This window comes from Ictalurus punctatus, chromosome 18 (genome assembly GCF_001660625.3).
Source record: "Ictalurus punctatus breed USDA103 chromosome 18, Coco_2.0, whole genome shotgun sequence".
Classification (NCBI taxonomy): domain Eukaryota; kingdom Metazoa; phylum Chordata; class Actinopteri; order Siluriformes; family Ictaluridae; genus Ictalurus; species Ictalurus punctatus.
This window is the reverse complement of record NC_030433.2, coordinates 6,491,440-6,563,528: the sequence shown is the minus strand read 5'-3', so window position 1 is coordinate 6,563,528 and position 72,089 is coordinate 6,491,440. Positions and strand designations below refer to the sequence as shown.

General features: G+C 39.9%; 4 protein-coding genes across 6 annotated transcripts in view; 2 read left to right on the top strand and 2 right to left on the bottom strand.

Annotated features, from left to right (window-relative positions):
* Positions 1–11,047, bottom strand: part of jmy (junction mediating and regulatory protein, p53 cofactor) — a 36,164-nt gene extending 25,117 nt beyond the window's left edge. For both annotated transcript variants that reach the window (XM_017493004.3, XM_017493005.3), the window contains exon 1: positions 9,446–11,047. In XM_017493004.3, the coding sequence (XP_017348493.1) occupies positions 9,446–10,210 (765 nt within the window). In that variant the 5' untranslated portion in view covers positions 10,211–11,047. The remainder of the gene's footprint in view (positions 1–9,445) is intronic.
* A 3,850-nt stretch (positions 11,048–14,897) lies between these two features.
* Positions 14,898–22,082, bottom strand: bhmt (betaine-homocysteine methyltransferase). Its single transcript, XM_017492927.3, has 8 exons — positions 21,924–22,082; positions 21,516–21,648; positions 19,707–19,819; positions 19,230–19,421; positions 18,971–19,118; positions 17,985–18,167; positions 16,966–17,194; positions 14,898–15,617 (listed from the first exon to the last, which is right to left on the bottom strand). Exons 1-8 carry the CDS (start codon positions 21,945–21,947, stop codon positions 15,437–15,439), a joined length of 1,203 nt encoding a protein of 400 aa, XP_017348416.2. The 5' UTR covers positions 21,948–22,082; the 3' UTR covers positions 14,898–15,436.
* A 2,557-nt stretch (positions 22,083–24,639) lies between these two features.
* On the top strand, positions 24,640–41,918 carry dmgdh (dimethylglycine dehydrogenase). Of its 2 annotated transcripts, XM_017492925.3 has the most exons (16): positions 24,641–24,833; positions 26,096–26,267; positions 27,011–27,109; positions 28,016–28,180; positions 29,690–29,894; positions 33,564–33,812; positions 33,983–34,181; positions 35,380–35,549; positions 35,690–35,843; positions 35,986–36,151; positions 36,269–36,399; positions 38,466–38,683; positions 39,077–39,234; positions 39,406–39,465; positions 39,568–39,702; positions 40,442–41,918. In XM_017492925.3, exons 1-16 carry the CDS (start codon positions 24,709–24,711, stop codon positions 40,649–40,651), a joined length of 2,616 nt encoding a protein of 871 aa, XP_017348414.2. In that variant the 5' UTR covers positions 24,641–24,708; the 3' UTR covers positions 40,652–41,918. The 2 variants fall into 2 exon arrangements, 1 of the variants encoding a protein (XP_017348414.2); XR_008398294.1 differs by lacking the exons at positions 39,568–39,702; positions 40,442–41,918 and having other exon boundaries at positions 24,640–24,833; positions 39,077–39,312.
* A 5,760-nt stretch (positions 41,919–47,678) lies between these two features.
* On the top strand, positions 47,679–69,398 carry shc3 (SHC (Src homology 2 domain containing) transforming protein 3). The gene is made up of 12 exons (XM_017493527.3): positions 47,679–49,549; positions 56,773–56,843; positions 58,873–58,936; positions 60,755–60,874; positions 61,136–61,189; positions 62,364–62,415; positions 63,103–63,232; positions 63,831–63,978; positions 65,763–65,817; positions 66,005–66,199; positions 67,877–68,178; positions 68,336–69,398. Exons 1-12 carry the CDS (start codon positions 48,950–48,952, stop codon positions 68,462–68,464), a joined length of 1,920 nt encoding a protein of 639 aa, XP_017349016.1. The 5' UTR covers positions 47,679–48,949; the 3' UTR covers positions 68,465–69,398.
* Positions 69,399–72,089: the final 2,691 nt, after the last annotated feature.

Below are 72,089 nucleotides of genomic sequence, written 5' to 3'. Positions count from 1 at the left end.
AAAACAGCTTATTATACTGTACAACACCTACTCCACACACACACACTCTCTCTCTCTAACACACACGTCTGTGGAAAAGAAGGATGAATGATTCCGTACAAGCGCCGTAATGCTAATCTGAGGTCGGTTTAGTGCATCCATAAAATATCCTCCATCAGGCTGATAAAAGCAGGTCATGATCTTATCACTGTTATTAACATATTTATAACCTATAGTGATCTCTTTCAACTTTCTTGGCTTTGTGGTTAGCACGTTTACCTCACACTGCCGGGGTTGGTGGGGGTTCGAATCCCGCCTCCGCCGGAGTGGGGTCTGCATGATCTCCCCATGCTTCGGGGTTTTCCTCAGGGTACTCCAGTTTCCTCCCCCAGTCCAAAAAAATGCTCTGAAGGCTGACTGGCATCTCTAAATCGTCCGTAGCGTGTGAACGTGTGTGCTATCGTGCCCTGCGATGGGTTGGCACCCCGTCCAGGGTGTCCCACACCTTGTGCTCGGTGGGATAGGCTCCCCGCGACCCCGTGTAGGAAAAGTGGTACGGAAAAAGTACGGGAGAAATTGATTTAATAGATCATTTGTAACGTCCGAATTCTTTATATAAAGGAGTGTTGTGATGTTTCGGGAGCAGTCCAGTGTCTCCGTCGCGGCTGTCCTGTACATGGTGCTCTAAATATATAAAACAATTCAAATACACTACCGGTCAAAACTTTAGACACACTCAATTTATTTTTTTTCTACGTTTTAGAATAATAATAATAATAATAATAATAATAATAATAATAATAATAAAATTATCAAAACTCTGGAATAACACAAATGGAACTATGGGAATTATGTCGTGATAAAAAAAATCCAAGGTAAATCAAAATAATTTAGTATTTTAACATCTTCAAAGTAGACGCCCTTTTTGCTGAGAATTTCCAGAAATGTATTCTTGGCGTTTTCTCACCCGATTTCTTGAGGAATTTCCCTGAGATGCTTTTTAAACAGTATTAAAGGAGTTCCCACCGACGCCAAACACTTATCGGCTGCTTTTCGGAATATTCCTCTCCGAGTCGTCCGTTTAAAAACATGTTTAAAATGTTAGTTTTCTAATGAAAGAGATGAATACGTTGGCATGATTATTTTTTTGTCTACAACACAATCTCACACGTTTAATCACACACCTTTTTTTAACATCGTGAGAAACGTTTCAGTCGAGTGTCCTCAAACTTATGACCGGTAGTGTGTATAAGCAGTGAGCGAACACTACTTCTCACTACTAACAAGCAAAATAAGAACACGCTTACCTAACAAACATCAGAATTCTTCCGAACGTGCAGGTAAAACATGGATTCTGAACGTGATCTGAATCAGGTACGCTTTCGAGTCGCGTGACTGAATACGTTCCTGAGTAAAAAGGACTGAATATTCAGCCATGGATATTTTATCGAAGTATTTGAAGCTAACCCTGGTTCAGACACAGTGTTTGTCTTCTGCACTGATCTCAAAGCAGTTTAAAGCACAAAGTGTTTAAGCGATAATGCAGCGTGCTCAAACGTGACGAACGTGTACTCCTTTCCCTCTCCGCTCTGAGGATTCCTTCCACCTGTTTATATCCAAACTGTTTTTATTTGCATATAAGGAAACCTGAATGGACACCAGAAACTCCAAAAAACACCTTAATATATAACTGACTTGAGTTGCGGACATTCGGCGACATTAAATGTAACACAAGGGTTTGCTCCTTACTTACGCTTCTCACGTGTCTTATTGTTCAGATTTTTTTTTAGCCCTATACGGACTGGATTAGTTTATCAGCGCGATGTCTGTTTTGTCCATTTTTTCCCCCCCACACGTCACTCAGTGATAAAAACTCTCGCGTCCGGACAGCATTAAAATTCCCACGGGAGGCGCGAGTTTCTAAGCGGGCTCTAATCTATGTTGCGAACGGGGATGTTTTTGCGCCGCGCGGTCACGTGATCACGGACTGTTTGCGACGACGTTGCGTCTGAGCGTCGGAGTATTTCAGTGTTTCAGTTCGGGGTGAACCAAAGCTCCGGCAACAATATGAAAATACAATACAACAATCAATCATCGCTAAGTATACAGTATGAGAAGCATCCGGTGGGTTTTGTTTTTGTTTTGTTTCGCAACTCAGGAAGCGTTTAATTTCTGGAGGAGGGTCAAAGATACGCGTAGCTAGGAGACTAAAATACGGTAAGCAGCAGCAGTCGGACAAATCATTTTTTTTCCCTCCCAAAGTTAGGCGACATCACTGCATAAAACGCATGCTAACTGTCTGTTTTGCGTCTACGTAATGGCGATCTATTCTTGGGAAATAATTAAAAAAGGCTCAATGCACTGTATTGTTCCACCATTTCATCATTTCCTGTATCCATTCCTTTGCTTGTTTTCTTCCAGCCAGGGATTTGGACAAGCCGTTCCACTAAGAGGAATGACGGGCAAAGATGTGCTTGTACTCATACCGTGTCCAGTAGCGTTGTTTCCACATGTTGATGGCTGATGATGAGGTCACTTTTTACAGGTTTTGAAAAAAACAGAGCTTACAATCTTTTCGAATGTGTGTTTTGTCGAAGCCGAGTTTGGGAACGGTTCGGGAGCTCAGGTGATTAACGCAGAGAAGGGTCGGGATACGCCGTGGAGGAAGGACAAGTTGTGTTTAATGTAAGCGTTAAGCCTACGCTAGGCCCGGGATGATAGTATCGGGGATCGCCGATAGATTCCGAATGTCACGATGGACATCGAGACGGGCGAATTTAAATGTCCTTTCTGTCCTTGCGAGTGTGTGTGAGGTTGTGGCTCCTGTTTTTATGACACATGGATATTGTTTTAGGTCGCACAAGCTGTGCCCACCCTCGCGTTAAATTCACACGTCAGGGATATGCTGTGAAACACACTTTCCAAACGTTTTCACCAGGCGTATGAGTTGGTCCCGCTCGTGCGAGTGTTGTGTTTTTTGAGACGTCATCATGGAGAGCAGCTTCTCGCCACGTTTTCTGTGTTTCCTTCGTGCTGCGTCGAATTAAACAGCGTCAGGCTTTTTGCACTTGTCTTTTTGTAAATGAAATAAGACTTGAACACAATGAAATGTTTGACATTAAATCAGAGTCTGCTCTGTGAGCAGCACGAGTGCTTATGTGGGAGCTAATCTGAGCTGATCCTACAACAGCAGCTGCCATGAGAGAGAGAGAGAGAGAGAGAGAGAGAGAGAGAGAGAATTTTTCTAACAATCTGAGACAGTCAAATTATACAGGCTGAACTAGACACAGACCTCTGCTCTCCGATTCTCTCACACTCTCTCTTTCATTCTCTCATTCTCTCTCTCCTTCATTCTCACTCTCTCTTTCATTCTCACTCTCTCTCCCTCATTCTCTTTCTCTGTCCTTCATTCTCTCTCATATTCTCTCTCACTCTCTCTATCTCCTTCATTCTCTCACTCATTCTCACTCTCATTCTCTCTCCCCCCCTTCATTCTCTCTCTCTCCCTCATTCTCTCTCTCTCTCCCTCACTGTCTTACCTCCTTCATTCTCTCACTCATTCTCTCATTCTCTCTCTCCTTCATTCTCACTCTCTCTCCCTCATTCTCTTTCTTTGTCCTTCATTCTCTCTCATATTCTCTCTCACTCTATCTCCTTCATTCTCTCCCTCATTCTCACTCTCATTCTCTCTCCCCCCTTCATTCTCTCTCTCTCTCTCCCTCATTCTCTCTCTCTCTCCCTCACTCTGTCTTACCTCCTTCATTCTCTCACTCACTCTCATTCTCTTTCTCTCTCTCCTTCATTCTCTCTCATATTCTCTCAGGCTCTCTATCTCCTTCATTCTCTCACTCATTCTCACTCTCATTCTCTCTCCCCCCTTCATTCTCTCTCTCCCTCATTCTCTCTCTCTCCCTCACTCTCTTACCTCCTTCATTCTCTCACTCACTCTCATTCCTTCGTTCTCTCTCTCCCTCATTCTCTTTCTCACTCTCTCTCACTCTCATTCTCTCTCATTCTCTCTCCTTCATTCTCTTTCTCACTCTCTCTCTCTCTCCCTCACTCTGTCTTACCTCCTTCATTGTCTTTCTCACTCTCATTCTCTTTCTCTCTCTCCTTCATTCTCTCTCATATTCTCTCACTCTCTCCATCTCCTTCATTCTCTCACTCATTCTCTCTCATTCCCTCTCTCCTTCATTCTCTCACTCACTCTCACTCCTTCGTTCTCTCTCTCCCTCATTCTCTTTCTCACTCTCTCTCACTCTCATTCTCTCTCTCCTTCATTCTCTCACTCACTCTCATTCTCTCTCTCCTTCATTCTCTCACTCACTCTCACTCCTTCGTTCTCTCTCTCCCTCATTCTCTTTCTCACTCTCTCTCACTCTCATTCTCTCTCTCCTTCATTCTCTCACTCACTCTCACTCCTTTGTTCTCTCTCTCCCTCATTCTCTTTCTCACTCTCTCATTCTCTCTTTCTCTCTCTCCTTCATTCTCTTTCTCACTCTCATTCTCTCCCTCACTCTCTCTTATCTCCTTAATTCTCTCACTCACTCTCTCTCATTCTCACTCTGTCATTCTCTCTCACTCTCTCCATCTCCTTCATTCTCTCACTCATTCTCTCACTCATTCTCTCTCTCCTTCATTCTCTCACTCACTCACTCCTTCGTTCTCTCTCTCCCTCATTCTCTTTCTCACTCTCTCTCACTCTCATTCTCTCTCTCCTTCACTCTCTCTCATTCTCTCTCTCCATTCTCTTTCTCACTCTCTCTCTCCTTCATTCTCTCTCTCCTTCATTCTCTCTCACTCTCTCTCATTCTCTCTCTCCTTCATTCTCTCTCTCCTTCATTCTTTTTCTCACTCTCTCTCGCTCTCATTCTCTCCCTCACTCTCTCTTATCTCCTTAATTCTCTCACTCACTCTCTCATTCTCACTCATCCTCTGTCTCTCTCTCATTCTCCCTCACTCTCTCCCTCATTCTCTCTCTCATTCTCTCTCACACACATTGTTTCTCTGTAGTTCTCTCAGTTATGGACGAATCAGAAATCCGCCACTAGCCCACTGTGCGAGTAAACTCCAGCGTGCTGCACACGCAGTCTTATATCTTTGATGAGGACAAAAACATCATGTAATAACATACACTGAGCTAGTTAGCTGATTATGTGCATTAATACAGACGAATACATTATAGGATCAGATAGTGTTCATGCTTTTTATTCATTTCTATTTATTAAAAGTATGACATACAACATACTTTCATCCATTTATAGTCACATTTACACAGTCCCTCCAGGATTTCACGATTTTACGATCGCAAAATTAAACAAACTCCGTGATATTCGGATGAACTGGGACAATTTTCAGAATTACCGCAGATTTTCCGCAGGTCAGGGCCGAGACATGTCACGTGACGGCGTCACGACGCGCGTTCAACCGAAGCTACAAGGTCTCGTTTACCAACGAGCATCGCCACGAAAAGACAAATGTTTTTTTGCGATTGCGTTTTTGTGCAAAAAGTAGTTTTCCACAAATAATGCACAAAAAAGCTCAACGTTTGAAAAAAGCCGCAGCAAAATCGAGCGTTTTTAGCCTGAGCGATAAAATAAATCCTGTATGGACTGCATAATGCTGTGGAATGTCAATTTCCTTTCACCAGGCCTCTCTTTTGAAGTTAATAAGACAAAAAAACAACAACGCCAGCTTGTCTTGATACCGGGAAAACCACACAGTCCTCTGCCCTGAAGATTTTCCAGTGTCGGAAAAGTTTAGAACAAGCGCAAAGCAGATGAAGAGGAAATTCTGCTGAAGATATTTAAGTTTTTACAATTATCGATCAGGGCAAGAGAGAGACAGAAAGAGAGGGTGAGAGAGAGAGAAATTATGTACATATGTTATTTCTAATGTCTAAATGTCTCATATATTTGATAAATCCATCACAAGCTCTGCATGCCATCATAAAGGCATCGGCGTAAACTGTTTAAAAATCGACGCCAACAATTCCAACGCTCTAAATATTGACTTGGCTCCCGAGAGCGGCGCCGGCCGTGGCGTATTTCACGCTATCAGCCAATCCCAGCTGCGCTTGATAACAAACCACTTTACTGCCAAGCTGACAGTGGTCCTGCAGACGATCCCGGAGGAGTCTGGGAAATCTCGGCTCTTGACGGACAAGCCTGCTTGGATCTGACGCCAACAGCTGACGACAGAAAGTGGCGGAAAGTTCTTGAGCTGTTCCTCTGAAGAACGGCGCGAAGGCAAGCGGTCGGTGAGGCCCAAACTGGACTTAAACCTGGTCTTCAAACGTTAAACGAAATCCAGTCAAATGAACAGCAGCCATTTTGGATGTTTTTTCGTCCACTCCCGCTATTATTCTCCTGTTTTAGGCGGTGGTTGGAAAAAAGATTTAAATAAAATATTTAAAAAAAAAAAAAACTCTGCTTTTCCAGGGTGCCCTCACCAGCCAACACACACTCAGAACTACGGTGTCACTTCCTGTTTGGAAACCTTCCCCACCCTGCTGTAATGTCTTCCTGTCTTTGTTACTTTAAACACCCTCGAAGCTTTGATTCTCTTCACATGTCCATGACGCCAAGTCACATTCTCAGCCCCTTTTTTCTTCTTTACACACACACACACAATACACAACTCACACACACTCTTTCTCTCTCGTCAGTATCGCTCACTCCCGTTTGGAGAGCCTTGATATGACCATGATTCTCCCTCCGTTACACCGAACGCTGGACGTCAGGACAACCTGCTGCACGACTGTTCAGAGCGGGACGTGGGTTTCTGTTTAATATCCACGGCCTTGGATCTATACCTGCTTCACTCCAGACGTTACACGAGATCAATAAAGCACTTTGAGTTTATTAATAATTTGTAAACAAAACAAAACACACCTTCGTATGGACAGCGGACCAAATATAGAGGCGTAAATGTGTAATCGGTCAGAGCGATACTGACGAGGTCAGCGTCGGATTAATTATTGACACGGCGAATCGCTTCATCTGGGCTTTTAAGAAGCGCCGCTACTCGGAACCGACACCACGTCCACACCAAATACTTATTAACGAACAACGAAAAGTACTTTTTATTAATCTATAGTTATGTTACAGTCATCGCTCACGTTATAGCGGCAATAAACAGCCGTTCCCTCGCGGTTAAGGTCTGACACTTACAACGCGCAGACACTGGAGACTCCTTCCAAAAACGCTAAATAAAACCCCCCCCACACACAGAAAACGTCGCGGTATCAGCAATTACATGTGGTTTTTAATCTGTTAGCACATTATGAGAGTACTGTAAACCCGTGATTTGCCTTGTAGCCGGATCTACTGCCAGATCCACCTTCTGACCAATCAGAATCAGCAATACGACAGCACAGACAACGTCGATTCTTAACAACGGCTGGAAATTACTTTACGCTTATATAACCGTTATAAACGTACGTTTATTTTTTATCGCTTTTGAAAATTAAAATAGCTGCTTCGGAATCACAAGAACGCCGTGTACAACAAAAGGATGCGGTTATGTGATCATCGTTTTTGGTCTTATTCCCGACCAGGAAGCCAGAATTTATGCCTCTTAATTATGTTCTGGCTCGTTTTTAACGGTTTTGCTACTCAATCATGCTCATACAGAGCTAATCTCTTGCTGATTATTTTATTTTTTCCCCTCCCCAAACGGTCGACTTCACTTCACGCAGGCCTCGGCTCAGCGCAAACTGCTGACTGCAGCAGAACAGATCAGGTTTCAGTGAGACAAAGGTCAACAGATGGCAGCTCAGGGGCTCTGAGGAAAAAAACAACACAAAAACCCATTCAGAGCTGTGTGCGTCTCTAGCGTTGACTTGAACGCTCCTGTACGTTCGCTTTTTCACCTGAACGGTCCGCGTGCTATGAATTAAGGCTTTGTTCGGCGTCGCTCTGTTTTCGGAGCTGTGTTTGTACTCCACAGATGAAATCGCGACACCGAAGGTCTGCAGGTCCATTGATTAAATATTAAAAGCAGCGGGTCCACCTTTGGAACGCGACCATTGACAATGTCCAGATGAGATCTGCTCTGACACGTCACGTTAAACGTGTATCAGGTGTCTGGCGCCGACCGTTAAAGTTTAACAACACAAACATAAACAAAGCCAGAATTTCCAGGAACTGTGGAGTTTTTATGGGCAGATCGAGGAAATTTTTTATTATTTTTTTTAAATTGTCCTGTAACACACCTGAATCGTCAATTAATGATCGGGTGTAAAGATAAAAAAAACCCAGCTCTGACCCACTTCCTCCAGCTGATTATTAACAGATGAGTTGAATCGTGTATGCTTATCAAGAGCAGCGGTGTATCTATCTTTTAATAAGCTTAAAGCCATACGTGCCATAAGTTGTGCTAGGGCTGGCCGATATATCGATATAATATCGATAGCGTGATAAATGATTTACGTGATACTGTTTGGAGAAATCGTTGGTGTGGCGATTTACTGTTTACGTTTTTTAATTGTTACAGATTAAATGATACTGAACTGATACTGTTGATTAGACGTAATTTAAAAAAATAAACTTACTTGTCTTAGCAGGAAGTAAAGAAAAGTATCGTCAAACTCAGTTTAACAAGGTTTTTTAAACAGTTAATTTTACTACAGTCTTGCGGACAGTTTGTTTGATTTGTTAAATTATATACAGTGATACGCATCGAAGAAATGTCCTCGACTACCATGATATGATAGTTCTGCTGATTTTCTTCATATTCGTGTGTGTAATCCGTGCTAATTTACATTTACCGACGACCACAAAACTCCATTAAGGGGAAGCTCACAGGGAGCTGAAAACAACTACAGAGGGAAAGAGCGCCTCCTAAGAGCGACATGCACTGAAGCTTCCACTAACGCAGCTCAGCCACCGCAGCGTGTTGGTTAAACAGACACAATAACCCTTCCTCCTTTTATAGGACGCCACGATCAAATGTCCGGTCTTATTTGTCTTAATTCGTGGATCGCTTTTTTCCAGGATGTTACTACGAAAAATGACAAAATGTTCACTGAACGTGTGTAAAAAAAAGCAAAAACAACAACAAACAAAAAGAAGCGATTTAGACTCGACCGCGTAATCCTCGATCATATACGAATGGTTTTTTGGATTGTCGCGTTAACCAGGTACCTTGCGTAAATGCTCCTGCGAATAATTTTACGAATAATTTCATTCGTACGTGGTTTAAAGCTACGTTTGTTTTTGCTCGGGTTTGCGTGGGTTTTGAATAAACAAGCTGACAGACTTCTGCATGCAAATTTTACTGTGATGTTATGACGTCACGAAGCGCTGTGAAGTTCACAGCTTTGCTCAGCATTGACACTCAAGCTAACTCTTCCAGAACGTACCATAATGCATTTTCTTCTAGTGTCCCTCTACTCCCTTCCAACTTTATGTTTTGGCACCCCCCTCTCTCTCGGCGGTAAAGGAACTTTTGTCGCGGGTCTCACCTCGTGAAGGCGCTTCTTTTGCCGCTGCAGAGCATCCTCGTAGCCCTTTTGCCGCAGCTCGCTCAGGCTCTCGTAGTACTCCTCAGAATCGTCCCCGTCCGCGAACAGCACCTGGGAGAGGATCTTCCAGCCGCACGTGTCCAGCGCGTGGCCCAGGTACACCTGCAGCTGGTAACAGAGCGCCTCCGTGTCGCGCCGCGTGACCTCCGCGACGCCGAACAGCACTGACCACATGGCCGACTGATGCTCGTGCTCGGGGAACGGCGGCAGGCACGGCTCGAGGTCCGAGTTGACCGCGCAGAGCTGCGCGTGAGCCGCACGCAGGTCCTGGAAGGAGAACAGGCCGGCCCAGCTCGAGTCGACGATTACGGGGACGCCGGCGTCCGCGTCGTCCTGAGAACGCGCGTCGGTGTCGGCGACGGACGCGGGCTCGAGAACCTCGATGTCAGCGAGCGCGGCAGTTTTGCTCGGGCTTCGCGCGTGCTTGTTGGATTTATCTGTGGATTTCTCTCTCGAGCTCTTCGACGCCACGGGACGTTTGTCCTGAAGCAGCGTGCCGCCTCCCTCCGCCACCTCGGCCACCGAGTCCCGAGCCCCCGCGCTGCGCTTCTGCACTGTCCGGTCGTGGCAGGTGACCGCGAACTTGCCCTCGATGTCGTTCCAAGCCACGATGAAGACGAATTTGTGCTTCTCTTTTTCCTCGAAGACATTCGGCCTAACTGAAACCCAACCGGACTCCAAAGACTCCTCCATTGTGAATGACATCGGACGGTTAGCTAACCGCGGCTAATAACAACAACAATACAAACCCCGGGTTTTTTTTGTTTTTTTTTTAATAAAGAAAAACAAATAAATAACGAATTGATTTCGGATGTCAGCTCGATGACGACGTCGTGGTGAAGCGCATCCGTTATTACGTCAGGTCAATTTAAAGAAAACCGTCAAACTCTAAACTACACAACAGTCGTGGATTAAAATAAACATCTCGCGCACACTTCTGATTCCGGCCCGTACGAAGCTGAAGCCCGTCTCTCTTCATCCTCATTCTTTCTTCTCTTCTCCTCCTTTCCTCTCCACCTGTTCTCTCAAGTACCTGTTTGTTTTTTGTAAGACTCTCGCCTTTGTTTGTTTGTTTAGTTTTGGAGGTTTTTTTCCCTCCCCTTCTTGCCTTTTGTGTTGTCCCGCAGGCGGAGAGGACAATGCGGGAGTCGACTGGGCTCGCGCGCTGCTCACTCGGTCACGTGGGAGGATCTGTTTACAAGCGCACGGCGCGTGAGGGTCCTGCCGTGACGTCAGGCGCTCGAGCGGAAAGCAGAGGGCGGGATCAAGGCGGTCGGCTCGAGCGCTCCTTCCTGTCCGCTCAGAGAGAGAGAAAAAAAAGTCCGTTAGGAGGTTTGCCGTGACGTCACACACCAGGCTTTGTTTTTAACAGATCCGTTAGCTAGCTAAAGCAAACAAAAGCTAACTGTGAGCGCTGCTATAACCCTAAACCGTGTCACTAATATAATAATAATAACAATGTCGCTAATACGTATGTGTGTGTGTTTTCCCCCATCAGCAGCATCCTTTCCTCTGCGCAACAGTCTGTTTTCATCTGACGACTCCAGCCTGTCTCTCTGGTGACGTAGCGGAAGTGTAAGACATAAACATCCGGCACGTGGGGCACGCACTGTACGTGCTGACGCAGTGAAGGTTGCGGGGCTCGCCAAAGCATGATAAACATCATATCTAACTCATATTAAACTTTAAACTATAAACTATAATCTTATATGAGGACCTGTGGGGGAAAAAAATATTTAATTACCTTTTATGGTATAATCGTTTTTATGACAATAAAAAAAGTTCTTTAAAATGGGGTTTCTCAATTTTTTGTAGCCTGAAAATATTTCCTGAAAATAATAATAATAATAATAATAATAATAATAATAATAATAATAATAATAAATGCAAGTACGTTTTAAGGTATAATTTAAAAAATGCAGGTTCTCTAAATTTATTCATGAACTTTTCACTCACAAAGAAATAATAATTATGACAAAAAATGTAATTTACTCTATATCTGTATTACTGATGATAATAAAATAAAATTCATGACCCTTTAAACAGGGCTTCTCAGACATTCTGTAGCCAGGGACAGGGAATTATTTACATAATGTTTTGTCTATTTATAACTATGGTCCTAAAACTACAACAACAACAACAACAATAATAATGGAACTAATAATTTTTTTTTTTTGGCTATATAATGATTGCTGATAACAATGTAAAAAAAAAAAAAAGTTTGTTTGAAATCTTAAACAAAAAAACAAAACTAAAAAACATTTTTAAAAAAAGCACATTTACATAAGTATTCACAGCCTTTGCCATGATACTCAAAATTGAGCTCAGGTGCATCCTGTTTCCACTGGTCATCCTTGAGATGTTTCTACAACTTGATTGGTGTCCACCTGTGTTAAATTCAGTTGATTGGACATGATTTGGAAAGGCACACACCTGTCTATATAAGGTCCCACAGTTAACAATGCATGTCAGAGCACAAACCAAGCCGTGAAGTCCAAGGAATTGTCTGTAGACATCCGAGACAGGATTGTATCGAGGCACAGATCTGGGGAAGGGTACAGAAATATTTCTGCAGCATTGAAGGTCCCAATGAGCACAGTGGCCTCCATCATCCGTAAATGGAAGAAGTTAGGAACCAGCAGGACTCTTCCTAGAGCTGGCCGCCCGGCCAAACTGAATGATCGGGGGAGAAGGGCCTTAGTCAGGGAGGTGACCAAAAACCCGATGGTCACTCTGACAGAGCTCCAGCATGTCTCTGTGGAGAGAGGAGAACCTTCCAGAAGAAAAACCATCTCTGCAGCACTCCACCAATCAGGCCTGGATGGTAGAGTGGCCAGACGGAAGCCACTCCTCAGTAAAAGGCACATGACAGCTCGCCTGGAGTTTGCCAAAAGGCACCCGAAGGACTCTCAGACCAAGATGAAACAAAGATTGAACTCTTTGGCCTGAATGGCAAGCGTCATGTCTGGAGGAAACCAGGCACCACTCATCACCTGGCCAATACCATCCCTACAGTGAAGCATGGTGGTGGCAGCATCATGCTGGGGGGATGTTTTTCAGCAGCAGGAACTGGGAGACTAGTCAGGATTGATGGAAAGATGACTGCAGCAATGTACAGAGACAAGCTTGATGAAAACCTGCTCCGGAGCTCTCTGGACCTCAGACTGGGGTGAAGGTTCATCTTCCAACAGGACAAAGACCCTAAGCACACAGCCAAGATAACAAAGGAGTGGCTACAGGACAACTCTGTGAATGTCCTTGAGTGGCCCAGCCAGAGCCCAGACTTGAACCCAATTGAACATCTCTGGAGAGATCTGTAAATGGCTGTGCACCGACGCTCCCCATCCAACCTGATGGATCTTGAGAGGTCCTGCAAAGAAGAATGGGAGAAACTGCCCAAAAATAGGTGTGCCAAGCTTGTAGCATCATACTCAAAAAGACTTGAGGCTGTAATTGGTGCCAAAGGTGCTTCAACAAAGTATTGAGCAAAGGCTGTGAATACTTATGTAAATGTGCTTTTTTGTCTTTTATTTTTAATAAATTTGCAAAGATTTCAAACAAACTTCTTTCATGTTGTCATTATGGGGTATTGTTTGTAGAATTTTGAGGAAAATAATGAATTTAATCCATTTTGGAATAAAGCTGTAACGTAACAAAATGTGGAAAAAGTGAAGCGCTGAGAATACTTTCCGGATGCACTGTATATAATAACTGTCCATGAAAAACAACAACAACAACAACAACAATAATAATAATAATACAGTGATTTTTTATTCTATGTCCATATTACTGAGGACATTTTTATTTAATTTTTTCAAATGTAGTCTCTCAAACTATCCATAGCCAGGGGCTTCTCTTAAATTTAAATGTATTTCCTGAAAAATTTTAAATCTCTATCATCATATTTTGTGTATGTATTACGGCCATAAAGCTTTACATTCTTGAATTTCCACTAACAAGAAGAAGAAGAAGAAGAAGAAGAAGAAAAATATCTGCATTATTAATAATATTTTTTAAAATGTATTTCCCTTTAAACACGTTTCTGAAACTTTCTGTAATCAGGGACTCCTTTAACTATTTCCTGAACATTATTTAAATCTGTATAATAATATTTGGTGAATTTATTAGAGCCATACACCTTTTCATTCCTGAACTTTCCACGGACAGAACACATTAAACCCAAACCGACATGATTTATTTAGGTTTTATTGAGTTACTGAGGTAAACTCTCTTTCTAAATCACATACACCTCAGTCTGCACAGCATTTGAAGTGTTATTGCACATTTATAAGCAGTAATAAACAGACTGACACACAGTATGCTCTTTCACTAATCACTAAATGTTATGTTTAAAGAAAAAAGCTTAATTCCTTCAGATGGTCTGATTGAAAGGGTTTCTAACTGCTTTCCAGTCAATCATTGATCTCTTCTCTGCAAAATTCTACCTAATGCCATTTCTTTCAACACATTCAGAGATGACAAGCTGCCTCAGATGTCCCTTAAGATCTTAAAACCGGAAGTGGTCTTCTAAAAGAACCTTTTTTAAAACCAAATCCACTAGGGGGCAGTGATTACTTACACATTAGCTTTATAATACCGATAATGTTTTAAAACATTTACGTATACACGATTATTACCCACTGATGTTTAGAAATGTTTTAGAAGAATAGAAGTATGTGCAATTATATTATAGCTGTATTTATTAGTAGACAATTAATCATCAGTTTTGTTAATAAAACGATAAGCTAAATAAATTGTTTTTGAAAAACTATCCATTTCTAATATTAGAAGAAGCAGCATTTTGTTATTGTGCACAAATGCTCATGTTTTAGTATTGTTATTATTATGATTAATAAATATACAATATTGTTTTTTAGTTTTTGTTAACTTTGAGTTTAAATTTTTGTTTAAAATTTTGTTTCTGAAAAAAAAAATCTATTTATAATTATAGCAACAATAAGAAATAAATTAATATTGAAAATTCTTTAACACAAAAAAGATTGTTAATGCCAACATAATAAAAATTTTTGTTAATGATATTGTTTTTGATAAGGTGAAGAATGTCAGGACCTACGATGTCATGGGCTCTATAGTTATAGTTCCAGTATATAGTGCTTAGTTGTATTGCATATTACTGAATACCAACAGAAAAGTAGTTTGTGCCTTTTTAGCTAATATCAACTAATAGCTGTGATCATTCATCAAGACTTAACTTTATGTACACCTGCTTTTTCCTTTAGTTGACTAGAGAGCTCTTCATTTTATTCATTGAGCCCATCTGGAAGTTGATATCGAAATGACCAAAACAGGGAGCCCAATTTATCGTTGTGTGCATGATATTGAAGTTAAATGCAAACTAAAATGAAGACAAAAGCAGACAAAAACACAGACATCACATTGATGTGTTTAATGAAGCATTAAGTCAACAACAAAATGTGAAACATCAGACACCATCGAAAGCCTGGAGTGTTCGCCGAACCTGGAATTTCGAACGACTCCGAAAGGCTCAAATGTGGTCACGCAGCTTTGCTTGTCTCAGTAGCGAGGAGTTGTACAGTGCCACAGAGAGTCATCAGACAGGTGAAATCGACTCACAGAGTATAAGCCAAAATGTTAGCATCGATATCGTACAGTAAGACACAAAGGCCACGGTGCGCAGGTACGATTATGAATGTACTTTTTAGTCTAAACACTGCTTTCGCAGGCTGGAGAAAAAGAATAGAGTTTCTTTTGATAGAAATATGGTCCTGGCAAAAACATGCCAATATGAACATTTCAGTTCGAATTATACGTAAACTAATAAAAGAGAACGAGAGGGAGAGAGGAAGGTCTCGTCTTTTTCCAATCCATTTCCTCCCCCCTCTTCTCTCTTTTGGTTTCCCACACTCTGATTGGCAGGGGTGAGCGTGGGTTTTTCCTTCATCTCCATATTCAGCACTTGGCTTCGGACTTGGCGAACAGCGGGCGCAGCTGATCCTGAGTGGTGGCCTCTTTCTGCTGCATCAGCTCCGGGTGGCCTTTAGTGACACCCCAGCTGTCCGGGGCGGACATGGATGGGCAGAACGGGCGGCCGGAGGCGGGCTTCAGCTTCTCCCAATAATCACGACGGGCTCTGGATGACAAAACAACCACGTGAGGTTACATTAAAAAGTCAAGAATGGAGGTTTAACATACGATAATGTATTTAATCCAGGTATAACGGATCAGGGGAAACATCTGACCACACAAATTCTGATTCCTCAAATTTGCTTTTCACCAAATATCTGCCTTATTATATACTGTACTTAAATGATTTACTCTCTATTCCTTTTGATGTTGCTTAAAATTTGGTCTGACCTAAAGGTGCTTGAGGTTTTACTGGAAATTAAAAAAAGGTGCTATGTAAGAAAATGTATGTACAAAAGAAGAGTCTAACAAAAACCTTAATAGTGCGACAGTGCAACCCCACCCCCCCAGAGGAATCTGTTCACTCATTAAGCATTGGAACAAAATGGAGATCATGTAGAAAAACTGTACACTTGTGACAACCATTGGCAAAAAACAATATAAAATACAAGATTTGTATATATATATATAAAAAAAAAAGTAAGTTGTTTCATTTGGTGTTTTCTATAACAGCAGCTCTGATGGCAGTTCTATGTAACTATCAATGGATAAACATACAGCATGCTGTACTTTATTAAAGAAAAAAAAGTTGTAATTGTTGGCAAACTGCTGTGGTATAAGAGGAAGAAAACACTTCGGGATAGGTCTGGGCGATATATGGATATAATATCAATATCATGATGAGTGATTACGCGATACACTTTTCTCAGATATCGTTGGTATGGTGATGTATTATTTTGGTTTTAATCGTTACAAATTAAAATGGTACTGAATGGATGCTGTTGATTTGACAGTAAAAAAAAATCTTAATCTTTTGTCCATCATCAAAGTTTACTACTGTTTTGTGGACAGTTTGTTAGCTAAATTATTAATCATGATGCGCATTGTGTGTCGTAGAAATGTCCTCAAGTATCGTGATATAATATTTTTGTCATATCGCCCAGCCCTAATTCGGGATGCGTTATAGCAAAAATAATCTCAACAGTAACCCTGTGTCACATCAGGCCACATCATACCACCCTGCGTTGACCATTTTCCTAGAACAGCACACACTTCAGGGTATACAACGGGCATTTTCGCTCACTGACTGACTCTGATTGTTGAAAAGTGCATGCATGAGGAGTATAGCTAGCCGAATTTCAATCTTGCAACCCTTAGCTAGAAAGCAGTGAGCAATACCGGGGACGTTCTGTGATATACATGCATCTGCAGACACTTGTATGACAAATGTTATGCAGCTGATGATGTTCCAGCGAAAGTAGACTTTAAGCTATACTAATATTAGGGAACATATAGAGATTAATAATAGTGATAACACTGTTAGGGAATATATGAGCAGTGTAATTTGGGGTTACCTGGCACGGACCCAGGGCTTGGTGTGCATCTCCAGGCCGCTTCCCCACTGGCCATGCTTCTGTGAGCCCTCGGGCAGGAACCCACGCTCCGGAGCCAGCTCCTCAGCTACAGCACGGATGTGGTAAGGCTCGAACCCACAGCAGCCTCCGATGAAGCGGATACCTGCCTTGTAGGCCTCTCTGGCATACTGCTGCATGTCCCAGCGGGTCAGCACTCTGGGCTCCAGAGCTGTAGGACACATACATAAACAAAGGGTGGGGTTAGGGGGTGAGCCACATGATGGAATAAACTGTGCATGATGAGTATTATGCAATGCGCATGCTTGTGTCACTGTCATACAATTAACATTAAGGCATTTTTAATAATCCAATATTTGTACTGCCTCGAATAGTGGTGTAGTTGAGTTTTTGTCCAGTTAGTGTTGTAGTTCCTCACTGTATTGTTTCCTGTGCTACAGTCTTTGCTACAGTCGTAATATTTCCAGAGTAGCAGCCAACATATTGAGCTCCAACCTTGGAGGAAGAAGCTGGCATTTTAGCTAAAAGCAATGCTAAAGGGTAATAGGGCAAACACAAACCCTGCAGGAAATTTAATAAACATTTCAAAGCTTCTGACCTTTGACCTTCAGCAGTCCGAGAAGTAAGCAACATGCTCTCTCATGTTTTATGTTTCAGCTTGTTGGGACAAAAATGGACAGCAAAAGAGGACCCCAAAGAGAGTAAGAGAGCAGTGCATGAGGAACATGTGGAGGATTAGTTACAGCCAGAGAGAAGAAACTGGAGTGAAAATATCATGGGCTGGTAAGGTGATTGAGATAGTTCTTCAGTCATTCGAGCTGAACCTGCTATTAACTAGGAAAAAAGGAACTGGTGTTCCTCTAATAGAAACAGAATGAATGACGCGTGTATGCACATCGCCATGTGGTGCCGTTTGTACATCACATTTATTTCCTGCACGGGATAGCAGACAGAAAGGCATACACGGCATTACGCTCGATGGTGAATGAGTAAGTGTTTACCAAACGGGAACTCGGGCAGGTCGATGAAGCCTTGGCAGCTGCAGTCAGGTGTGTGGAAGGCCAGTGGCTGCACCATGTAGTGAGCTTTCAGTCCAGCCTTCTCCACTGCCGCCTTCATCATGACCACAGTCTCGACGCAGGTCTTCGGGTCAAAGTGGCAGTTCACGCCGACAATGTCGGCACCTGGGGGCATGACGGGAAAAAGATGGTGAGCCATAAAAGGGACACTGGCAGGAGGTAGCAGGAAGTGTCTCACTGTTGCTATGATTAAACAGGGCAAAATGTTTTTGGTGATGGTTTATTACTTACTCGTAATGAAAAAAACCAAACACTTCTAGCTAAATTAAAAACGTACATGACGTCACCATTTACCCCAAATTTAGTCGATCATCCAAGACACGTTGAAGTTTGCTGCAATTTCAATGACAAGCGACAAAGGACAGTGTGACGAGCAACATTTCAATTGAGAATAGGTATAACGGGGTAAACTGACTAATCTAAATGAACGGCTCAACTTGAATAAGTTATTCAGCATATCAAGGACTTGGTTATGAGGATGGACGCGTGGCCTAATGTGTAAAAAATGGAATTGTGTGTTTTATTTGTAAAGCGTATTACAGAATATAGCTTGAATATGGATGCATTCTTTTATTTCACGTAGAAATGGTTTTACCGAGTCTAACAATGTTATTTGAAAGAATGATTGTGTGGACAGCTGCTATAAAAATCTACCACACTTGAAATGCCTTGTTTGACATTTGGGGGTATAATTGTGTAGTTTTTTAGCTGCACTGCTTCATTATCATTCATCATCTCAAATAGTGATATAAAAGACAAATCATAATTTAATCCATGTGAGAGTCATGTCATCAACAAATCACATGTGGAGTAATTGTTCAATCTGCTAAGGTTTGTGCCTTTGTGTTGATGTATACTGTTTTTAAATAATAGCAAAAGGCTGGAGAAGTAGAAAACAACCAACGTACCAGCCTTCACCAGACGGATGGCGCACTCTCCGGGGGTAACTCCGTGCATGTCTCCCATTGGACCAATGCACAGGCTGGCAGCGACGGGTTTCCCAGTTTCCTTCAGGACGTGGACGGCCCACTCGGCTTCCTCCACGTGCTCGAAGTACTGCAGCACGAAATCACAACAATGTTTACACAAAGCATTAGGGTTTTTTTTGTTGATTTTTTTTTTTTAAAAAGGCGATATGAAATTTTCAGCGAGACATGACTGCCTCACCTCGGCGATCAGGAAGTCCACATTCTTCTTGACGAAGACGTCCATCTGCTTCTTGAAGATGGACTTCACCTGAGCCTCGCTTTTGCAGCTCAGGTACGAGGGGGTCTGAGAGACTCCGCCCGCCACTAGGGCATCGCCCTCATTAGCGACCTCCCTGGCCAGGTCACAAGCGGCCTCGTTGACTTGCACCCCCTGTGGGCGGGGAAAAGGGGTTATTACAGCACAACACTCCCCCCACCCCCCATTATTTCCTTTTGCATCAGACCTTGATTCTGGTGCTCAAACACAAAAGTGTTTACACAGCAGCAACATTACACTCAAGGAGTTTTGTAATTGTATGAGGAGACTGCGAAAAGCTGCCCTGATGCTCCTTGCTGCCGCATAACACTGCTTTAATTGCATTTAAAATCACTTAAAGTTTAACTTTAACAGGAAGTCCTTCACCCAAGCAAAGCACAAATACGAGAAGAGTCTTACTGTGAAACCGACAGTGTTGCCTCTGTTCTCAAGTTTGTCGTCGCTGGCGTAGAAGGTAAAAGTCTGCATGACATTTGACCCCGCCCTCAGGAATTCCCTGTGCAGCTGTCGTACTAAAATGAGATGTTACACGCACACAGAAAGTGAGAATCCATTCACAGCCGTTGGCTGCTGAGCAGTCAGTAATTTGGCATGATACTGTACACACACACACAATTGATAATCTTGGAATTTTTTTTTTACCCCTATTAAACTGAAAATAAACAGTTTTAGAAATACTCAAGCTACTGCACTATTTCTAGGTCATTAAATTAAATCTCTCATCCCTTCCATTGGTGTTTAGACGACACTCAGATTTGATCCAACACAGACATACAAAATGGAAGCATTTGTATGGAAGCAAATGAATTATGTACACTTCCTGGATTATCTGGATATTATACAGTTTCTTCATAATACATTGTCTGTGCATCTTTAAGATCAAAACCTATAATAATTCCAGAACTGTAGAACTAACTAGATGCATCTATGGGACATTAACTATTTAACTATTGGGCCAATCTTTGGATGAGAAAGAGTCTAAATAAACAAACAACAACAAAAAAAAACAACATGTTTTGGGTCATTTTGGTCATTCCTAGCCTGCAGTGTTGGACCACAGGACAATTCCTTTTGGTCAATATCACATTTGATGTCTTATATCCAACCATTATATTGGTCATTTCTATCTCCATCTTGAAATAGGCATTAAAAACTGACCAAAATCTAGATCTTTTAATTGACCATTTCTATATCTTACAGAGTGGCCTTGCATCATCTATAACTAGAGTTTATTGTATTTGATTTGAGGAAGCGTTTAAATCTGGTGTGTCTGCAAAAGAGGGTCAGTGTGGCTGCAGGTTTTCGTTTCAACCAATCAGGAACCACATTCTCGTTTCTTAGCCTTCGAATCAAATATGTTGCCTTCTTGATGACGATTAATACCTGTGAGCTCCAGGTTGTTTCTGGAGATCTTCTGCTAATACAATACACTTCATGCTTCTAATCAAGGCTTGAACATTAAAACCAGGCCTGTTGGAGATGAACTCTTCAAGGCTCTTTTTACTCTAAAAGGTTCAATACAAAAGATCTTTGCATGCATGTGATGCATTTCTCTCTTTACATATTCAACATGGTGTTCTTGGTGCTTGATCCATAGTGCTTCAGGTATTACACTGTTTAAAAGTTGTGTGCACGTCATGTGCACATACACAACATCCAAGTCATCAACATGTGTGTTATTGGGGATACATTTGATAGCATTTGATGTTTTGCCAAGTATGTGCTTAACACCAATATATTTATTTTTAAATACTTAGATACGATACAACATCACTGATGATCGATTTCTTAACTCATTTGGAGAAATTACATTTTCAAGCCATGTTTTACACCAAACTTTAAAAGGAGGATGTCCAGGGTTTTTAAGACAGAACTTCAAAATGCGAAAACAAGAAAGATGCCCCTATAAGGAGAGGCGCATAATTACGCATGGCACAAATTATCCAGTGACTACCTACTAAAATCAACATGGGACGCGAGTCTTCACAAATCTGTCAGAACTGTGTAAAAGTAACTTTTAGGAGATAAGGCTGGTCTTAAACAGCGTCACGCATGTGGCCACGCCCACCTAGCGCGCACGGTTTCTCCATTCAGGAGCATGACGCAAGCGCGTAAGTGTTAATTAGGGCTTGCGCAGGTGAGCAGACTTTCCGTTTTGGAGTGTAAAGCGCGCGCTTAGACTTAAGTATATAAAAGGGTGACAGTCACCTGCTTCGGGGTGTTCAGCTGCGGCTTCAGGAGTCCAGGGTCCGGCTTTCACGTAGCCTCTCTTCTCCAGCGCGAACACGAAGCCGCCGTCTCCGATCACAATCTCATCGGCGTTCAGGCGTTCAAGGATGCCCTGCACAAACAAACAAACAAACAAACAATATTTTTTTTTAAATCAGAAAGAGTGTGTGTGTTTTTATCGCGAGACATGGTTATATTTTTTCTAATAAAAAGTATAGATTTTTGCGTTAATAAGTTTGCGTGCGTAAAATACAAAAGTCTGCAAAATATGCTCACCGGCACGTGCACTATTGCGTGCATATTGCATGGTCACATTTGTTTACCTGCTTTTTTTTTTTTTTTGCAAAGCACCTCCTAAATAAAGAGAAGTCTGAAAGCTGAATTTACCTTCTTGGACCCGACGGGTGCCATTTTTGGTGTGTTTTGCAGAGCTTTGGTCTTGCGGGCGGATGTAAAGTTTATTACGGAGTGTCTCTGTTCACACTGGCCTGGCGCACTCACGCGTGAAAGCAGAACGCAGACCAGCTTTTTATATCTCTCTGAGAAGGAGCTGGTGGAGGACTGGTGGAGGACTGGTGGGTGTGGCGCTCACGCCAAGCCCCTTCTCCTTCTGCGTAATGAATGATCCAGTCATGTCTCCCTCCTCCTTTTCTTTTCGATATCCAGTGGACTTCTCCAGTGTTTGTTTAGAAGTTGACTATGTAGAACAGAGTTAAAGTTATAATTAAGAGCACACACTTTTGACACTGCTGTTTTTATTTCGTTTTGTTTCCAAAAGCCTACAAATGCCTTCTGATTAATTCACATATTCGAGGTTGAACAAATCCAGCATTCAAAACATTTTTTAAAAATGATTTCATGACTACATTTTGATAATCAGCAAGTCCAAAGATCAGCACAATGTCCTACTCTTTTCTCTTTTTTACCCACTTGCAAAATACATGATAAAATGGTGCTGACAAGCCAGCGATATTTCAATGCAGATAAAACATTTTTTAAAAAACAACAACAACAACAAAACAACGTAATTGCATGTACTGTTTTGTGTGTGCATTATGTACAAGCTGATTAAGTCACTTAAATCAAGTTTGGGAGTATTGGGATTATGCAGTTGATTCTTGCAACAGATTGACTGACCATGGATGTGCTCACACTGGCATGGGTCAAAACTTTTCCACACACAATGTTCCAGAGCAAAGCAAATATTTAGAACTGGTCAGAATGTCTTGCTTGCACACATCCATGGCTATAATTACATTCTCACCCATAGCGGTTGTTTAGTTGGCTTGGGTGATTGATTTAATTACCTAACTAGACAATTAACCCTGACTGCAGCTTATTTTATAATTTAGCACTGAATATTATAAGTGGCTAATATGAGAGTCCACAAAACTGACATTGCACATAACCCACTGAGCAAGGAAAAAATGAAATATGTCAAAAACCGTTACATTTGTCAAGCTCTGCATTAATCTACTCTATGTTACAGAAAAGTCTCAAGTATGAATACTCACAATTTTAAGTGTATACATTTTTTTTGTAGACACTTCATGTGATATGTTTTGCAAATTGGATACACATGTCTAGATAATGTATGTCTTTTTCTCGTATGTTTTTTTTTTCATGTACATTTTCCACGTATTTATTTTCTATATAATAATAATCGCACATATACTTTTGCAACTTCAGGGCATAACCTGGTCAAAGGCACGTTCCATAAATGGCTTTTATGAATACAGCCATTTCAGAAGTATCGATATGCTATGAAGGTGCCACTAATTCTGTGTTTATTGCTGGATTTGTTCAACTTTTTTTTTTTTTTTTTAATTTTCCTGTTTGAGCCATGATCTTTAAAGAAAACACAACATGCACTGGATCTAAACGCTCACTTTGGCTTCTACCTCACTCAGCAAATAAACATGGTTGCTGGTTATCTTCAGTTGAAGGTACACAGCTGTTTGTGTAGGTCTCTGCACACACACACACACACACACACACACACACACACACACACACAATTTCACAGTGCGTGAAAAGTAACAATTTTTTTATGTAGATCTTGTTAAGGACACACACACACAAAAAAAAGCAAAACAACATGCAGATGCAAATGATTTTGCTGACATAAAAAATAACATATTTCTGACATAAAAAACAACAACCTGGACATGAAATAAGGGCAAAATCCTGGTAGCAGTGAGACTTCTGTGTAGGGGTTAAGTACAGAGAATTTGAAGGACTATTTGATAAGACACCCACCCCCACCAGTTGTCAGTATGGCTATCCTGTAAGGACCTGTTTAGACTGGATCTTCCACACCAACTGGTCCTGAACACTCTGCAGCTCCAGGCTCCAGTTGCATCCAGCAGCAGACACGTTAACACAAGAGAAATAGCAATGTGATTAGTTACAGGCCCACATGCTTTGCAGACAGATGGAATGAATTTGGACTTGATTTGCAGGAATATTTGTGCAATGTTACTGCAATATCAAGGAGATATAATATATAAAGCATATTCTATAGACACAGTAAGCCTATAATGTTGATATTAGCTAGGTTATTATTTTTGGGGCACAAATATCTGAGTTCTAGACCTAATTTAACATTGAAGCTGTTGTTCAAAAACATTCTAATTCAATGTTGTATTGTACACAAGAGTTTTTAATGGATTTCGCAAAGGATCGAAAGCTAAACGCAAAGGATTTAGGATGGGCATAATAGGAAATAGGAAACAATCCTCACATACACAGCACAAAGAAGATAGTGTAAGGTTGAATCTCACAAACTAGTCTCTACTGACTACTTAGTGGAAGATTTCGTGAGTTCTGCCATTTTGTAGCCTAAGTATAGTGGAGAATAATATATAGGCTAGTGGAGTGCTTAACTGTTTAGGGTTAGTGTTTATATATAAACACTAACCTTGTGAACACAGATAATACAGGCTGTGAATTAACTCTGCTAGTTAATTATAAATCTGCATTACAGAATTAATTCGACGTTATATATATGGAAATACAGAATTAAAAACTCGGTTAACTTGAACACCGAGTTCAGAGTCGCAACAGCCTAGGTGCGCCAGTGCGCATGCGCGGAAAATCCAACGCGCAATGGGGAGGGGGCGAGTTTCAGCCACGAAGACAAGTGTGTGTCTAATTAGAGACTTGATGCAACATGTCCAGAATTTTAAACACAGTTAATTCGCAATTAAAAAAAGATTTCAACTTCTTCAGGAAGTTGAGGGGAGTCACTGTGAGGGGTTTAAGCTGTACACTGCGGAAAGAAGCTGAGGAGAAAAGGTAATAGCAATACAAAGCAGTTCTCAGTGTGTGTGTGATGGAGTATTTAAAAAGTGTAAAAATATTTAAAATTGATACTTTTAAATCATGAATCTGCTTTCTTCTTCTTCTTCTTCTTCTTCTTCTTCTTCTTCTTATTATTATTATTGTTGTTGTTGTTGTTGTTGTTTTTGTTGTTGTTGTTGTATGCTGTTTTGAGCATGCAGCATTATGGACACTTTCTTCCATGCAAAATGTTTTGTGAAGTCAGTATTCATTTATGAACAGATTGATCTATCTTTAAGACAGCATTTTATTCTGTGCATCAATGCTGCACAACTCAAGCGATATATATCTCTAGTCTATGCACTGGGTTATCACAGTGTAGCTTGTGCTCAAACATCTTTCATCTTATAGACACTTTTTTTCATTAAAAATAACTCTGGTGATGACTAAATGCTTTAGAATTATAATTAATACGTGGTTTAAGAGATCCTCAGCTCTGTAAGCTCTGTATATTGTGTGTATTATGTTGTTGCAATACATTTTGGACAATATTGAACAAATATCTCACTCAAGTCTATATAGTCTACACTATACAACCTACAGTATACAACATATGCTGTACAATATATGCAATGTATACAATCTATAATGTATAAGCAGTACAATCTATACTATATAATCTATTCAGGTTTATGTAAAATATGCGCAAGGAAATGTTCTACTGTTTTTGTTGTTGTTGTTTTCTTTTTCGTATTTTGTTTTAACATTGTTGTTATTTTAACTAAGAATTTCTTGGTATAAGGAAGCTTGTGCCTATGATGATAAAGTTATTGTGTCTTGAATCTGACTTGGAGTCAGCTTAAATTAAGTCCAGAGATGCCAGACTTCATCATCATCATCATCATCATTTTTCATTTGTTTAGCTTTATCCTGGTCAGGGTTACAGTGGATCTAGACCAGATCTCTGGAAATCTGTGGGTGAACATTCGCAAAAACAGTCACACACTCATTTACACCTAGAGGCAGTGCAGCCTCACCAAATCACACCATACCAACTCAGAGGAAACCCACACAGACATAGGGGAGGAGAACATGGATAACTAATCCACTAATTCCACATCGACAACTCAGGATCTAACAAGCGAGTCTGGAGCTTTGAGGCGGCAGCGCTACCTGCTTCACCACTATGCCATCCTCCACCCTAGATTATATCCTCACACATAGATTCTGTATTATTTCCTAACATTCTCAGTCCTCTCACCTTTTCTTTCTCTCAGCGATGGTGGTGTAGGAGCTCTGGGTAAGAGGCTGAAGGATACAGCCGAGACTCTGATCATCGGAGGAGGATGTGTCGGTGTGAGTCTGGCCTACCACCTGGCCAAAGCTGGACAGAAGGATGTGGTGCTTCTGGAGAAGTCTGAGCTGACTGCTGGATCCACCTGGCATGCCGTAGGTCTAACGAAGGATTAAAAACTTCTGTACAAGATTGTACTGTTTGGTGTATATATATTTTGCTTGATTATGCATCAAGCAAGACATAATGGCCTTTAAATGAGCAGTTTTGTAATTTCTTAGACCATTGACACACTGGACCTGACAAACATATTTGGCAAATTGAGATTTACAAGGTTCTAGTTGGCTTTTTTGTTGTTGTTGTCATCGTTGTTGTTGTTGTTATTTACCGAATATTGCAAAAAGTATGTTAAAAAATCTTAAAATTACAGAATAATTAAATAAATAGAGTTTTAATGTAAAATATAATTCATTGAATTATAATTCCAAGGTTTTGTAATTTAATTTTCATCTCTTTTAAATCACAATTCTGTTTTGCGTGACACTGTGTAGCCATAGAAGCCCCACCCCCTTCCCTGGTAAACTCCTGTTGCATGGCTTGTGTTTGTATACTGCAACCTAATTGGCTCTTACAATTTTTGTCAGATTTTTCAACGAATTTAGCTTGTTCTGTTTTCTAAAAAAAGGAGCAGTAAACCTACTACAGCGACAATTTTTACGGTAGTTGGAACACTTACATTTTACAGCCTTATAGTAAGTTATGATCAAATTAATAATGCTGTAATATGCATCCTCAGTACAAGAACTAAAGCTTGTAAGCTCTTGTAAGTAATAAATGACCTTTTTGGGCTTCAATCAGGATGATGATCATATAATGATGATGGTGTTTCCGTCTGCAGGCTGGACTGACCACGTACTACCATCCAGGGATCAATCTAAAGAAGATTCATTACCACAGCATTAAGCTGTACGAGCAGCTGGAGGCAGAGACAGGCCAGGTAAGACATTAAAGAGCAGCTTCTAAATGATGGGAAGTGTATCCAGTGCTCAGAAGGCTGATGTTAGCCTGTATTATTTACTTCTCTCATTCACCAAACAGATTGATTCGCAAAACAAAACAAAAAAAATCATTGGGTGTGCACTACACTCATCAGCTTTTATTACACAGAGTAATTTGCATGCATAGGTAACAGACATTCTTTTTAAAACCAGGAACACATGTATATAGAAAAACCGACAATGCAGCGCTAATTAAAGCTGCCTTTTAACTGTCCTGCTTGGTACACAAAGTCAAATAAAGACTCCAGCCGATGTGAAGAGAAAAACAGCAGCCAAACGTTTGACAACAACTTGCTGGCTCGTTGTCGAGGGCACAACACGTGCTAAGACATTTTCTCAGAAAAGGATAATGAGTATGTGAGTCGTCTCACCAGGTGGGAATTTATATACTCACTTGTGTCTGTTTTAATGCGTTTAATAACTAACTACCCTGCAATACATCATAATAATACATTAGCTACCACTTTTTTTTGCGTATTCTGTGAAACCAAAACATGGGACTGGGCATCACACTGGAGTTTTGGTGGATTAGCTAATAACTTGGATTGGATTTAATCAAAACCATTTATGTTGTTGGCACAATAATAAAAACTGAATACTTTCTACCTCATACTAGTAACATTTATAATGGGAAACATTGTTAGTTCTCTGTTGCGCCACATGTTTCAACATGTTTTGAATTGCTCTTTAGGCAACCAAAGAATGGTTCTTTTATTGCATGACTTTATATCAGTCAGTCCTTCCTTCTTTCGTTCTAAATAGCATTGGCAAAAGATTTCCAAACAAGTTTCATTAGAACGAATGTAGCAGTAATAACATAACAGTAATGTCGAGTATTGTTCCAGGCAGTGGGCTTCCATCAACCAGGAAGTGTGAGGATCGCTTCGACTCCGGCCCGAGTGGACGAGATGAAGTACCAGATGACCCGCACTCACTGGCACCCCACTCCACAGTTCCTCATCACACCCGAAAAAGTCCATGAGCTCTTCCCTCTGCTCAACATCGACAAGGTGAGAGAGAACCAAAGTCAGATTGGGCTACACGTGAAGTAGGAGCAGTTCTGCAAAGAGGCGCCTCAATATTTGATATAATTGGGGTTAAATCATGTGCAGAGGAACAAACAACAACGCTCATGACCAAGCCTACTCTAATTCCTGTTATCTAACTGATAGAACTTTTACAGGAGGTGCTATGGTGTGTGGTGTTTAGAAATCTGAATTTTTTCATAGGAAATCGTAGCTTTCTATTAGGACTAACAATCTATGTTGGTAATCCCACCTTTTATTTATTATTTTTTTTAACCAAATGATAAGTTTCTAAAGTTTTATTTTGTTACTCACATATATAGTTAAAACACTGAGATTCTATGATCATGTTCTCTGTGGGACCCCTTCTCCAAGTGAAAGACTTTACAGTGTGTGTAATGTGTCTCATCTTGCCACTGTGTCCACATGGTAAAACAAATCACAAGCAAAAACACCGTTTTATAATTTGAGTCAATGTGCTTAAAACCTTATCACACACATACACACACACACACACACACACACTCACTTTTTAATATACAGGGTGTCCCAAAAGTCTCCATATATAGGGGACTATGTTTGCCAGGACCACGTAGGTTGTGTCTTTGTCAGTGGATGTTCGTGGACTTCCACTTCTTCTCGGTCAGTCCACAACACTTCCAGTCTTTTTGAATTGGTTAATAAGTTTGGTTATGGTGTGTAATCGTGTGTGACGCGTTCACCGTGTTTCTTGTTAAAGTCCATCGCAACCTTCCGACAGTGTCCTGATCCGGCCGTGAAAATGATTTCAATACGTTCTTCTTTTGTCAAAGGCGTTCTTAAAGTCTATCTGAAAAAAACCCACATATATATATATATATATATATATATATATATATATATATATATATATATATATATATATATATATATACATATATATAAACCAAGTATGAAAAATTTTGGAAGGATTTTTGCTAAAAAGTGTTTATTTCCCGTATGTATGGAGACTTTTGGGACACCCTTCTATATATTTTAGACTGAAAGATTTTTCAATTCAAGAAATGTGCACCAACGTGTGGTTTGGGTACCGGTTTAGGCTAGAGTTCACTACTCCGTTCTGTTACACTGTACGTTTCCTAATCTAGAGCTTAACAGGAAGAACGTGCTTTTTTTCCTCTGTGTGAAAATGAGCTGTGTTCATGGTGCTAAGTGTGCTGATGTCCTGAATGGTATTCCTTCGTAGTTCAAATTAGATTAGAGTCCAAATCAACATGAAGTATACTGTAATATTAATAACTTTTTTTTTATGCCAAATAAGCAATTTGATATGACATTTTACTACCAGGACATTTCTGAATTTGTGTGTACAAGCTGAAGATAAAGAGTTTAAAAATATAAATTGAAAAAGAAAGAAGTTTTATAAAACGCATAATAGATTATGGACTATAAAGTTGTCTCTGTCTCTATGTGTAATCTATTTTGATGTCAGCATCGTTGTTCTCTCTTCCTCAGGTGTTAGCAGGTCTCTACACTCCCGGCGATGGACACATTGATCCGTACTCTCTCACCATGGCTCTCGCTGCCGGAGCTCGGATGTACGGCGCCCAGATCTACAGCCCCGCCCCTGTGACCGGTCTCGTCCCCACACCCGATGGCAGATGGGATGTCCAGACGCCTCATGGCACCATCCGTGCCAAACGAATCGTCAACGCCACAGGTTAGTACTACAACCTACTTTGAAGACTGGATAAATTCAAGATCATGTCAAATTGACAACAGTCCAATCCAGCTGATTCCATAATCCATGTATGAAGAACGAGCTCCAGCACTGAACAGCGTAGAATTAACTCATTTAACATTTACTTTTCACAATTTAGTGATTATTCTAAAACTAGTATTATCGTTAAAGGTTAAGTTAATTTTTTTAATACTCGTCATGTGACCTCACAAGCATGCTGTGTATGTTTTTTTTTTTTTTTTTTTTTTTTTAACGGGTGTTTGTGATTTTTTTTTTCTCAACACCAGCCCAAATATGGCATTTGCATAACAAGCTGTTGATTCTGCATGTTGAAAAAAAATTGAGGCTTTCCGCCTTCCCTCTCAGCCAATCAGGTCTCGCCAGTGAGCCAAGCCAATAGCAGTGAAGCACAAAGAATTAAAAAGCATGTTAAGCATGACCTTCTCTCTCACTCTCTGTGCATAAATGTCCCCCATTTTCTTCTTCCTCAAGAACCTTGACTTCTTGACCCTTTAGCTCTCTTTACGTTCTTCCATTCACTCTTTCGTTCTGACTCTCCATGTGTTCCTCCAAGACAGGTTCCTCGATTTGCTTTCTAATTTTGTCCCCTGGACCTGAAACCTAAAACGAAAGAAAGCACATAGCCAAGTTGTTGGATCTGCTGAACGTCAGGGCTTTTGAATGTGTGTTAAGCTTCTGTCAGAGAGCTTGTTCACTTCACTCTTGTGTAATGAATTAAATTCACGCTGCAGAAAAGTCACTTCACGGAACAAGAAAAGGACGCTGGATGTGAAAGATGCACGTTCCAACTTTATCTGTTTATTTATGTATATATTATAAGATATAATAATAATGTATAATAATGTATATATTACACTGGAATTATGCCAGCTGGAAAATTCCAGTGTTACAGCAGCAGACACGGGACAATATAAGATGAAGATCAAAGACAATATAGCAGTAAATACACAATATCCATAATAGTGTATGTGATGCATATTACTGTATGTACTTACCTAAATATTTGCTTTAGACCAAGTTTTGCAGCCTGGAAACATGGCTTGTGTAAATAAAAGGAGTAAACTGATGGAGAATGGCCCCAATGGAAAACTAAACACCACCTGTGTGAGCTTGCTTTGCCTGTAAGAAGAAAAAAGTAAAACACCCCTTCCAAAATTCCAGAGTTTTTACATAATGTTTATCTTTCTTTTTGACTTGCATATTGACATACAACTTAATTATTTACTTAAAGACTGACTTACATACTGGTGTACTTACTGGCTTATGTACCGGCTGACTTACTGACTTACTTTCTGACTTGCTTACTGAATTACTTCTGTACTGAGTAAGTTACAGACTTACTCACTGGCTAGTGTACAGACTTCCTTATTGTATTAATGAGTTCTTTATTTACTGATTGACTTACTGACTGACTTACTGACTTCCATACTTACTTACTGACTTCCTTACTGACTGACTTACTGACTTCCTTCCTTACTTACTGACTTCCTTCCTTCCTTACTGACTGACTTACTGACTTCCTTCCTTACTTACTGACTTCCTTCCTTCCTTACTGACTGACTTACTGACTTCCTTCCTTACGTACTGACTTCCTTCCTTCCTTACTGACTGACTTACTGACTACCGTCCTTCCTTCCTTACTGACTTCCTTCCTTACTGACTGACTGACTTACTGACTTCCTTCCTTCCTTACTGACTGACTTACTGACTTCCTTCCTTCATTACTGACTGAGGTGCAGACTTCCTTCCTTCCTTACTGACTGACCTACTGATTTCCTTCCTTCCTTGCTGACTTCCTTCCTTCCTTACTGACCGACTTACTGACTTCCTTCCTTACTTACTGACTTCCTTCCTTCCTTACTGACCGACTTACTGACTTCCTTCCTTACTTACTGACTTCCTTCGTTACTGACTGACTTACTGACTTCCTTCCTTCATTACTGACTGAGGTACTGACTTCCTTCCTTCCTTACTGACTTCCTTCCTTCCTTCTTACTGACCTCCTTACTGAATTACTGACTTCTGTACTTACTTGCTGACTTCTGTACCGACTGACTTACAGACTTATTCACTGGCTTGTGTACAGACTTCCTTACTGTATTACTGAATTCTTTACTTACTGACTGACTGACTTTCTTGCTTACTGACTGACTTACTGAATTACTTCCTTCCTTACTGACTTAGAGACCTCATTACTTACTGACTGATTTACTATCTTACTTACTGAATTACAGACTTCCTTATTTACTTACTTACTGACTGATGTCCTTACTTACTGACTTACTGAATTACTGATTTACTGACTTTTTTTAACTTTACTTTTAATTTCTTACTTTACTGATGTATTTATGTACTAAGTTATTTATGAATATAACCCTGTGATTCACCTTACAGCCAAAACTGTCAGAGCTGCTGTTAGAAAATTAATCAACCCCCTCTGACCAATCAGAATTTAAGAATTCAGCAATGCTGTGATATCAAAATCCATCAAAATGGTAACAATTATTTAGATATAAATATATTTTCTGTAACAATAAATATAAAAATATTTAATGTGAACTGATTTAACTTCAATTTAACATTTTACATGACAAATACTACTGTACTGAGTTGTACTGCAGACACAGAAGGCAGGTTGCCGGATTGACCCATTAAACCAAAGCTTGTGAGCGATGTGAAATATTTATTTGAACAGACGGTTGTGTCAAGTCTCTGATTGCCAACTTTGACACACCCACGCACCACCATATGCCTTTCAAACTACTCACGGACTACTCAGAGAGACAGAGAGAGAGCACATAGACAACTGCTCACTCAGTGAGGAGGTTACCTCAGGTCAATTTGGAGCGTTACGTAACCTGAGATAATCATTCTGCCAAAAGCACAAACACATTTTTTTTTTTAAGAGCCTGAACAGTCAGTGCAGCAGTTATAAGCTTAACCATTGCCTAAGGTCCTGCTGCTTTATGAAACATTTTTTGATAACTTTTTACATTTATTTAAAAAAAAATAAAAAATTAACACTGGTTTTCTCTGGATGAGGTGTCCGGTGTCTGCTAATCTCAGCAGGACCTTTTCAGACTTACAATATGGTATTGCAACTTATAAATTGTAAATGAAGGCAAAGTAAATAAAGGTTGGGGTGTTTGGGAAGATCATCTTTGCACTGCGAAATAGGGGTGGGTGATATGACAAAATTGTCATATGGTTCTTGAAGGCTTTTCTATGATTCATAACACAGTTTGCTAACAATTTGTCAGCAATACAGTGGTGTTGCATTTAAAAAATAAAGGTCTACAAAAATAAACGTGTTTCTAACTGGTGTTTAAAGATAAAATTCTATTTATTTAAAATATCCAATATATTTACGACTAAAATAAGAAAATAAATCTGATCTCAACTCTGAATGCAGCCCTTCAGAATCTTCTTTTATTTTTAACTAAATAAGGGCATGTTCATTGGTCACTAAATTGATCCGTAATGATGACTCGTTGACGGCTAGAACCCGATCCCGAAGCTAGAATGTATATTCTTTTAAATGTTAGACAAAAATATTCTCAAAAACTCATTCTCGACAGAAACGCCTTATAATGCTCTGTAGATGTTCATGATCTCATTGGTCCACAGGTTTCTGGGCGCGGGAACTTGGCCAGATGGTTGGTCTGGAGCATCCCACCATTCCTGTCCATCACCAGTACGTGGTGACAGCAACGATTCCCGAGGTGAAGGCCCTGAAGCAGGAGCTGCCTGTGATCCGGGACCTGGAGGGTTCGTACTACTTGCGTCAGGAGAGAGACGGCCTGCTTTTTGGCCCCTATGAAAGAGAGGAGAAGATGGTGCTGCAGGACTCGTGGGTCAGAGATGGAGTCCCTCCAGGTACCAAATACCACCCAGAGTGATGTGACTCCCAATGGGAGTGTTTATTCTTGCATTCTGTTCATTGAAAGTCATTTTATATCCACCCAGAACACAGTTTAAGAAAATCAAAATGCTTACATTTTTATACATTGTTTATTTATTCAAAATGTTTATCAACCTTTGACTAGGTTTTGGTAAGGAGCTGTTCGAATCGGACCTAGACCGCATCATGGAGCATGTGGAAATGGCCATGGAGATGGTTCCTGTCCTCAAGCATGCCGACATCATCAACATCGTGTCCGGACCGATCACATACACACCAGACCTGCTGCCAATGGTGGGGCCACATCAGGGACTCCGCAACTACTGGACCGCCATTGGCTTTGGGTAAAAATGCACTGTGTGGCATGTGGCCATTTTAACAATAAAATTCATAATGAATGTGAATTATAAAATCATTAGCTGTCTACTATCTGCTTCTTGTGATCCAAAGTTCTGTTGAATTCTCGAGTCTGATTGCTTTTCAATAACAGCATCTCTGACAGTAATAATAATAATAATAATTCCTTACATTTATATAGCGCTAGAAACTCAAAGCACTTTACATAGTATGGGGGGAGAATCTCATCAACCACCACTAGTGTGTAGCATCCACCTGGATGATGCGATGGCAGAACACCCACTAGCTATTAGTGGAGAGGATAGAGTGATGTAGCCAATTCAGATATGGGGATTATTGCTAGGCCATAATTGAGAAGGGCCAATGGGGGAATTTCACCAGGATATAACCCTACTGTTTTACAATAAGTGTCCTGGGATTTTTAACAACCACAGAGAGTCAGGAACATGGTTTAACATCTCATCCTGTTCCCATCATGCTGTTACTACAGTATAGTTTCTTACCTGTCCCTGTCATAAGGCCCCACACAGGCCACAGGGTGAGCACCCCCCTGCTGACCTCACTAATACCACCAATTCCAGCAGCAACATTAGTTTTCCCCCAGGAGTTCTCCCATCCAGGTACTGGCCAGGCTCAACCCTGCTTAGCTTCAGCAGGAAACTGGGTGAGAACTACAGGGAAATATGGCTCTGACCAGTAGTGCTGCCTTCAAGAAAATGGGAGGTTTATGTTAATGCACTCATTCCAATATGTGATCACTCCTATAATAGTACTATAGTCTATAGTTTTTGTAACAAGTCAGTAAGTTTTCTGCCATGGGAAAATCTTCAGGACAAAGTAGTGTGCACGTACTGGTTCTTCTGCATTATAGTGTATTACAAACAAAACTTTTTTTATGTCTTATTAATTTCTAGAGAGAGAAGAAAAGAGAATGTGGTGACAGAATGATGGTTTTGTTACTGTAAGTGCTATAAACAGGAACTAACTCGTTTTCAGAACATTATATGTAACTATAAATAGATAGAAAGTGTCGATAAAAGAATGTAAATGTTGGCAAATAGCTGTGGTAAGAAAGTAAGATGTAAAAGTTGTATCACAGAACCTTTTACAAAGCAAAATATATATGTTATTGTAAATAACTAACCACATGAACAAATGATTTTGTTGGTTGTTGATATGGGATAGGTATGGCATCATTCACGCTGGTGGAGTTGGAAAGTTCCTCAGTGACTGGATCATGAGCGGTGAGCCCGCTTATGATCTGATTGAATGCGACCCAAACCGCTATGGCAAGTGGACTACTGTGCCGTACTTGTGTGCCAAGGCCAGAGAGTCATACGGCTTTAACAATGTGGGTAAGTGTCTACACAACCTAAACATTGTCCCAACAATGTGGCAGGCTTAAAAGATACAATATGTCTGTATAATATTCAGGTGGTGTAATGGATTTCCCTCTCTCTCGCTCTCTCTCTCTCTCTCTCTCTCTCTCTCTCAGTGGGTTACCCTAAAGAGGAGCGCTTTGCTGGTCGCCCCACTAGCAGAATCAGTGGGCTCTATGAGCAGCTGAAGGATAAATGCTCCATGGGCTTCCATGCAGGCTGGGAGCAGCCACATTACTTCTACAAGCCAGGAGATGACGTGGGCTACAAGTATAACCTCTACCTTTACACATGAACATGAACACAGCAAAGTCTAGGTGTTTGATCACCTCTACACGTTACTATCGATTAGTACAGTTTTCTCTGATATATGTAATAAATAGGTGTCTGAGATGTTTTTGGCCCCTCACAGACCCAGTTTCAGAAGAACAAATTGGCACGGACCAGTCGGCCGAGAGTACAAGCTTGTAATGGAGAAAGTGGGCGTTATTGACCTTTCACCATTTGGCAAGTTCGTGGTCAAAGGGAAGGACGCGCACGGGCTGCTGGACCGACTGTTTGCCAACACCATGCCGAAGGTGAGAGGCAGAAGATGAAAGAAAAGGTTTAGATATTATTTAAGCTTTATGTTTTTGGGAATTCTGTGAGCTGTATGTGATGATGCGATGATGACCTCACTTCGGTTACTGCCACAGGTGGGCTTGACTAATATCAGTCACATGCTGACACCCAGAGGGCGTGTCTACGCTGAGCTCACCATTACCCAGGTCGCACCTGGAGAGTTCCTGCTCATCACTGGCTCAGGGTCCGAACTGCATGATCTGAGGTTGGTCTCTCACAAGCTTTAATTGAAATTTAACTGACCAAAATGACTTCCATGTGAGGCAGAATACAAGAGAGGAGTTGATGGTTAAGGGGTCCAGCTCTGGCTCACTGGCAGTCCCGGGAATTGAGCTCATGACCTTCTGGTCACTAGCAGGCTCCTTTTTTTTTTTTTTAATATGTATACTAGGTATAATGTTCAGTTACCCAAAAGATACTGAGACAAACATCCATTTGCGCAAGAATTTCAAAATGTTTGCTTCTTAGCTGTAGCTGACCTTTGGACTATGTTTGTAATCTTAACCTGATAATACCCACTATGTCAAAGTATGTAGCATTTCAGACATGGAGAACTTTTTTTATCAGCATTGGGGTCAGTGAGGTTTTTCCCTGAGAGTTTGAGAGAAGGATGGACGTAAAGAGGTCATCATTCAGAAATAGGGCAGTGGGGAAGCATGGAAGGTAAGTGGCCTGTAAGAGTGCACAGGATAAACCCAGACCCAAAAGTGTGACAAAATGATTCCAGACACTAATTAATGACACAATGGAAATGTACAGTTTCTTCAATTATGTGATGAACTTTAAATGAATGTTGAGGTTACAAGCACTGAGACACAGGAATATTAAACATATTATCCATATGCATGGTATATAGTAGATTTAAAAATTTGTCTAGAATTTCATCAAAAGCATTTCCTGTTGCTGGACCTCACTCTCATTGAAGTTAGAGACCTATTTATTTATTTATTTAACTCCTTATTTAACTCCTCACTTTCTTGCCACACAAATATCCACACACATACAGCCTACACACACATTCTGGCCCTTGTCATACTCGTATGAACCTTCCAAGGACTTCTTATTGGTTGTTATAAAAAGTGAATGTTTCACAGTGAGATTATTTTAGACCTCTGTATTGTAATGCTTCAATCTGACAGTCATTGGCCTTGCTCAAATCAGACAACACACTCCAAAATAATAATAATAATAAAAAATAAAAATAAAAAGTTTGCTTAGTCTGCCCTCTTGTGTTCAGATTCACACTTATATTAAAACATTTTGGACAAATTCAGCATACATTTCAAACCATGTCACATAAGCAGTCATGACTATTAGTTGTTTTGTGAATTCTTTGATAGGAAGCTAATTATCTAGCTAATGTTAACAGAAACTAGCTAACTTGTTAACAATAAGAGAAAGTACTAGCAAACTAAGATTATACTATAAACCCTTTAATTTATCTAGTTACCAAGTTTAAAGGCTATTTACCTAGCTAGCTATCACAGCTAACTTGACAGACTAATGAGCTAATATTAGCCTTCACTCTCCTTGCTTGGTACTAAAAATAATAAAATCAGTAGCTATGTAGGAGTAACTAGCAGCAGTACATTCTAAATGGTGTCAGCCTGGAGAGTTTAGCATGCTTTAATGTTTGCCTTAATATGAGGGTTTACCTAAATAGCTAGCTGTAATTTCACAGTAATTTGTCATTTCACACGTAATCACTTTTTTTTTGGGTTCTTGACACCTCACTGTTGCTACTTAGTAGCTAGTTATCATGGCTAACTTGACTGACTAATTAACTAATATTAACTTTCACTCTTCCTGCTTGGTACTAAACTTAGTAAAATCAGTAGCTAGTAGTAACTAGCAGCAATTCTGTCAGACTGGTATCAGGAGACTTTAGCATGCTTTAGCAGTTGGCTTAATATGAGCACTTAAATTTTGTCTCCTATCTAACACCAGTCTTGTCTCAATTTGACATGAACAATCATTTGTGGTTCATGGCAATCATGTTCATGTCTGTTTTGATTTTTGGAAATTTTATCAGACCCTTATAAACACACTTGCTGATGTAATAAGGTAGGGAATAAAACATTTGTGGGTGTCGTGTTAAAGGTAAATAATAACAACTGCAACTGGGTGCTGTTACTGTTGCCACCACAAAGTTGATTATTTTCCTATAATAGCACTTCCTGAAGTGTTTTTCTTTCTCATAACACCGCTCCAGTTCTAGTTCTTACACTTTTTTTTTTCTTCAAATGAATTTGTTTTCTGCCCCCTCCTCAGATGGATAGAGGGAGCAGCATCTGATGGCGACTATGATGTGGACATCACTAACGTGACTGATGATATCGGGGTGCTGGGAGTGGCGGGCCCGAACTCTCGCAAAGTCCTGCAGAAACTCACCAACGAAGACCTGAGTGATGGCGCCTTCAAGTTCCTCCACTGCAAAGCCATTTGTCTGGCTGGAGTCCCGCTGCGGGCCATACGGATATCATATACAGGTATGAGAATGGGCAATTCTGCCTTATGTGGCAATCGTAATCGCACCGGTAAGTTGTATTAGTTTTGATAAACTATTTTATATTTCTCAATTGAAATCACATCATTCTTCATTCCCAAATTTAATTTTTTCTCATATGTGAGCAGTCATAAGACATGTTTGGTGTCCAAAGTGTCCAGGCTAAAAGTAAAACCTTTCCACAAAGACATACCCAGCTCGTCGTTTCAAATCACAGTGTTAAGCTTTGCAGCCTCATTTTTAACATTCAGAAGGTGGAGTTTAGGTAGTGGAGTGATAACAAACTGCACAAGGCAAAAAAACCCCAACAATTCTGTTTTTCCAGGATAGACGCCACACATGTAAAGGGTAAACATCTGCTTTTGTGTTTGTTAAGGGGAGCTGGGTTGGGAGCTGTATGTGGACATGCCAAAGCTGGCAGAAGTATACCAGGCCATCATGGAGGCTGGAAAAGAAGAGGGCATCGATAACTTCGGCAGTTACACCATGGCCTCCCTCAGGCTGGAAAAGGGCTTCCGAGGCTGGGGAGCTGAAGTCTGACACACACACACACACACACACACACACACACACACAAACCCACACACACAGTAGAAGATAAAGCCCTCACAAGTGTGTAATTAAATACCTATCAGACTGAAAATCTAAACTATTCAATTAAAATTAAATTCTGACCTTCTTTGGTGTGTGTGTGTATGTCTGTAGATGAACTGTGACACAAATCCTCTCGAGGCTGGTCTGGATTACTTCATCAAACTCAACAAGGTAGCTTGGTATCTTTTGAAATATCTTTTTTGATTAGAGATTATGTTAAGAAAACTTTTAGGCTATTAAGGCCTAAATCATCGCTGCGTATGTGTGCGCCAGCCTGCAGATTTTATTGGAAAGAAGGCACTACGGGAAATCAAGGCCCTGGGACTAACGAGGAAGTTAGTGTATCTCACCGTGGATACGGACAACGTGGACCCTGAGGGAAATGAGACTATCTGGCATGATGGAAAGGTAAAATACAATGGTCATCAGAAGATTTCTTATGTTAGAGGGGAATATTTGTGACCAGCTCATTAAAAGTTGCCATTTTAGGATTAACAACATATTTGTACACAAATTAACAGTAATATTTTTAAGTATACCGTGTACTCTTTTTTCTTTTTCTTTTTAATGACCACACTCACTGATACTGCTCTGTGTGCTCAGGCCAACCATCCTCACTCTCCCTATTAAAGATACTGTTTAAGTGCCATAATATGTTTTATCAGGTTTCTTTTATTGTTGGAAGACACTGTTGTTCCTTTTTATAATATTTTCGTCGAGAACAGTTTGCAGCTTGTTTTGTTTTGATCATTAATCGTGAAATACATCCAGATTGCTGTCATTTTCATGTTGTCTATTTATTAGTGTTGAACACTAAGCTTATGTCGTATAGTATCGCCTGGCACTGGATGCTTGTATCGGATCATTTTTATGAATAGGTGTATGAGTAATTAACATGGTATTGGACTGATACCTGATTGATACCTGGACTGGTTAATCAGCCAATTATGCTTGTCATATGAAGTCTGACTAATGTAGCTAACAAGTAATAGAAGTGTATAGCCTCCAGTTTGGCATCATTTATAATGCCATGGTTTCTATCACAGCCTCTCCTCAGTCCTAGCCTGGCGTTGTTAGCAAGACCACAGTTAATACATTGCCCTTATAGTGTAATCTTTACAGTTCCTCACTTGTGTGTTCCATCTAGGTGGTTGGGAACACGACCTCTGGAGCGTACAGCTATTCGATTCAGCAGAGCCTGGCGTTTGGTTACCTCCCCATTGACTTGGCCACCGTTGGTCAGAAGGTGGAGGTGGAGCTTCTGGGCCGGAAGTATCCAGCCACAGTGGTCCAGGAGCCACTGGTGCACACCGAGCCCACCAGAACACGTCTGCAGAAGAAGAAGAGCGCAGAGTGAAGTGGGAACACCTGTTTCAGGGAACCGGTCCTCAACAATGTGACCAGAAAAACCCCCCAGATAATTTTCAGTCATGGTACTGAATTATGCAATAAACTCAACACGCAGCGTTTGCATTTCAGAAATAAAACCCAAACGTCACGTGGCTCTGAAATAAAAATGGAAGGATGCAATTTCTTGCATGTCTTAAAAAGGTTTAAAAAATATCGTGTCTTAAACAAGATACAATGAGCTATTTGTGGGCCATTGACGTTGCCCCGTTATGAAAAAGTTATAAAAATGAACTTTTTGTTTTGAAAACTGGAGGTGTGATCACATAAAATGCTCCTTGATCTTCTGCTCTTTTCGCAATCTAAAATGCTGATGATGTTAATTATATGGCATACATTATTGTTATCAAGTTTTTTACTAGACATTGCTGCAATGAATTTGGTGGGTTTTTTTGTTTTTGTTTTTGTTTTTTGGAAAGGGTTGTATGTCCAGGAGATTTCAGGCAGTTTAATTTTTACCAGGAATATATTGAAGTAATATAACATTATGGGACATTATGGAATTAAACCATTTATTGCTCAGTCGAATGAGAAAACTGGGAGCACAAGGCTTTTTTGAGCTAAACAAATGAAACATTTAACCTTTAACCTCACAGATTAAGATCAGTTATGGCACTTTAATCATGTCAATCTAGTAGTCCTATAATTTCTTTCTTTCAACAGACTTTTTTTTTAATGTCCACGATGCCTAATAATAAGACCTTTGGGCAAAATGATAAGGCAAATGACAAAGAGTACTGTGGAAAAATATACTAGTAAAACTTGGAGGTTTGACGGTATTAAAGATTTTAGCAGCAGATTATTGCTTTCATCTCATTAACCTCTTCCATTGCATGTTGGAGTTGTAAGTCATTTTTTTTTTTTTTTTAAATCTAAATCAATCTTATAAAGTAGAATAGTGATTTTGTTGTTTACATAAGAAATTTATATCTACCTTGATCGAATGAATAATTATTTTTGCTTCAGTGTTGAATGTAATTTGGCAGATTCAATTCCGTTCATTTAAATATCTTCGAGGCATTAGAAGTTGAACTCAGTTTTGGTGCCTATAACAAACTGACTTCAGTCTTGTGTTGTTGTTGTTTGTTTTTCCGTTAATGACAGGAACCATTGCTGTCACTGGTCTTACCCTAAAGTATTCCTGTAAATTTGAATGTTTATTCTTTTGTTTTTAAATTTTATGTTCACAGATTTTGAATAAACTCATCATTACTGAACTTCTCTTCTGTTCCATCGATTTGGTCTGTCTCAACAATGAAAGCAGTGCGGTGTTCTGTGCTTGTGATGAAAAGTTGTGAGTCAAATCCCAAGCTTGGTCCAATGAGTCTAATGATCCGATAACTCGGACCAAATGCGGAGGTGGTCTGGATGCATGTTGCCAAAATACAGTTGTAGTGAGAATGGAAAGTTGTCCTAATGCATCATCGACAACATAAAAAAAAGTGAAATCGAGATGCTTTTGAATGGTCCAATCATGCTGTTGATGCATGTAAAATTGAGTTAATTTTTTTTTTATCCATGCACACAATATATAATTAAACCTCTTTTACCACAGTGCTGTTGAATTCACAATTCTGACTGGTGAAAAAGGTGCTGGTCAATTTTTAGAACCAGGAAGTGGAGTCACTGCTAGGCCTTCTTTGCTGGGCAGGTGAGGTTGAGGGTCCAGGAGAGGTCCTCTGTCATATGCACACCAAGAAACTTTTGACTCTCTCCACAGTTGTTCCAAAAGAGGTTGATAAAGGAACAACTGATAAAGATCTGTATAATGTACAGTGCTGTGAAAAAGTTGTTTCATAAATTAAAACACAATCTAAGATAAAATAAAGGCAACCTGAGTAAACACAAAATACAATTTGTAAATGATAATGTTATTTATTGAAGCAAATAAATAAATAAATAAATAAATAAATAAATCCAATACCAACTGGGCTTGTATGAAATTGTATTTACCCCCGTAGATACTAATAACCCAAATCTATGAAACCGCATACATAATGGGGTTCAGTTGGATTAGACACAACCAGGCCTAATTACAGTCAGCCCTGTTCAATCAAATAAACACTTAAATATAACTTTTTTAGTTGGTTAAAAAGTCTTAAAATCGATTTCTAGAGTCGATTATCTGGTTCTATGAATTCCCAAGCTTCTCGGTTCTCTGATGCCAGGCATCGGGAATAAAGAGTCGACTCTAAAGCCTCGGAGTTATTTTCACACAGTGAAATTGATTCGAATCAGTTTCTCTGACAGACGACTTAAAATGTGAAAATTAAGAGATTCCGACTTCTCTCAGCACCACAAACCTCAGCAGTCTGACAGCATTTCACTTTGGAAAACGAGAAAACAGGTTTGTAATAAAATATATAAATAAAAATAATACAAAAAATGACGTCACCATGGCTACCCGTTTCAAGGAGGTGAGGTAATTTAGCAACCGTTTGCTTACCAAAGTAGCTAAAATGGCCGCCGCTCATAATACGTGATGAGTAGCAAACTATAGGAAAAGTTTCAGCCTCGCTGTGTCATTCATACTGTCAGTCATAGTAATTGCAATCAATTAATATTACACAATTTATTTTTAATACCTGGAATTAACTTTAGACCTTCTGGAATGAAACAGTGGCTGTTAGATATTTGTCAAAAGACAGTTAGTTCCTTCTTCATGTTATTGCAGACTTCTCAAACAAGGAAGTCTTTCAGTTCCTAAATTTCTAAATTGAAATACGAATTAAAGTTAACTACTAACAAAACTGTCGGTTAAGCAAGCCAAGTCACCGACATGTATTTTACAGGTTGGAAGGAGTCTCCAGTACCAGCGCTTCGTAACAGTCAGAGGTAAAGCTGCAACTTCCAACAGGAAATTTGTCGCTTTGCAGTTTATTGTCAGTATAATGACATAATATCAATAAACATGAATAAATCGTAAACTTCTGGGTGGTAACAGGAACTTCGCTTCATCTCACCCGCTATTATTAATAATTTTTTCCAATAACAGCATGCTCCTGTGTGTTATTCCTTCCATATGACTCATCCTTAACGAAAACGCAGCCTGGGTGTTCAGTCATGCAGCTCTTTAATAACCAGATAATACAGCTGTAATCCTTTGTTATCTTGTATAATTTATGTGCATAATATAGTTGCAGCCAGTCGTTAGGGAAAATAATGCCGGTGTTTGGTAAAGAGCGAGGTTGAAAGGGAAAGCCCTCAGCTTCCTCTCATCTCTTTCTCTCTCTCAGTCTCTCCCTCAATTTCCTGCACTTTAATGAGTTGGTGTAGGAGTGGACCCGACACACTCAAGTCACGACTATGGAGATTGCGCACACACTCACACACACTGTTTTCATTCACTCCATTGCTCTCTCTCTCTCTCTCTCTCTCTCTCTCTCTCTCTCTCTCTCACTCCTCCAAATAATTCTTATGTAACAGAGAAATTTATAATAATAGCATAATTGATCATTGTTCCAATGTAACTGTCACCCTTTTTAAAGCATAATAAGGAACAATTACCAACAATCACTTTTTATTTTATCCGTTTATTGTTACGTTTAATGTGGAAAACTGTGAAACTACATAGTTCCTGTTATCATTTGTATTATAACGGCTACAAGCAGTCGTTCTCTCACCGACTTCCCTCTTTTGACGTTAATAAGACAAAAAAAAAAACCCAACAACAACAGCTTGTCATGTTACTGAGAAACTGCAAATCGAAAAAAGTTAGTGGGATAGGCTCCAGGCTCCTCACAACCCTGTGTATGATAAGTGGTATGGAAATGGATGGATTTGAACTACAGCCGGAAACACAGTCAGAGCTGCTGTTAGAAAACAAAAATGAATCGACATCGTGTGACCAATCAGATTTGAGAAATCAACAGCATGTTATAATATGATCTCAAAACCAACCTGGCAGCAAAAGTCACTTTTTATTTGTGCGTCATCATCATGTCTACAGCAAACAACCCCCCCAAAAAACCCATAAAAACAAAGAGAACATGCACAGAACGTCACAGTCGATATATACATGCTTCAATAATTCAATTTTGGGGCGCTGATGTATTTTGGAGCGACATGACCTCGCTGAGTCATCCAGTGTCTGAGTGCCAATGCTTTAACACTTGCAATGGGGAACAGCGTGCAAGTACAAACAAAATAACTAAATATCGTACTACTGGGCCTTAAAATGACGATTTAACAGACATTAGTGACCTGAAAATTAATCTGGATTATAGACGGGCATCGTGGCTGGTTGTGAGGAGAGACGACTGACCCTGTTGTGTTGTGGACCGTAGAGAAAATGGGAAATGTCAATATCAGAGCTGTGATATAGTATTAAATAAATTAATAATGAGATGGGTGCTTCATGGTATTTATGGTTTTATTATTTTACATGTTTTGGGTAATATTAATGTGCATCAAGTCTAATACAGTCATGTGAAAAAAAGAACACCCCATGGAAATTGTTTGATTTTTTGGCGTATTTGGACATTTGATCCTCTTTGAACAGTGACTATTAATAAAGTTGATGTACTTGAACAAAATCATAAGGGAAATAAGCTTTTTCAATCATTTATTCAAGAGAAATATCAATAGATGTGATATTCTTCGGTGGAAAATATAAGTACACCCTTGGTCTCAGAAGCTAGTATTGCCCTCTTTAGCAGAAATAACTTCTTGTAAGCATTTTGCATAATTGTCCACCAGGCTTGCTGGAGTTTTTGACAAGTCTTTCATGCAATATTCTTTCAGTTGCAAGATGTTTGAGGGTTTTCTTGCATGTACCGCCCGTTTCAAATCCTCCCACAACCTTTCAATGAGATTCAAATCCGGACTTTGACTGGGCCATTCCATAACCCTCCATTTCTTCTTTGTGAGCCATTCCTTTGTGGATTTGCTAGTGTGCTTAGGATCTTTATCCTGTTGAAAGGATCAACTTTCGGACAGATGGCCTCACATTATCCTCAAGCACTCTTTGATATGATGCAAAATTTAATATCATAGCAACCCCAAACCATAACATTTCCACCACCATGCTTCACAGTTGGTATGAGGTGCTCCTCCTGAAAAGCTGTCTTTGGACTGCGCCAAACATGGCTGCTGTTACTGTGGCCAAACAACTCTATGTTTGATTCGTCTGTCCAGGGCACATTCTTCCAAAAGGCCTGGTCTTTACCTATATGCTCATTGGCAAACTGTAGTCTTGCAAAGGCTTTTTTTTTCTTTTTCTTTTTTTTTCTCAAATTTGTGCAATTTGTAGATGCCTACACTTTGACACAAACAGTTGCAAGACTTACTAGCAGGTCCTGTGATGAAAATTCGTGGTTCTTCGAAACTTCTTTTTGCATCACACAACCTGCTCTTACCGTAGGCTGACTCCTCTGGCCGTTTGAAGTCCGCCCTACTTGTAGACGATTTTCCATACGGCGGAACGATGCATTTCGAATAATTTGGAGATCTTTTTTTTAACTCCCTTGCCAGACTCATAAGCATCCACAGCCTTGCAGAACTCTTAAGATCTTGGCATGACGACACCACACACCTCAGTACACAAAGGGAAAACCAGACACGTTATATGTATTATACCAGAGAGGTATAATAAATAAAACCAGTTCCACCTGCACTCCCTAGGCAGGTACTAATCACTGGAACTCTAATCATCTTGAACACCTGGGCAGATTCAGTTTGCCAGTTTTAATTAATCCTCCTGCTTAAGAAAACTCAAACAGGAATATTACAGAGAACCTTCGCAGGGAATGAAGGGCTGAGTTTGAGGAAGGCGAGACGGTCTTAGAAACAAAGCACGCTCGTTTCTCGTTCTGTGTGAAATGGATTCTCCCATGCATCACCTGAGCCGAGAATGGTTCAGCCCACTATTCAGCCAGCCTACCCTGAATGAGTCATCCCGCCTGCGTCTGATTGGCCGGCCGCTCTCCATCCCAAGGGATCGCCTTGCAGAAGGAAGCCGAGGCCTGACTCCATTCACAGAAAACGAGGCAGCGCCTCATCCGCCGCTTCATTCACAGCCACGGCGCCGATCGCGTTTCTTCTTCTGCACTCTCTAGCATCCTCTTTCTTTCAGCTCCTCATCTTCCTCACACTCCAGCCAGCATCGTCTCTCTCATCGCGTTGCCTCTAGAGAACAGAAACGTGCTGCCTCTCTCTCTCTCTCTCTCTCTCTCTCTCTCTCTCTCTCTCTCTCTCTCGCTATCTGTTTTTTTATTCATAGGCAGGCAGGAAGGCAAGACGTTGGGAGGGACCGCAGTACGAATGCTGCTGCAGAAGAAGAAGAAGAAGCTTATGAATGACTGACGCTCTCCTGATGCACACTTCCTGTGGACGGTTTTTACATGAATGGCGTGTTCTCTCTCTCTCTCTCTCTCTCTCTCTCTCTCTCTCTCTCTCTCTCTCGCTCTCTCTCTCTCTCCACCCTGGATTAACGCAGCGGGCTCCTCTCTGCCAGCTGGCTCTCAATGAAGCAGAGAAAGATCGGCTCTTCTGATTTATCCCGCCGTTCATTCAGATCCCGGACTCACTTCTTTAGCGTCGTGGCTTTTTGAAACGACAATCCATTTTTTTTTATTCAACACGAGAAAAGAAACTAAGCGTGTCTTAGTCTTGGAGGAATTTATGATTAAATGTGATCGTTGCCTAGGGGAATTTGTGATTAGGTAGCAAGGGCTGTCATTTCGGTGATGTATTTGAATATGTAGGGGGGAACATGGAGAAGTGTTGTATAAAGAAGGGGAAAACGTCTCTGGGTTTATGCTGTGATTGAGAGAATTTGGTAACCATGGAGAAGCAGTGATATAAGCGCTGTTTAGAATGAGGCACATCAACACGGCAGAGACTCAGACGCATTTTCATTTTAGATATTAAATATATATATGTATATATATATATATATATATATAATATGTATATAGGGTCTGCATTTTCTTCCAAAACCGAAACCAAAGTGATTTGTATATATATATATATATATATATATATATATATATATACATATATATTTTTTTCTCAATGAGAGATTTGCCCTTATCGCTTAACACGTGAGCTTCTGATGGTTTGGTTCGTCTTTATGGCACAGAATCACTAAGCTTTGCCTTTCTGTCAGGTGTCTGGAAAATTAGTCGTCATCATGGAGAGCAGCTCAACTTTGCTTCTTTGTCGTGGACATAGAACAAGACATCTCAGCACTAGCTCTATCACAATAGATGAACCCAATATTCAGTGTTGTCTATTGAAAAGCAAGGTTTTTTCTCTCTTCCTAGTCATGATATTCATTTAGGTTGATTTTTATTTATTTATTTATTTATTTATTTATTTATTTGATTGATTAATTTGTGTTCTTCCTTTGCTTGCTGTTTCAATTTTATTTATTTAAAAAAAATTAGTTCTCAGTCGTTGTTGTTGTTCTTGTTGTTGTTGTTAAGGACATTTCTGTGAGAAGATCGAGATCCAACCAGGAAGGACCTAATACCTGTTGTTGACTATTCGGTATTATCCTTCAGTAACCCTTTTCATTCTGTGTATATTTTTTTGGGTGTGAATTAAAGTAAGGCATTCCTGTGGACGGTGACAAAATATCGTCATAAGGAAATATCAGAATCGATCGGTTCTGATGTGCTGCAAGTGGGAGGTTTTTTTTTTTTTTTCATTTTTTTTCTCCTGCAACAGGAAGTGATCTGCGGCGTTGAGTGAGTCTTTTGTTGAGAAGGGTTCTCTCTCTCTCTCTCTCTCTCTCTCTCTCTCTCTCTCTCTCTCTGCGAGTGAGTCATGCGTGTGCACAGATCTGCCAGGCTGCAGAGCGAGAGAGAGACATCTCCTTCATAAAGCTCTTTTCTCCTCTATCACCCAAACGCCATCGCTGAAGAAGATCGTCAACTTACTTCCCTCTATTGTTCCGCCGTGGTGTTTTTTTCTTCTTCCTCTCATGGATTGTTTGAGTTGTGGTGTATTTCTGGCCCCTGAGGTGGCCTAGCGTGTGTTGGTTGGGGGGGTGGGGGTGTTTCGTAGCTTTTGCTTGAACAGATACTCAGCATAGTCACCGCCACCACCGCCACCACTAGCACCACCACTGGTACCATAGCTACAGCTCGGTGCTGAAAGGGAGCGAAGTAACAGGACGAATACAGGCTTACTTGTATTTTTCCATCCGGGAGGCTTTTTTTTTGGCTCGGACATGCCAGAGGAGCGGCCAGCGAGCACGGCGTCGCTTGTGCCCGTGCGCACATAGGCACACGGAGCCGGGGGCATGCTGCAGCGCGCCAAGTACAACCGCTTCCGCAATGAGTCGGTGACATCTGTCGACGAGCTGCTGCTCCACGGCCTTCCCATGAACGCCAAGGTGCCTGCTGGCGCCCCGGTGCCTGCTCCGGAGCCGCCGTACGCACCCGCTGCTGAGGCCCCGCCCCCTGAAACGGCCGAGGACTCGGGCACTGCCCTGTGCACCCTCATCAACAAGGTGTCCAGTCTTAAATTCACCAACCCCTCCGGCCTGCTGGGCATCAAAGGCCTGCCATCGGCCGTCAAGGACCTGGCTGTGTCCAAACTTCAGGGAGGAGGGGGAGCAGGAGGAGGGTCCTCGGGTAGCCCGGCATCTTCCTCCAGCCTCTCGGCGGCCACTGGGGGCATCTCGTGCGCTTCTGCCACCTCTGGCCACCACGAGCCAGGCTCCATGAGCACCGGGAAGAAGGGAAGGATGGAGGAGGCGCAGCCTGGCGCAGAGGACTGGCATGCAGGTGGTGTGGGTGGCACTGGTGGAGAATGCGCAGGCCTGGTGAATAAACCCTCAAGAGGATGGCTGCACTCCAGCGACAAGATCGCCGGACCTGGAGTGACGTACGTTGTAAAGGTATGGCCTCTCTATTCTTTTTCATCTTTCATTCTTCAAGACATTCCTAACACTCCTGGGTTTTTTTTTTTTTTGGGTCGTTTCTTTATATCTGTCCATCTCTTTTTTAACCTCTTTTGAGCTTCTGAAAAAAAGGAGAGCAAACAGCTACAGCTGTGCTCGTTTCTTTGCAGTCGTAGAAAGAGAAGCAATGGCGAGGGATGAAAACAGGCTTTAAATAACACCGACTCGGTCAGGGAGGCAAAAAAACAAGCAGTGATGGCAGGATGCTTAACATGGCTATGGTTTGTATGCAGTTTAGCATTGTGTTCATTTTTATATCCCTTATACTCCGTGCTCAGAGACAAATATGAAGCCTTTGAGCTCAGTCGTTGCTTCACCATCTCAAACTGTCTGTCTCCCTGTACTAACAGTTTTAGCTACACTGTCTTTCTCTCTCTCTCTCTTTCTCTCTCTCTCTCTCTCTCTTTTAAAAAAAAAAAAACTTTTACTCTCTCTGTCTATCTCTCTTTTTTAAATAGTTTAATTTTTTTTTTTTTTAAATCTGCTGCATATGCACCATACAGGTTCTCTAAGTGACAGGCTATTTATTATTTTTTTTTTACCACTCCAGTCAATCTATTCAAACGAACACAGAGTTTATCTCATCAAGCAGAAGCGGGATGCAAATAGTGTAACCACGGTGACCAGAGCGAAGGCGGCAGAGCTGCTCTCCTATCGCATTCATAAAACATAAAGGTGGCCCTGGTACGAGTTTAAAGGCAAAATGATTTTGTATTGCTCATGAGGATTAAAGACTTCTGGTATAAAATTTAAGCTATAGGAATCTGAAATCTGTGTAATCTATCTAATCTATCAGAAATCTATAAGGATCTTTACTATAAGTTTAGAATCACGTCATTTTGATTATTTATTTTTTCACAGGAATGTATGCAATGCAAGCCAAGCCGGAGAACCAGTTTTGTAGAAAGAAAGGCATCAATAGACAGTGATTTAACGACATGACGATACCGTGTAATCCTACATCATCAGGCGTAAATAAATTCATGTTAAACATTTTTTAAAAATTCAAATCCTCCGATCATATTCTCGACACCGAACGTATTCCGAGCGTATTTTGAGCACAGGCAGTGCGTTTCCGGCTCCATCGCTTCATCGTGCAATGTGTCATTAGAGAGGCACTGAGGTAAAGGTGACTTCGATATCTACCGGATGATTCATGCCTCATACCCTTGTTCCTTTTTTTTTCTTTCCTTCTCAGAGTGAATCACCCGCAGCTACAGCCTCAGCACTGGAGCATTGTACGCTTAACATGCAGAGAGAGAGAGAGAGAGAGAAGGAAATAGAGGGAGAAAGAGAGCGAGAGTGAGAAATTGTGAGAGAGGGGGAGAGAGAGAGATGGAGAGAGGGGGAGAGAGAGAGAGAGAGAGGGGGAGAGAGAGAGAGATGGAGAGAGGGGGAGAGAGAGAGAGAAGGAAAGAGAAATGGAGAGAGGGGGAGTGCGAGAGAGAGTGAAGGAAATAGAGGGGGAGAGTGAGAGAGAGAGAAGGAAAGAGAGGGTAGAGAGAGCGAAGGAGAGAGCGAGAGATGGCGAGAGAGCAAGATGGAGAGAGACAGGAAGCGAGAGATGGAGAGAGAGAGAGATGGAGAAAGAGAAAGAAGGAGAGAGAGAGTGAGAGAGAGAAGTGGAGGTAGTGTACAGGAAGTAGGATCCTTTGACCTGTATGAAATGAAAGGTAAGAAATGAATGGAGGATGGAAGAGGCAGAAAGGGAACTCCAGGGCCTTTTTAATTGTGTTAATTTGCATTTATTTATTTATTTATTTATTTATTTATTTATTTATGTATGTGTAGCTTGGTATGGTTCAAATGTCCCCACATGGAGGGGAATGTCTACAATTTTGTTTTAAAGGTTAGGGTTAGATTTAGGTGTAGCATAGCGTTAATTGGGTGCATTAATGATTGTCAGTGGAAGGTCCTAACAAGGATAGTAATGCATGTGCGTGTGCCCATGCTAGGGGCCCATCACGTATTGATCTAATGACTGCCCATGTGTGTCAGCGTATGTATCACGCTAAGATGCAGTAAAAGGACAACAACCGAAATGGACTGTGCTATGTTTTTCACGCACACACACACACACACACACACAGTGTAGCTTCCATATCTAAAGCCCATGTCAAGTTATTTTTTTATTATTAGCTTCAAACTAAACACCTCACACAAATGGGGGAGGTTATTACATTAAAAGTTTTCATTGTAAAAACAATAATAGACCAGTGCATCTTACGCTCTACCTAGGGTATAACATAATTATCTTGTACACTTCATGTAGTAAGTACCATTTTTTATTCAGACACAGACAGGAAATGGGTGTGGAACAAGCTATAAAGTCCATCTCTGTCTTTACATGTTTAAAAATTAGAAGGTATTCTAGATTAAAACTTCTAAAAAGTACAAGATTTAAAAAGTCACTGCTGCTCAAATACAGTCATCTCGGCCATCTTGTGTCCCTGCTTTTCAGTACCAGCATTTAGTATTCTTCCTCACTTACGTTCACATTACTCGCCTTTATATTTTTCTACTCTGATGACCTCGTCTGAATGTACACACACACACACACACACACACACACACACACAACAGTGTGAGTATTGGCTATATGAAGATATACATTTCATTAGGTCTTGATGGTAGGACAACTTTTACAATCCTTTACCTTTTCTGACCTGACTTTTCGGACACTTTTCTGTATGAATATGTAAAAAACACACCAATATGCTCCTGTGATGCTTTTGACTTATGAAGTTTCCATGAAACCAAAAAAGTAGCTTTTTTTCCCCCGTTCATTTTTTTTGTGTGCCACTAAGAAAAAAGACCCCTCTGACGAAATTACACAAGCTGACACGCCCATGTGGTTAATTTTGTGCAGGAAAATTGAGATTCTATACTGTTTACCTGTAATTAAATTGTAAATAAAATAAATGTGTAATTGACAGGGATATCCAATGGATCTTTAGTATCAAAAAGATACATCTTTTGAACATTTACAGCCAAAGACTTTAACGCTATATGGAGTAAAGATGGTCTATGATTATAGCAGTGTGATAAATTTAGGGCTGATTATAATTTGATTGACTTGATAAGATACCACGTATTATCATTATCATAATTGTTTTGACCTTAGTTTAAAAGCAACTCATTTGCTGTTCCATATAATCATCAAATGTTTAAAATCGTGGTTATTTTGAGGTTAACTAAGCCATCTTGGGAGCATTTGTGGCTTTGAAACCCTAAACCAGTGCCATCTCTGATCATTAATGGCTCAGAATGATCATCGTGGTTTCTTTTCAGTGCCTGGCATTCAAGTCGTCATTACTGTGTGAATAAAAACACACGCGGCAAAACCGCCATGCGTATGTAATTAAGGATGGATATCGCACAGATCACGCTTGTTCGTCTTACACCCCTGCAGTTTTTCTACAATTACACAATTAGTTACGTTTAATGTTGTAGAACGTCCTGGAAACAAGTCGGTGCCTGTTATCTCTTACGCTATAGCAGCTGTAGAGTTCATATACAGGTTGGTGTACTGTACAAGTCCCTGTGTATGTTGTTACTATAGCAACAATATGACACTGGAGTCTACTTGCAGTCAGAACTACTGTCAAAGCTGAATTTATTGAAAATGAATCGACACCTTCTGACCAACCAGGATGGGGCGCTTTTTTTCTTGATAGTTTCTAGTGTCTCCGTCTTTTCGACAAGCGGAAATATCCATTTGTGGTTGAACATCTAATGGACTAAGCGCTATTGGCAACGTAATTGAAGACAGGGTTTATGTTACAACTCATATCCATATCCGCAAATCTCATTCTCTGTTCTGCCAGGATCATATGTATGTATATGGAGTATTAGCATTATTATTATTATTATTATTATTATTATTATTATTATCATCCACACAAAGAGTTATCATGTTTAAGTTTGGATGTAGTGAAAACATGCAGCCGTGTTAATGACAGGTCTGGCTGAGGAGCCATTGATAAAATCGTAAGCGGAGCAGGTGAATCACTCGCTTTGTTCGGATTAGGGAAACAGAAGACAGACGATTCATTCATCCGTTCATCTGCCGATGCCGTGAGGGCTTGAGGTTAGAGCGAGACAGGTCCAGGTGAGTCACCGCTGTGTTCAGGTGAGTCATGCAGTGGTAAACTGCTGAGCATTAAAGGCAGACGCAAGGGGTGTTGATTAATTACGTAAGTGACTGTCGAGGGGAAAAAAACACTGCAGTCTTCCGTACACGATGCAGAAGCGATCTTTCAGCCTCAGTGTGGTCAATGGGGGGGGGGGGGGGGGGGGGGGGGGGGGGGGGGGGGGGGGGGGGTGTTTAGAAATGATTTAATTAGCGACACAGCTATTCAGTTGTTTTTACTTTGAGGTTTTTTGTTGTTGTTGTTTTTTTTTTTAGAATTTTTAATGTGTTATCTCTTTTGCCATTGATTGTATCATTGCTTTTTTAAATGTTGCTAATTATATATAGGTTATTAAAAAAATTTTGAATATTGTGTAAAAGTTCTTTTTTTCTGTAATTTAATTCAAAATTAGATTATTGTGAAATATCTCAACTCAAATATCTCAATCCAGTATCTCAAAATATTAGAATAAAGAATTTATAATACAGAAATGTCGACCTGAGAAGAACTCTAATCAGTGAATTAACTCAAAACACCTGCAATGGTTTCCGTTGCTCAGTGGTCCAAAGTCCTCTTTTCAGATGAAAGTAAATTTTGCATTTCATTTGGAAATCAAGGTGCCAGAGTCTGGAGGAAGAGTGGAGAGACACAGAATACAAGATGTTTGAAGTCCAGTGTGAATTTTCCACAGTCTGTGATGATTTGGGGTGCCATGTCATCTGCAGGTGTCGGTCCACTGTGTTTTCTCAAGTCGAGAGTCAATGCAGCGTCTACCAGGAGATTTTAGAGCACTTTATGCTTCCATCTGCTGACCAGCTTTATGGAGATGCTGATTTCCTTTTCCAGCAGGACTTGGCACCTGCCCACAGTGACAAAACTACTAGTAACTGGTTTGCTGACCATAGTATTACTGTGCTTGATTGGCCAGCCAACTCACCTGACCTGAACCCCATAGAGAATCTATGAGAGACACCAGACCCGACAATACAGACGAGCTGAAGCCCGCTATCAAAGCAACCTTGGCTTCCAGAACACCTCAGCAGTGCCTCAGGCTGATTGCCTCCATGCCACGCCACATTGATGCAGTAATTCCTGCAAAAGGATTAAAGCCACGACCAAGTATCAAGTGCGTAAATTAACATACTGTTCAGAAGGTCAACATTTCTGTATTATAAATTGTTTATTCTAATATTTTGAGATAATGGATTTAAATTTTATATATATATATATATATATATATATATATATATATATATATATATATATATATATATATATATAATTTTATTTGATTACTTTTTAAAATTGCTAAAAGTCAGACACATTACTGGAAATAATAACAATTGTAACTGGAAATAATATCAATTATTGTATCGTGTATTTATATTTATGGAGATAGAACTATATATATTTTTAGTTTCATTGCGCACCGGTTTTATTTATTTGTTTGTTTGTTTTGTGGTTTTGGTGCTTTGAATATTTGAGTATTTTTCTTTACGAACAATGATTTTAGCCTCGGACCGATTGCGAATTAAAACATTTTCATAGTGCTAAAATATTTTTTTTTGTTCTTCAGAACACACATTACAGAGCACCAAGAAACTTCAGGGCCTTCAGGGTTCTTTTGGGTGATTGATAATTATTCTGTATCAGTCTGTATTCATCTCAGAGGTCAGACCGAGCAAGCTGTCCGTGCCAGTTACGTAATGTTAAAGGTGCCTTTCGAGATACGTGTTATTCAACCCACAACCTCGTCTCATCATCGCAGCAGGCGCACGGCCTAATCAACTCCGATGTGCGATCTGACAAACTGTTCTCAGTGTGTAATCCGCATGTCCTTTCTCACACCGTCTCCTACACACACTCGCTTGCATTTTTCTGTGTGCGTGTGTCTTCGTGTCCATGCCAGTGCCTGTGTGTGGGTGACTTTAATTCATCCAAAACCTCCCCTACATGTGATTTTGCAGTGACACGTGAACACCACAAACATGTAAGAAGTGGGTTAACTTTTTTATTTCGAAAGATGTTTAAACCTTCAATTTACTTTCTGTCTTACTTCCTGGTTAATGTCTTTTATTTTCTGTGTGCTTTTTAGGCGTTCTTGTTTGTCCTTACACTCTTTTGTAGGATTCATGAATTTCCATCGTCCAAGTTCACTTCTAATACCGAAGAAACACAGTATGAGTGTATTAGTGTATTCTAGTACAGAATACACATGCACTAAAATAATAAAAATACCTGACAGTATGGTTGATGCATTGATGAATCGTTTATTGGGCCGTATTCAGAGTCGAGTTATGTTCACCCAGTGAGGATTTCATAATGAAATTTTCCACAAATGTAACTCTGAACTTTTTACTAAAAGTCCCGTCCACTAAACCTTTTTTTTTTTTTTTTTTTTTTTTTTTTTTTTTTTTTTTTTTTTTAGCACAATGGATCTAGTTTGAGACATTGACTAATCGGATGACTGAAATTTTTATGGATAAAATTATGTACTACACAAAGTGAGCTGCAGTCGTACCAATGAGTTCTTGGTCAGCTTATCCTTCAAAGTTTGGCCACGTTTTCTTTATCGGGGAGAGTGCATCGAATGGCCATAAACACTGCCATTATTTTATTAATTTGACACATCAAAATCGTGAATTAAAAGTGTGATTAAATAGCTTACACCTCTCACACACATTACAGTTTCGTTACTTTCATTTAGATAAGATTGACTTATTTCATACTAACAGTGCCTAATCTGGAAGTTAGCTAGCAAAAAAAAAAAAACTTCTCTTGGAAGCTTCTAGCACTAAAAGCAAACCCACAGGTTCTCTTGTTTTCCTTCATTAGCATTCTACTTCACATTTTTCCTGTTTCCTGTGTCAGTGCTGTTCCAAGTCCGTCCTGAACACACCCCCTCGATCAATGTCTGCACCTGTCCCTTGTCGCCTTATGTCTATTTTGTCCTGTTATTCTGTACATAAGAGAAAAGAATAAACAGTATATCTCTGTTTGTGTGGTCTCTCCGCTTTCTCGTTACAGTATCTGGGCTGTATAGAAGTGCTTCGGTCCATGAGATCCCTCGACTTCACCACAAGATCCCAAATAACAAGGTACGACTCCTCCATCATCAGCCCATGACCATCTCACTCACTCCGTATCTAACGCACTCTTACTCATAACTCGCACACCTGCAGTCCATTTACAGAACTCTGTCAACAACAAAGAACCTAAGAAAAGAAATCGTTCATTATGATTCACATATGTCAAGCGTATGAGGAAAATCAGTGTTCTGGGATGTTTTGTAGTTCGGTTTGGCAACCAAAAATTTTACACACAAATAGATTGATAAATGAGGCCCAGTATTTGCTTGACACTTGAGCACAAGGCTTACTTTAAAATCCTGTTTTGCATTGACCCCACTTCCGTCTTTACGGGAGGTAAAGGATGTGACTCCAAGTCATCCATGTGTGCATATGAGTCACTGCGTAACGTTGGTTAGGAGAATGCTGGACTTCTCCCAGCGGACACTGCTTGTTTATCAAACACCGTGTGGGGGAGAGAGAGAGAGGGAGAGAGAAGGCATGTCACATCCACTTTTCCACCTGACTTCCTGTTCCCCACTAAGCTTGCATTTACACCCACACATGCGCACATACAACACACACACACACACGTGTGTGCCATTCTCTCCATTCAGCACACTTGGAGATGAAACACTATTTATAGAGTTTCTTTAAAGCCTAAATCAAAGCCCAGAATAATAAGGAATGTGTCTCTTGTTCTGTACGATTTCAGCAGAGATTAAGGAGGAAATCGTTCCAGCGTTTCTTTCTCAGAAAAAAAAGCCGGTTTACTGTAGCCGTTTACCGCAGGGCGCAACTGTGAGCTTTATTTAGGGCAAACCAAGAATCATAGACATTGCATGGGTCAAATCTGAGGTTGACCGGTTAACGAAACAAGAATATACAAGAAACCAAGATGCCGAAAAGATGAGGAAATGAGGCACAGACACACCAGGGTATAAGCAGCCAAACTAATCAAGCACTAACACCAAACAGGTGAACACAGTAAGTAAGCAGGATCCAAAACCAACACAAAGGCACATGGCAAATTTAAACAAAAGCACATGGCGATCATCGTCACATTGAGTAAAAACCCTGAAACCCTGAAATTTGGCAAACAGTAAAACAACGAGCTAGCTAAGTATGATTTCCTCAGAGTGAAGGTCACGCTTTGATCAAGTTGTTGGATGGCTACGTGGTGTAGGAAAATGCACAAAAGTCCTGTCAGTTCAGGTTGTAATTAGATGAACGGCTGTAAAATTACTCGCCATGCTCCTGTGCCGACTTTGTACTTAAGATACAAACAAAAGCTCGGGAAAGTCGGTATTTTATAGAATGATATATTGTAGAAAATATCAGTTTCGCCATGTGAAGGGTTTTCCCAGGCCATCACACCCTTTGTAAAGGCCAATACAGATATTTACAGTATAGAGAGGAGAATCTGACTATAATTAAGAAATACCTTTTAAGAAATTACGAAATTTGTTAACATTGGTGCAACTAAACAGGGTAGAGGATAGGTTTAAATTCTTTATTTTATTATGTACATATGTATGTATATTCTCATGTAAAATGTTAGAAAGCCTTGAACTTGCCCTGACATTACACCTATTAGCTTTGTGTTTTAAGAGCTCAATCTTTATAAATTTTCCTTGTGACGTGGTAATGAACAGAGACTCGGTCACAGATGCTTCGTTGCACCATTCACAAACAGTGGTGGAGGATCTGTGGCCTCCAGATCCGCCACTTTAAAAAAACACCACCACATTTTTTACTTTATTATTTGCTATTATTGGTGTGGTCCTGAACATAAAATGTGTCGTTCCCTGGCATCACTCCTGTAATCAGCAACCTTCTATGGCTCCCCAAAAAATGGAATATGACAGCATCCATACTTGTACATCATTGTTTTTGTTAGTATTTTTTTACAAATCATTCTATTAAAGATCAGATTTTAACAGAGGCTCTGTCTCCTCTCTCTCTCCTTCTCTCTCTCTCTCTCTCTCTCTCTCTCTCTCTCTCTCTCTCTCTCTAACGTTCTCTTTCTCTCACTCTCTGTCTCTGTCTCTACCTCCAGGGAGGCCATCAGTTTGGTGTGTGAGGCAGTACCTGGCACCAAAGGAGCACTGCGCAAGAAAAAGGTAAGATGGAGAGAGAGAGAGAGAGAGAGAGAGAGAACAAATAAAGAGAACTAAATGAAGAGTGAGACAAGCAGGGATGCAGAAATAGAAACACCACAGACAGTGAGCATCCTTCTATTGTACAAATGAGCGGGGAACGGAAAGATGGTGAGAAAGCTCTGTATGTGGAGTAAAGAGAAAGAGGCAGAGTAAAATACAATGCAAGTGAAAAATAAGAAAAGGGAGAAGGGGGGGAGTCAGAGGAAGAGAGAGGGATTATAAGAGAAGGAGAGATGTGGTGCGGTTCAGTGTGTGTGTGTGTGTGTGTGTGTGTGTGTATGGGTATGGGTGTGTGTGTGGGTAGACACACAGCCCACGATACACACTGTTAGAACTGTGACTCATTTTGTGCTGAGGATCTGCAATCAGTTCAGCTAGGCTTGCTCGAGCGTGTGTGTGTTAGTCGAAAGTTTGTAATCTGAATGAACGATCTTCAAGACATTTGCATCGAAAGGCTTATGCTTTTTGGTTTCGAAGACAAATGTGAATCGTGACCTTTTCAGAGTCACCTGACTTAAATCCAGTCCAGCAGAGATGATTCAGAATGAATTGACCAGGGATTTCCTCATCCTCTGTTGAACAGAGTGATGCTAGATCATCATGTCATATTAATGTAGGAGAAGTAGCAGAGACGTCGGTGCACACGCCGTACTCGAGGTTCCAGAACGCAGTTCCAAAACAGAGACTCGGTTCGGCTATTTAGCGACCTGCGACACAACAAGGACGACAGTGGTGTTAGCATGAAAGTCGGCGCTTTGGAAGTGGACCTCTTTGAGCAGAGTGTACAGATAACGAGGCGAGAGCTGGAGAGGTTAAAGCACTAAAGTGCTGCTGCATCACTCTCTTTAGGTAGAGATGAAATAAGGGATAGATAGATAGATAGATACACCGTTGTCAATTCACAGTACAGGTACTCAGCAATGCAATACAGATAGTAGCAAATAGTAGCCTTGTACAAATTAACAAAGTGCAGGTTGAATATGTAAATATTTATACAGTAAATAAATAAATAACGAGGCTGTGGGCAGTGAATAAGTAGATAACAGTATGAATGGTAAATTACACTACGTTATAATAGAAAAACTCTAATAAGGATGAAAAAATTTAATATATGCAAGTATTAGTCATAAATGTAAGAGATATGTATATTGTATATACAACAGGACCCAGATTATCCATGGATAATATAAAATTGTAAAAATGTATATGCAGAAAATATACAGATCTATAAAGATAACCTAGGATATATACTATGAACCGCTCGGCACCACTCAGCAGGTAGTCGAGCGGCATTGTGGGTAACGTAATGAATGGAGTTTAAACTCAAATGTATAAAATAAATTGTGGACAACGTTGATAACGACGCCGTTGTTCATTATTTCGTTAAGATCAATACGCCAGTCTTCGAAGATGGATTTTAACTAATGGGTGGAAACTCAAACAATTGAAACTGCAAGATACATATATTAACAAACGCTAACCCGAGCAAATTGAAACGTTTAAAGTCCGAACGGACAGTCCCATGTGGCATTATCTTCTTGCCACAAGATCATATGTTTGTTGTGTGAAATTTCATCACACCGAGGAACGACGTTTTATTTCTGCAGAACATTTATAAAGAAATGATCAGTACTCTAATTGTCAAAGCACGCAGGTTAAAAGAATTTTTTTTTAATGTTCTCAGTGGATGAGATTATGGATATTTGGAGTAATGACAGGATGATAAACTGGATGAATGAACTGAATTACATCTCACTCTCTCCATCCTCTTCTCTTTAGCCCCCCTCCAAAGCTCTTTCTAATATTTTGGGGAAAAGTAACCTGCAGTTTGCTGGCATGAGTATCAACCTGAACATCTCGATCAGCAGCTTAAACCTAATGACCCCCGACTCCAAACAGGTACGCACCACATATTCACACTTGTCTAAATGAAACACTGAATTGTTGGGGTTTTTTTTTCACATCACTATAACACTTCCTATACTCATGAGCAACGTTGCAATGGATCATATTAAAGTTTCATTTGTAATGAAGAACACACATTAACTCTAAAGCAATTTATATCTGCAGGATATACACACATTTTTGTGTTTTATTGACAGCAAGAAGTTGCATGATGGTCTAAAAATCAATTATTCTCTTTCCTGTCTGCTCCGGTAGATAATAGCCAATCACCATATGCAGTCGATATCCTTCGCCTCCGGTGGAGATCCGGTAAGGAACTAAGACTATTAATAAATTCACTTTTCCCGTGATAATGAGCAAGTCACTCCATATTCTAACACACACCTTTAACGCACATCCATTTTGTCTGCTAGTAGAGAATCAATACGTACAGTGTTCCATTGTGTAAGTCACATTTAGTATAATGCAAATTTATTTTATGTAATGTTTGTAAATGGTATGTCTGGAACCCTAATTGGTAGATTACAGATTAGGTTTTGTCTCATTAGTGTTACCATGGCTTATATTGAGTTTTTCTGTCAAAAATTAATTGATCATATAATCACAAATTTCAATCTTGGAATTTTGTACTCTGAGACCGTCATTGTGACCCAAATTCAACACTAGGTAACACTAACTAGGAAACACTGGGTAAAACTAACTAGGTAACACTAACTAGGTAACACTAGGTAATATTAAATAGGTAACACTAGGTAACATTAACTAGGTAACAATGGGTAACACTAATTAGGTAACACTAATTAGGTAACACTAACTACGTAACACTAGGTAACATTAACTAGGTACCAATGGGTAGTACTAACTATACTAACTAGGTAACACTGTCATATTAAATAGGTAACACTAGGTAACAATAACTAGGTAACACTAGGTAACACGTAACTAGGTAACACTAACTGGGCTAGGTAACACTAACTAGGTAACAGTGGGTAAGACTAGTTGGGTAACACTAAATAGGTAACACTAGCTAGGTAAAACTAGATAACACTAGGTGACACCAACTAGGTAACAACCAGGTAACACTAACTAGGTAACAATGGGTCGCACTGACTAGGTAACACTAACTAGGTAACACCAGGTAAAACTAACTTGGTAACACTAATTAGGTAACACTAGATAACAATAACTGTAACAAACAGGCACATAAAAATTCATCTACAGTGTAGAATTTTCAGCATTTAGTGTAGAGCACAAAATATAGTATCTTATAGTCTTGCAAACACTGAGTGTGAGTGTAATGTGTCCCTTGTGGATTTTTATTTCAGTTATCAGTGGACAGAAATGGTTCATGCTAAATAAAACACATAATACATCGATGTGTAGCTATTATGATGTTAAATCAGTTAACAGCATTTAACAAGGTCGTTACAGTGAAGCGGCTTTTTTCACAAGATTGTGCGTGTCTTCTGTGCTCTGTTTAAAGGACACGACCGATTTTGTTGCTTACGTAGCAAAAGATCCAGTTAACCGCAGAGGTAAGATTTTCCCTTCACGCTTTACTAACTAATCTAAACTCTCTGACTAATCTTCTTCCTGAGAATCTGTCACACACACACACAGACTCACACTACTGTAAGTTCTTGACAATGCCTGTTGTTAAAAGGGCTACATAGATCAAATGGAATAGAACTGAATCAGTACTGAATCACAGTGTGTCCATGATAGAGATTTTTTTTTTAAAGTGCAGCAGTAAAAACCACGAGTTGTGTTTGTGCATGTGAGGGATTTGACCTCTTTACAGCCTGCATTGCTGCATTCTGAAGCAGAAGGGCATTGATTGATCCTGTGTAGCTGTATTTAGCTTTGTAGGGGGGGGGAATCAATTTATGCTGTGGCATGTCTCTTTTTTCCCCCCTTTCCTGTGCGTCTGACCTCTCGTCCGAGCTTTAAAACGATCCTCTATACTTTAGAACGCATTTCTGATGACGTCATGGGGAAAGATCCGATAATGAGTGCGGCTGGGGAATGAGTCAGCAAACTGGCTTCCGTTTTCCCTGGCTATCTGCTGATATTCAATCCTGTGTGGGTGTGTGTGTGTTTGTGTGTGTCTGTGTCTGTGAATGAGAGAGAGCACTAACCTACATTACGGTGTGTCTATATATTTACAACTATGCTTGTGTTCATAAAATTACTTTGATTGTGTGTGTGTGTGTGTTTTGCAGCATGTCATATTCTGGAATGTTCTGATGGTCTGGCCCAGGATGTGATCAGTACGATAGGGCAGGCGTTTGACCTGCGCTTCCAGCAGTACCTTCAGTGTCCGTCCAGCAAGCTGTCAGCTATACACGATAGGTAACACACACTCACTCTCTCACACACACACAGACAGACTTCAGCTCTGTATTCAAGCTTGTTACTGTGTGACTTTTGGTTTTGTAATAATATATTTATGTACTATTATTTAATTTTTGTTTTGTTTTTTAAATAGAATTTCTTCTGATTTGAAAACCTTATTTCATAAATTATGTAATTTCTTTCATTCATATTGCCATTTATACCATTTGCTGAATTATTTGCTTTTTACTCCTAAGTAAAATATTTTCCGTATGAATATTTTATTATTTTTCAAGTGTCTGCTCTTTTGCTATTAACAAAATGCTTTGTTTATATATATTTTATTAAAACATCAGCACATTCATATTCATATAGTGTTATGCATTTTTGTATGGCCATTTATATGAATATTTTATATATACATGGCAAACAAATATATTATTGTAAGCTTTTTATTGGTCATGTATTTAATGTTTTATATCATATGTTATTTTATTTTTCTATACATATTCAGATGGTTTTGTTTTAGCGTTTTATTGAATTTGTTTTACAGATCATGGCAAACTTCTTGATGCAAATCTCTCTCTCCCTGTCTCTCTATCTCTCTCTCTTTTAGGGTACTGAGTGTAGAGGAGCCTTCATGGACCGAGGAAGGAGAGGAACCTCCTGATCACTCGTATTATAACAACATCCCTGGCAAGATGCCTCCTCCTGGTGGTTTCATCGATGCACGGTTAACCAATCAGACAGCAGAGAGCAGCCAGGTCTCCTTAGCTAATCGAATCGAATCCAATGGCATGCATTAATTCACCCAGCATACGATTCATTTTGGTGTAGACCACCTTAGTAACGAAATTGTGACGATGCTTGCTTATTACTTATGAATGAGGCCGATTTTTTTATTTTCTGTTTTTTTGTTTTTTTTTGAAAAAACATGTTATTTCACATTCTGCCCGATGTTGTCCTTCATACATTGTGCAAATTGAAGGCTTTGAAAAAGGTATTAAATGTATCTATGTGGGCTATGCTCCACATTATGCAAAGGATTAAAAGAAAAAATATTAACATTATATTTTGAAAACAAACAAACAAAAAAATGCTAAAAAAGATAAACAAAAGCACAAGCTAAGTGTTAACTGGTAAGAGGTTGAATGTTGTGCAGTAACACACACATTCACTCATTTGAACACAGTAACATGTTTCTTTATTCTGTAAATATATGACTCTTCTTACATTTCTGTACAATGACATGTTATAACCGCATTACAGTTGCTGCTCTCACAAACACACAATTACTTTTCTTTCTAAATATCGATAAATATAGCCTCAAACAACATATTTGGTCAAAATGAATATTTTAGTCACAGTTATTGGGCTTCCTTTCTATTGTGCGCTGTTTGATTGACGCATGCGTGGACTCAGGCGCATGGTGGCTTAGTGGTTAGCATGTTTGCCTCACACCTCCAGGTTCGGGGTTCGATTCCCACCGTGGCCCTGTGTGTGTGGAGTTTGCATGTTCTCCCCGTGCTGTGGGGGTTTCCTTCGGGTACTCCGGTTTCCCCAGTCCAAAGACATGCATGGTAGGCTGATTGGCATGTCCAAAGTGTCCGTAGTGTATGAACGACTAGTTGTTGCAGCCCTAAAGCAAAGTAAGCATAATATAAATGTTACCTCTGTTAATTTTACTGCAATCCTAATCGTTTGTAGATGACGACTCTGTGATGTCTGCAAATAATCACCAGACATCACCATTCATTAGGTATCTTCCCTGAATTATACAATTTCACTCTCATTCCAAATGTCATCCATTAGCCAAGACATGTGTCTGAAGTAGAGACGTGCGCAGGAGTTTTCTAATCCCTCCCGCTCCTACAGAAAGTGTGATCGATTCCACCCACTTCAGCGGTTATTATCGTTCTCAGCTCTCTGCAGTATTTTCTGAAGTGTTGATTTCTCAAAGTATGAACAAATTAGTCATTTAAACCAGTTACCGATGATGAACGAATGAATGTTGGTAAATGGGTCAATCAGAAAAATTTTTTAAATCATAATGAACTTACACCATCCTGGGCTACACGGTGAGAGCTACTAAAGCTGGTCGGATGTTATTTCATATTTCATTTGTTAGTCACGTTTTTCGCTATACGACCCCAGCATGTGTTGAGTCCCTGACATCACAGTCGAGTCCACTTGGAAACTTATTTTTAGCTTTGTCTGGAGGACAACGATAATTGATCTTGAGACACTTAGGGGAAGGAAAAAAAAACACTTTCATGGAGATGTAAGCTGCCTCGGATTGTGTGAGCACTAATCATAAAACCTGATCCCAGGTCTGTGCTCTGCTTTGTCCACTTCACGTACATCCTGTGTGTGATGATGTGATGACTCTGGCTTATGTAAGGGCTTATTTGCAGTAGATTAGTGTTGCAGCCTGGGGTTGCAGTGATGCGGAGTGGCTGTTTTATTACTGGGGATGACTCATATTCTCATTCTCTCTCTCTCTCTCTCTCTCTCTCTCTCTCTCTCTGCTGGCTCTCGTTTGTCGCAGGGGGCTGGAGTAGACCAGACGTACTATCAAGGCAGGCCTATACTTGTCCAACAAGGTGAGGAGCTTCTCCTTCATCTATCTTTGTCCTCTCACTCGCTCTCTCTCTCTCGCTCTGTTTCACAGTCTGATGGGATTTTAATTCATCCAAAAAAGGTCCATATTGTGATTAATTTAATCGGCTATTCGATCCGTTCTATATACACACTGTATGTTTTCACGTATTGACCTCTTTTTTCCTTCAGGATCTTGTGACATATACAGTTTACCTGAGGTCAAAGGTCAGAGCCCTAAGTTGGGCGAGGTCCCTACATACGTGAACACACAGCACATCGATCCACAGGTGCTGGCGGCGCTGCAGGGGGAAACTGAGGCAGCGTGTGAACCGTGTGGGGGCGCCACAGCCAAAGACAGCCCCAGGAAAGACCTCTTCGACATGAGTAAGGCTCAGAGACGTCTTTTATATGTCTTCAAAACGGACCTGCTTCGATCAGATCTGTCTGTGCGTCAAAAAAAAAATAAAAAATTCGAAGCTGTTTCATCTTAAAACTAATACACAGGACACACACCCAGGAGGTACCTGATGGGTCTGAGCAGTTACTGTTACTGCTACCACTCCAAAATGGATTATTTTTCCTCTAACAGCACTTCCTCAAGTGTTTTAGTCCTCTCACACAACAGCAATTTGCCAACACGGACAATTGTTTGTTTATTAAAGAACGAAACATCATACTTCCTATCCGTTTATAGTTACTTTTAATGTCATGGAACATCCGTGAAATAAGTTCCCTCATCTGCATCTCCTTTTTTTTTCTTCTTCTCTTTCTCCCTCTCGAAGATAATACGACAAATGAATGTCATGTGAGTGAGACACACTGCAAATCGCATATTCCTTTGTCCTGAAGACTTTCCCGGGCAGAAAACTTACTGACTAAAAGCGCCGGAGACTCCTTTAATAAATGTGCACTCATTCACCATGTTATTTTATTTATTTTTGTTCTAATATGAAGCCAGGACGCAACATTATAGGTTTCAAATGAAGAATTTGTTTTGTGTTACAGGATATTTTTTATTATTAGTTAGAAACATATACCGAAATATCGCAATACTAAAATACAGTTTAAAAAAAAAAGAAAGAAATTATATATATATATATATATATATATATATATATATATATATATATATATATATATATATATATATATATATATACACACACACACACACACACACACACACACACACACACACACACACACACACACACACACATACATACAGTGCATCCGGAAAGTATTCTCAGCGCTTCACTTTTTCCACATTTTGTTACATTGCAGCCTTAATCCAAAATGGATTAAATTCATTATTTTCCTCAAAATTCTACAAACAATACCCCATAATGACAACGTGAAAGAAGTTTGAAATCTTTGCAAATTTATTAAAAATAAAAAACAAAAAAAGCACATGTACATAAGTTCACAGCCTTTGCTCAATAATTTGTTGAAGCACCTTTGGCACCAAATATTTCTGTACCCTTCCCCAGATCTGTGCCTTGATACAATCCTGTCTCGGAGGTCTACAGACAATTCCTTGGACTTCACGGCTTGGTTTGTGCTCTGACATGCATTGTTAACTGTGGGACCTTATATAGACAGGTGTGTGCCTTTCCAAATCAACTGGATTTACCACAGGTGGATTCCAGTCAAGTTGTAGAAACATCTCAAGGATGACCAGTGGAAACAGGATGCACCTGAGCTCAATTTTGAGTATCATGGCAAAGGCTGTGAATACTTATGTAAAGTGCTTGTTTTTTTTTTATTTTTTATTTTAAATAAATTTGCAAAGATTTCAAACAAACTTCTTTCACGTTGTCATTATGGAGTATTGTTTGTGTGTGTATGTATGTATGTATATATATATATATATATATATATATATATATATATATATATATATATATATATATATATATATATATATATATATATATATACACATAATTTTAATAAAGAAAATAAGGAACGAAATAGAAAAGGTGATTCTAAGGTTTAACCGTGTTGTGTATTCTCAGAAGCCGAGATTTATCGGTTTTCATCGCTCTTCTGTCCACACAGAGCCGTTTGAAGAAGCGATCGTGACCCGGTCCCCGTCGTCGTCAGTGTCCATGTTGAATAAGGCGTCGTCGGTGGATAACTGCAGCCCGGTGCTGACACGCTCGGCCCTGCGCTCCCTCCCCGAGCTCGAGCAGCAGAGCTGGTACCACGGAGAGATGAGCCGCCACAACGCCGAGAAACTCCTGCGCAATGATGGAGACTTCCTGGTGCGCAAAAGCACTACCAACCCGGGCTCGTACGTGCTGACAGGCATGCACAACGGCCTCGCCAAACATCTGCTCCTCGTCGATCCAGAGGGCACGGTGAGCATCAAAGACACTTAAAAAGTTTTTTTTTTCCTCCTTAAAATATTCATTTTATATGATATAAATTAAGCATCAATTTTCAGCTTTAGTATTGTTCCACAAAGGAATGTCTGAAACTTTTTACTGGTCACAAATGACTCTTTATCTTCAAAAGGTACGAACTAAAGATCACATATTCGAAAGCATCAGCCACCTGATCGGCCATCACCGCGACAACAACCTGCCGATCGTCTCGGCGGGAAGCGAACTGTGCCTGAAGCAGCCCGTCGAAAGAAAACAGTGATGACGTCCCTGCGTAAAAAAGTAAATAAATAGCCAACAAACCGCACAGGGGGGAAACGGGGATCGACCCTGAAACCTGATACTTGAAGACGAACACGAATAACCGGCGCGCGAAGACGACGGTCGACGTAGTCGGTTTTGCAGCGACGCCCGCGTCCGATCGCTTTCGGACCACGTGAAAGAGATCCGCGCGTATCAAGACCACGCCCGATTTATAGAACTGTTCTAATTATTTTGTTGTGATGACTGAAATTCTATATTTTTTGAGAAGACACGGGTATCATTTGGGCTTATCGGTGTTTTAAACTCAAAAGGCAGAATATTTGGAAGACTACGAACTCTACGGGAGATGAGATTTAAAAAAAAAAAAAGAAAGAAAAGAAAGTATTTTAGAATAAGCGAAAAAAAGTTTTAGTTTTATCTATCAAGCACAACCGGATTTACACGTTCGTCGGTAAGAGTTAGACGAGATACAAATATTTGAGGAAAAAAAACAAAGTTGTTTATATCGAACTATTTTAGAAACCGTTCTTTAACTCGCAGCTAGTGCCAGTGGCAGGTCGTTTGATCCCATCAAATCAATGATGGGTCTGCTTTTATGGAGGAAAATATCAGTGTATTCGCTTAAACCGTAGACACACACTTGCACACACACTTGCGCACACACACGCACACACACACACACACACACACACACACACACACACACACAGCTTTAAAGTACTGACACTTTTCTATGGTGTTGAATCCTGTGGCAGCGCACTCGCATGACTTGGAAAACAAAAAAAGAAAAAAAAAGAAAAACGTTAATTGTTCTCGTGGTCATCGTTTGTAGCCCTCAAAGCCCACTGACAGGTGCTTGTGTATGCTGACGATGTACAATATTTATGCTTTTATTCCGAATATTAATGATTGAATTTGGTTCCTTCTTTAAACTTGTAAAAAAAAAAAAAGGTGTGTAGTTCATTATGTTCAGGACTTCTTTTATACCATGGATGTTTCTATGATTTTACAGCTTTTCATTTTACGGCTTAATTGTGGGCTTTAAACACACACACATACACACAGAATAGGTATCATTTTCAATTATATAATGGATAGCACAAACAATGCGTAAATCCAGATTTATTAAGATAATTAGTGCGCATTAACATTGTTAGCAATTTTTGTAACATGATCAATGATTGGGTAATTCATTTGTCAGCATCCAATCACAGATTATGTATGGATTATTTATTTTTTCGTTTGTATGTTTATTTATTTAAAAAATTTTAAGCAAGCTAAAAAAAAAAAAAAAACCCTCATGTGCATGCAAATGGCTTTAGTGAATCAGGCGCTTAGAGTGTCCTTCGCCAACAGAGTTTTATGCACCAACACCGGACTTTTAAAATTTTCTTTTTATTTTCCATAAGTGTGTGTCGTCATTTTGAAGGGAAAACTAACCACAACACTCGACAAGTCTTTCCAAAGTAACTCGCACACAAACGCACGTCACAAAAGCACCCCGGTTTCAGTTGTGCATTATCGCTAACAAGATGGCCGCCGGAGAGCGTTTCACAGTATATGAAACTTATCATTCACCTATGCAAGTACACTTGTAAGTTCATTATGTGTGTGTGTGTGTGTGTGTGTGTGTGTGTGTGTGTGTATATATATATATATATATATATATATATATATATATATACACACATATATATATATATATATATATATATATATATATATACACACATATATATATATATACATATATATATATATACATATATATATGTGTATATATATATATACATATATATATATATATATACACACACACACACACACACACACACACACACACACACATACACACACACACTACCAGTCAAAAGTTTGTGGACACTGTTTGTTTCTCATGATCTTAAAAAGCTTTTGATCTGAAGGTGTGTTATTAAATGTAATGAAATTGGTGTCGTAGACAAAAATATAATCGTGCCGACGTATTCGTTTCTTTCATTAGAAAAATAACATTTTATTTACAAAAATATATTTATTTTTAAACGGATGAGCGAAATATTCCGAAAAGCAGCCGATAAGTGTCTGGTGTAGGTGGGAACTCCTTTAATACTGTTAAAAAGCATCTCCTGGGGATTCCTCAAGAAATCGGGTGAGAAAACGCCAAGAATACATTTACGGAAATTCTCTGCAAAAAGGGCGTCTACTTTGAAGATGATAAAATACTAAATTTTATCACAACAAATTTCCCATAGTTTCATTTGTGTTACTCTAGAGTTTTGATCACTTGATTATTATTCTAAAATGTGGAAAATAAAAGAAAAATAAAGAATGAGTGTGTCTAAACTTTTGACCGGTAGCATATATAAAGAGCAGATATGTAGAATGAGGAACATTAATTAATCCTGGAGACATGCTTAAAAATTTGGGTAATAATAATAATAATAATAATAATAATTTACATTTATCAATTTTACAGTTAAGATAGTAGGCTGCATTACCAAGTAGTGAATTTATTTATACTCCAGTATTAGTATTTGCATAGGCAAAAATGGTTATTTTCATATACGTTGGAGTAGATTTTAAAAAAAAGAAAGAAAAAAACCCCAGCAAGATTGTTCTTTTTGGATATTGTGATCATTTCTTAACCACACACTGGACACCTGATATCGATGTATTGATATATTTTTCACATAAAACACACAAAACACCAGTAACAATGACTGAAAGTAACTTGAGGTTTAATTTTCTGAATGTGTGGCTTCACTGTATAGAGGATGGTTTGAAAAGGTTTAAAATGATCTGTTTTCACATTTTGAATGATAAAAACAAGCGAATTTCTGGCCTCAACACCGATTTATTATTGCAGTTATTAGTCCAGCACTACGATCCACACGACACCGTAGTGTGTAAACTCGTGTACATGTAAAAGTAAAACAGTTTCAAAACCCAAACAAGTGTAAGACGGATTTATGCAGTCTCAAAAGATGTTCTACAACAACAGTAGAGCAATTGAATGTGTATAAGTAGCACAAAATGCAGACAATAAAATATACAATGTCATATCTGATGTAATGCACGAATACCGTGAGAACCATTCACGTATGTACTTTACGATCTGAATATAGCCTTTTGATACTGTTTGAACGTTTTGATACTGTTTTATTTTCATATATGCGTACACTTAATTCTTTACTCACAAATACACTACATGACCAAAAGTTTGCATACCCCTGACCATCATACCCTTATGTGCTTTTTGAACATCTCATTCCAGATTCAGTCCCTTCTTTTCTGTTATAATAAGCTCCATTCTTCTGGGAAGGCTCTCCACCAGATTTTGGAGCGTGGCTGCGGGGATTTGTGGTCATTCACACATTCCACAAGAGCATTAGTGAGGTCAGATGAGGTCAGGGGTCAGGGCTCTGTGCAGGACAGTCGAGATCTTCCAGTTGTGCTCTAAATCTATAAAGTAATACAGAAGGAAAATTTTTGGTCTTCTACATGGAGCATGGTGGATTTGATTGCATATGTAATACAATTCCATATACGCTAAAATGCTCTGAAAACCTGCACTCGTTTTTTTTTTATTAGTAAAAAAAACCTGCCATTTTGTTTCCCTTTAA

What these genes read in the sequence shown, in the direction of transcription:
- dmgdh (XM_017492925.3), top strand. Translation starts at nt 24,709, where the DNA reads ATGTCCAGAATTTTAAACACAGTTAATTCGCAATTAAAAAAAGATTTC. An exon ending in TGGAGGCAGAGACAGGCCAG is followed by an intron (nt 27,110 to 28,015) that starts GTAAGACATTAA and finishes GTATTGTTCCAG; the next exon opens with GCAGTGGGCTTCCATCAACC. An exon ending in CAGAGATGGAGTCCCTCCAG is followed by an intron (nt 33,813 to 33,982) that starts GTACCAAATACC and finishes ACCTTTGACTAG; the next exon opens with GTTTTGGTAAGGAGCTGTTC.
- bhmt (XM_017492927.3), bottom strand. Translation starts at nt 21,947, where the DNA reads ATGGCACCCGTCGGGTCCAAGAAG. An exon ending in CACCCGTCGGGTCCAAGAAG is followed by an intron (nt 21,649 to 21,923) that starts GTAAATTCAGCT and finishes TTGTTTGTGCAG; the next exon opens with GGCATCCTTGAACGCCTGAA. An exon ending in TGGACTTCCTGATCGCCGAG is followed by an intron (nt 19,119 to 19,229) that starts GTGAGGCAGTCA and finishes TTCGTGCTGCAG; the next exon opens with TACTTCGAGCACGTGGAGGA.
- shc3 (XM_017493527.3), top strand. Translation starts at nt 48,950, where the DNA reads ATGCTGCAGCGCGCCAAGTACAACCGCTTCCGCAATGAGTCGGTGACA. An exon ending in GAGTGACGTACGTTGTAAAG is followed by an intron (nt 49,550 to 56,772) that starts GTATGGCCTCTC and finishes TTCTCGTTACAG; the next exon opens with TATCTGGGCTGTATAGAAGT. An exon ending in TCGCCTCCGGTGGAGATCCG is followed by an intron (nt 61,190 to 62,363) that starts GTAAGGAACTAA and finishes CTCTGTTTAAAG; the next exon opens with GACACGACCGATTTTGTTGC.